Source organism: Sceloporus occidentalis, unplaced genomic scaffold (genome assembly GCF_023333645.1).
Source record: "Sceloporus occidentalis isolate IW3139 unplaced genomic scaffold, rSceOcc1.0.p SCAF_158, whole genome shotgun sequence".
Lineage (NCBI taxonomy): Eukaryota > Metazoa > Chordata > Lepidosauria > Squamata > Phrynosomatidae > Sceloporus > Sceloporus occidentalis.
In genome coordinates, this window is record NW_028317138.1 from 1,416,783 (window position 1) to 1,488,871 (window position 72,089).

The window sequence follows — 72,089 nt, forward strand, 5'->3', positions numbered from 1 at the left end:
TATTTTTCTAATCATGTTTAAGGATTATGTAGAATGCCTGTGTCTTATTGACATCATGCGCTAAAATGCTGTCAAATAAATACCATCTAAAATTAAAAGTGACCATTGTTTCCCATTTTAATTTTTTTTCTACTTTATTAAATAGGTCAAGCTATAAAAAAAAAAAAACGCAAAAAAAACAATTATTGGTTAAAAAATGTGTTTGTGGATGAATTAACCCATTGTGTACAAAAATATAGAAAAATATTAGTGTTTATATACCTGTCAGCCTGAATCAGGGACATCAACTAGAGAAAGCCGATTGAAACCTAGCTAAATACTAATTGCGTCATACGAACTCAATATGGAAGGAATTCCTTCATCGGTTTAATTACATTGTATCTGCTGTCGCTGTTGGATTCAAAACACAGGCTGTGAATTTTGGGCTTTAATTCTGAAGATCGGTAAACAAAGAAAAATACATTTAGTGGCGATGAAGAAATCCAGTTTTCGGTGGGTTTGATGGTTTTCAGCTTTTTTCTCCTCGATTTCAGGAGGTCTAGCTCAGCTTGAGAAAATTTAGGGCTCAGAACCACGCGATCGTAATCGAATCCTTCGTCCAAGGAGAACGATTGAACTTCGTCAGTCTGCATATGATCAGAGAGGGTTCATAAGGGTTATAAGAAGTGGTGGAAACACTAATAAATCAAACATACAGGCGCGCTCGACATCTTCTGGAGGTATCCGTTACCATCGGTGAAGTTTAGTGGGACTCTATGGTACCATAGCTCAGCTCACCATAGGGACGTGTACAAGATGTAAGGCCGCAGGTGACAAAGTATCAATAATTAACAGAAATTGATACATAAATCATATTTTCCAATTAAACTGGTTCATATCCAACGTGAGGTTTCCAATAAGTAGCTTTGGAAACAATGTTACCCATTTGGTGATACTCGGTTACCCTTCCAGCTGCCTCCTAAAAGTGACGTAATACAGGGTCGTTGGGTCTACGTGCCCCCCCCCCCCGCATACCTCCATCGAGTGGGACGATATTTTAGTGGGTCATGGCAAAACCTTCTGCTTAGTTGGTTTAACTTATGGCCGGTTTGTCTTGTGGAGCTCCCTCTGTACACGGTACACTTAACTATGAAGCTGGATGCGCCATTATTGTTCTGGAAGGCCTACAGAAGCTCTATTGGGTCAAATGAAGGTAACAACACCTATATTTTAGGGTAGGTCCCTTCAAATAGTGATGCAGCAGCCATATTTATAACCGTTGCTGGGAACCTCTGAGCTCCGGCTACTCAGAGCCTTCCCTTGTGGGACGTGGCCCGGCCTGACCACCGATGTCATTGGGCGGTCCCGCTGAGATATAAAGAGGAAGTGGGCGGGGAGCAGGGTCTGTCAAGACCCCGATCCCGCGACCCAGAGGATTCTGGTGTTGACCCAGAGAATTTCACCCGGAGATCTTGGGGTCAAACCCGGAGAGTCCCGTGCCCTGGTGGTCCTGTATAGCTTCTTAAAGGGGACACTCCAGTGTCCCAGGGAGCCCCCGAAAGAAAGAATGCATACGTCAAATACTTTATTGCATTCTTTTAATCTACCTTTAAGTAGAAGCTACAGCTCCTGCCTCTTCTGCGGTCCAATGACTCATCTTCCTGATTGGCTGCTTGAAGCAGCCAATCAGCGGCAGGAAAGAGCTCCCATTGAAATCCATGTAGGGTGGGTGCGGAGTCAAATGCATATGGGGGGATTCTGCAGAATGTGGGGGATCCCATGAGAATTTAAAAGGACCACACAGCTATCATATGCATTAAAGTGCGTATTTTGGCTGAAATGTCCCTTTAAAAAGCCCTAACCTGATCTTGGTGGTGACCTCATGGACCGCAGCAGATCGATGTGCCAACAGATACATTTCCTCCATTAATAAATACAAGAAGTATATCCCAAGAGAAGGAGAGCGCCAACCGGATGAAACCCGCAATTACTCGCCACTCCGGCCACACACAAGAATAATAGCGCAATATGAGTCAAAAAGCCAATCTTCTCCTAGCGTAATATGTTTTAAATGCCCGCTATTACCGCGTAGATGCAGCGTCGCTAATTATAAAGAATACCTCTTATACTTAATAACAGTCCGGGGAAAAAAAAAAGAGAAAATCAAATGGCCGCCATATGAAAATTGTCTATTTATAAATAGCGCATAAATCCGTTGGTAGCCGAGCCCCGGTATTATTATGCAGACGGGGACGCAATAAACTCTGCTCTCGAAATTTATGAACCTCTCCGCACAGCTTTTGGAAACACTTCATCTGCTGAGCTTTGCACACAGGAAAAAAAAAAAGAGAAAAAATGGATTAGATTAGGCCGGATAGAACGGGCTACGACGCAGAGAGAAGCTGTGCATGCGCGGCTAAGCAAGTGAAAGGTGCGGAATTCTACCGAATAGAACCCAGTAAACCACTGAGAAACAGGCAGATCGGGATAAAATGTATAGTAATCAATCTGCAGCGGAAGAGAAAACTTAATGGGGAGGAATAACACTGTAGATCCTGAAAAACAAGAAGTTAAGATGGCCGCTCCTACGGAAAGAGCATAAATATTAAACGTTTTATTACGCAAACACCATTATATAAGAATAGACCTGTAATGTGTAGTGCTTGTGGAAAATGATCCGGATCTGCTATTTTTCCCCCCAAAAATTCTACATTTTAAAAATCAATATATTAATAAATTAACATTAATAATTAATCAGCGCATTAAATTCATTAACTAAATGATGTAGTCCAATTATAAAGCAAAAACACCTTTTGGCATATCAGCTCCCTAATTATAGTATGTTGTACAATTATTCCTCCCCATTAAGTACTTTCTTCAGCTTTTATTGGGTTAAAGAAAGCAGCGATGAAATGTGTTAGCCACCTTTCTGGCAGTCAACGGGTTAAACAACTCGTGGTTTCAGCTTAAAGTGAGACAAAATAGCACCCGGCCGCTCCAGACGGAGGGCGCGTTATAGGTTGATTCGCTCGCAGCCGGGGAAGATATTGTACATAAATTTGCATATTTCGAGGAGTATGTGTTATTCCGGAAAGCCTCGAGGGACACGTCGCTGGTCTCACATTTTTATTTTCTGTCGGTTTTCAAAACATCCTAAAGGCCAAAAGGAGATGGCGCATCCTTCACCGCTCCCGGGGGGGGGCTACTGAAATGCTGCGGCTCGAAGCCCCCCGGGGGAGAGAGAGAGAGAGAGAGAGGTGCCAGACGTACCCACAGCTGCAAAATGCTGAAAGAATAGCAAAATCTCCCCCCTGTCACAATAAATCAAACACGTATTTAGGGCATAAACACCTCGACGACGCGTTCATCCCACACACGCAGATAGACCCTCGACTACTAACAAGACAGAAGCTCCGGCAGATCTCCTGCTATGTCCTATACTTGCCAATAACAGGTCGTCGTCGTCGTCATAACACTAGCGTTGGAAGAAGCATTCCCAGGTTTTTCCGCGTTCTTGGAGTATTCTCCGTGTTTCTCCTTCTCGGGGAGAGAAAAAAACTCAGCCGCGACCTGCTGGAAAACAAACGTGGGCGCTCCGCGTACCTGATGTGCTGGAGGACTCCGCCGGTTCACCGAAGCGCTCTGGAAGTCCAAGCACGTGCTCCTCGAGAATGATGGATGGTAAAATGCCACCTCTGCCTCTCCCGGGAGCAGTTCTGTAGGAGATAAACAAAAAGTAATCGGCCTCATAAGTCTCATAAGTCCTTCAATTTAATATCAGTCGTAGGGAGGCTCGAATAGATTCTTTCTTCATCGCGTCTACAGAGGCATTCGCAGCACCTCCATAACTCAAAGGCTCAAAGAAACACCCGGGTTTTGCCGTCTCACATGCAGTCATTCCCTAGGCCACATTATTGTAGAGCTTCTTCAACAAACTGACTCTTTCTTCCAGAACGAAGAAAGAGGGACAGGAGCGATAAGACTCAAACCGGCCTCTTCTGTCTTGCTTGAACTTGTGTTTAGTGGACCAATCAACTGCATGACTACGTAAGACCGTCCTGCGTGGGTTGGATACGACGGCCAGTTCTTCTGATTTCTACGTGTTATCCAAGGAAACCGTACGGTTTATTTACATACCAACCCCGGTTCTTCTATTAGAAGAAGTCTGGGGAAGCTCTACAAGTGTTCGTGTCCACCTGGTTCCTACTCAACAACGAAGACTAAGCTCGGGAGCTCGTCCCGGTGAAACGTTTAAACATTCTTAGTCTTTACATTAAAAGAATAATCCCAGGTCAGACCAACTGAGGCTTTAGTGTTCCTAAACGTCTATGTCAACAACTCATCTCATAAGGAATGTCTAAGCTCAGGAGCTTCTGAAGAAGGCCAAGTGTTGAGGCTCTTACAGTAATCGTAACAAGTTCAAGATTCCCTTCGATCCAGAACACTATGAGCGTCAACAACTATATCTCTAAATGAATGAAATTTGATGACTTCATAAAGTAACAGCGTCTTATTATGTTTCGTAAGTCTTATTAAGACACGTTAACACGACGTGCGATTATCCCCAGTCATGGCCGCAAGAGCAGAGCGATCAGACGCGGTTTACAGGAGGGACGCGTCTGGAAGAAAAACATCTCTGCTCTGAATTTAGACCGCGTGACAGTAAATAAAAGTCTGTAATCTGCGGTCTCCGCTCTCTCTGGTGATGTTTAATCAAGCGACTCCTTCAGCGATAAAATGTGTTTTGTTTGGTTTTTCTGTTACCAGGATCGGAGCGATGGAGAGAGACATTTCCACGCGGGATCATTCATTCGTCTCCGGTGTTCCGGAACGGGGCAAAGAACGGCAACGCTTGATACATTGGCTCTTCGACGCATAATTAACATAAAGTGTCAGGTGTCCCAATAAAACACGAGACCCGTTAATACGTTATATGTGCAAACGCCTCGTAACGGAACGTTAACCAATAGCAAACACATTATGATTAAGGAGAATTCAGTAGGATCTAGCGCTCCTTGGAGAACCATCAGGCATCTTATCCATCAAAGTAAACTGCGGGGGAATCCTCAGCTCCCTATTGGCTGTCGTGGTGTAAAAACCCATCCAGAAGCCAATAGAATTGTCGCAACGTAGGACATGGAAGACCCAGGAACATCTCCTGGACCCTTCAAGCGGGGTTAGGTCTCAAACCTCCATAATGAGAATCTCTACAGTGTTATTTAGGACCATGGACTATACTTTTACACCCAGATGCTCTCCCTGGCGCGGTTCTATTTTAACTTTGGCTGTATGTACTATCAGTTAAATGATGGACGGAGAGGAACCAGGTCAAAAGCGGAGCCGGGGCCAAATAAGCAGTTGTGGAGATTCCAGCTAAATTCATTGGCACCCATTAATTATGTAGATCAATTTCCATGATCAAGTACCGATCTACCGGCAAATTCCATGTTTCCAGCCATCAGCACCCTCCATGTCTGGTGTTATGGATCTATACTGAAGTTGCCTTCATAGAACTCATGAACAGTGGATTCTTTTTAACTTATATTTTTGTGGTTATTGGCTAATTAAACATCTTAATAAAGGTTTATTGACTTTTCTACCCCTTTGATAAATATTCCCTCTCTCTCTCCCATTGAGACTTCTCCTTGGGGAGAGCCGCACATCGAGGGTCTGTAGAAAGTAGCTGTATCCCCCGAAGTTAGCTGTAGGCGCTTCTGCGGCACAGACCCCGCGAATACTCTAATTAGGCTGTTAATTACGTTCTCGGTGGAGGTGATTAATGAGCGAGAGGAGCGCTTCGCCCGCTGCCAATAGCGGCAATGAGGGAGACATAATTGAGTAAGTATTGACATCAGATGCTAGACACGATTTGGAAATTACGTTACCAGCTCCAAAACGGAAGCTGAACCGATGGCATTGGGACACGAAACGGCCGCAGAACATACAGACCAGGTTCTAGCGGGACCCGGGTACTACCCCCAGAGGCCGGAGACAAAGAGCTGACGTAGTAAAATATAACAATAAAATACACATTTAGCTAATCTTGGTTGCGTATTAAAAAATGATGTGGTGCTTTGGGGGGCACTACGCATGCGCACAATGGCAATGCTTGTCCTAGAGGCGTTAGTCTGCTGTGTGCCATCAAGGTATAAGGGGGTAAGGCGTCAGACCTTGAGGAGGTGAAGAATGAAAAAGCAGAGAGGGAAGAGTTATAACTAGCCTAGACATGTCCAAGATTTTTTTAAAGAAAAGCATATTTTGTCCATTAAAATAACATGAAATGGATCAGAAATCCAGCGCAGACGGGGTTAATGTAAATGACTACTGTAGCTGGAAACGGCTGATTTTTGGAGAGGCCCTTTATCACTCCCATCACTCCTGGGTTCCAATGGCCCTTTATCACTCCCATCACTCCTGGGTTCCAACAGCCCTTTATCACTCCCATCACTCCTGTGTTCCAACGGCCCTTTATCACTCCCATCACTCCTGGGTTCCAACGACCCTTTATCACTCCCATCACTCCTGGGTTCCAACGGCCCTTTATCACTCCCAGTACTCCTGTGTTCCAATGGCCTTTTATCACTCCCATCACTCCTGTGTTCCAATGGCCCTTTATCCCTCCCATCACTCCTGTGTTCCAATGGCCCTTTATCACTCCCACCACTCCTGTGTTCCAATGGCACGTTGTGTTTGCTGATCCAAATTTAAGTTTAAAAGGCTAATTAATGGTTAGAAAACCCTTTTGCAATTTATGACAGCCAGAAATTTCCTGGTTATCCAAACAGAACCGTACTGTACTGAAAAAATGTCCCCCGACGCTGAGTATGTTATAAGGCGAAGCCAGCTCGGGGTACACTTATAGTCAAAAGCAACGAACTTACCGAGGTTTCTAAATATTTCTCCACTGCTGTCTTTATCTGGATCAAAGTCGGACGGCTCCACGTAATTATCAACCTTGAGAAAATAAAATAAACATTTAAAGCAACATTTATTCTACAGGATAACTCATCGGCGGACCTCGGAGGAAACCCACCCTTCGGAATACAAAGATAAACTGCTTCGATGTCATTAACCTGCAACTCACAGCGCAGCGAATAAACAAAGGTTTCGTTCAAACCAGGACACGTTTTTCAAACACTGCCGACGTCGGCAAATTGTTTATAACGGTTCTTGTGAAACGAACGGAGACGTTAATGAAAGAGAGGTGAAATAGCTGACGTGGAGAGAAGACACGTAACGGAATCTCACCTGAACTCTGCATGGATGTGTAAGTTCAATGCTGTGACAGCCACCAACTTTCAGTCCATCGTCAATGAAAATCTAGAGGAAAAAAAAACATTGACCAACTACTAATGGTGCCAAGAAACGCAGCACAGAATCCGTGATGTAACTCAGGGAGAGGCTACAAAATCAGGGGGCAGATCGCGCACTTGGGCCATGAAGCCCAATAAATGCCCCGTTGCACAATGGACCAGTTCCAGGCAACATCTCCCCAACCAGCCAGTTTTACGGTGCCGGCTCAGCACAACCTCCATAGACTGCATTAAAAGGTTAAAGACACGGCATGCCGTGATATGACATCATATGACATCAGAGGTGTCAGGATGCTGACTACTGAGGGGCAGCTGGTGACGCCTCCCGGGGGGGGGGGGGGGGATACACCACTGCATGGTATGGGATAGATCACAGTTTCCCAGGATAATCCAATCTCCCTAAATGACCCCACGTGCACGCGGAATACATCTTAATCTCCGTGAGCGGACAGGTTGAGCGAAAGCTCGTCACCAATTAGCGAGTTGTCTTGAATGTCGTCCTGTATATTTATTTATATTTAATGTATAATATATAATATATATACCTGCTCCTCGGATTTCTCCGGTTGCGCGTGATTCCTATCAGTGCCGTCTTCCTCAGGGATGTTCTCATCTTCTACCATTTTCCTGAAATCCGTCCCTCGAGGGCCAAAGAGTTGTCCTTGCAAGCGGTCCGAACGGGAAGACGCCACTCGCCTTTCTGTTTGGGGGGAAAAATATTATTTGGTTAAAGGGACAATAACAAGAAGTCGTTTCTCTGGAGCATTACCTACAGTATAATACGCAGTGATGCGGTTTTATTGTTTCATATTGCTCTGATAAACACCCCTTATCTGCAGACCTGGAGGCGGCCATTGCTGTCAGTCATGTGACCTCCGGGTGTCTTCAAGAAACATAATAATATATTTATTTGATTATATTTTATGTTTATTTTTTTGTTGCACTGAAGGGGGTACGTATCTACCCCGGGTATAACATTTTAGCAACATATGCTTATACAACGAGGGGGTCTCCTTTCCACTTTACGTGTGATTCACGGCCCCCCGTACTAAGCTTCCTCCTCTCCCGCTGCTAGATACCTTCTGCTAATGTAAAAAAAATATAAAGTTTCATCCTTCCGTAAAGACAAAAAAAAAAAAAAGACATCTGCTCGGAGCTGGCCCCTCACAGCCGGATCCGGATCAGGTATGAAAATAATATTCTTCACGAGCTGGAAACGTCCGTCTTTCAACATCAAACAATAAAGCGGATGAGGCTGGAGCTGCTGCCCCCCCCAAGTATTAAAGCTAATCATAGATGCCCCCCAGTGCCACTCAGCTGTAAGAATTAATGGTCTCGATACGGGCTTTCAATAGAATACGTTACCCCCCCCATTTGGTTTCTGGCCCCCCTACTCACCTACCTTTTTGTTATTGACGGGATAATCTCATCATAACGGCACAAAAGGGTAAAAAAAATAAAATAAAAAAAATAAAAAAAAAAAAAAGATACCTTTTTGGTCATCTCGCCATGAGACGCTGTAAAAAGGGGGATTGAAGAGGAACCCAAGAGCGACGATTCTTCGGGGGGTCTCTCCGTTAAACAAAAGCGTTGTTAAGGATCTTACGGCACGCGTTTCATTCGACATCAGGAGGAGCCCGCTCCTATTCTTCCTCGGAATATCTATTTCTTGTGCTCCCGACATGCGGTCCTTTTGTAAGAATCCCGCTTCCTTTCAGAAGCACAAAATTGGGGAATAAAATAATTTACCAAAAGCCTGCTTTTTTTTTTAGCGAATGCGGAACGGGTCTGCGTGGCAGAGAGGTGAACGCTTACAGCCGCGATGCTTTATTTCACGTGTTTCTCCGTATGGACGTCTAGAAACACACATTATATATATATATATATATATATATATATATATATATATAACGTGTAGACGGGAGACGATGGGAGCCGCTGATACCCTACGGGAGGTCGGCCGGCGGCGAAGTCCTTTTTTAGCTCATGGACAAGGGAGAAAAGTTTTACCGGCTTCTAAAACAGGGTCGGTTCTTAAAGCCGAGGCGTCCACGTCCCACCCAAGATCCAAGTGGTCCGCAGAAGATACACATGCCCCGAATCCGCTATTTCCGAGGACTGTCCGGGGGGGGGGGGGGGCTTACCGGCTCTTTAAAGAGATGGAAACGATCCATGCTTCAAAATGGAATAGTAGAAGAACGAACCTTTGGGTCTGTATTAAGGGGACTTAATGCCCGGCTATAAGGTGATAAATTAAAGGGACACCCCAGCCGCCATATGCACTTTAATGACAGGTCCCTTTAATTTGTCCCACTGCCCACCCCCCCCCCCCCTTACAAATGCATGGAGGGGATTCTGCAAAAGAAAAACGATATGTAATAACTGGTTAAATAAAGGCAGGCTGTGATAATATAGAGCATTAAAAAAGCTTAATTATATAGAAACGGGTATCGGCCGCTTTTATTAATCTGTATCTGGATCGCTGGATGATATTTTAACGCCGGGTAGTCTCAACGGTTTTAATCTTTACGGGGAGGAAAACAGGCTTTGTTTTGGTGGCACAAAGAGTGGAAGGGTTGGGGGTCTCGGCTCTGTATCTGCAGCCACCGACTTCCCCTTCTCACCGGACCCAAACCACGGGGTTTTTTTTTTTCTTTTTGGACGAATGGTTTTTTGAACAAACAATTTCAGGTCAAAAACAAGCGGCCCCCGGACGCCCGAGCGCAGCTGTGATCGCGCAAGTTCCCCAAAAGAGGGGCCAGGATGCCATTAAAGCGACCGTCCGCTATCTCCGAAAACAGCACAAACATTTAAAGGGACCCCGCAGCTGTCGTGGGCATTAAAGTGTACGTGATGGCTGAAAAGTCCCTTATGGCGGGGTTTATAAAGTCCACGTTGAGTACCCCCCATGCAGACCCTCGTTCCGTGGAGTGCGGAGCCCATTCCAGTTTTAATCGTGATGCATTAAGACACTTTTACGGAGCACAAGGAGATAAAAGGGTGACTTTAATCGCAAATAAAGGGAAAAATGGGGAAAAAAATGGGGATATATATATATATACATACATACATACATACACATACACACCACTAGAAATAAGACTTACGAGGCTCTTTATCCCCCCCGTACAGAAATGCCGTGCGGTCGGACTTGCCGATGTTTCTAGAGCACTTGTCCCTAACGCTCCCCTGGAACCGGCGTAATTTAATTTCTCCGATCGTTATCCTCTTCCCGGTGAGTTTCTCCGCACGCTTATGGGGTTTGTTTTTTATGCATAATGTAAAAGGTGTTTTCCGTGGCAAGCTTTCTAGTTATTATGTGCATGGGCTAGCAGAACAATAACACGGAGCGACAGAAGAAGCAGATGTTGCCGAGCGAGGTGTGAATTAAAAAACAACTCGTAATTTTCATGTGGGATTCGCCGCGGTAAAAACCACAACCTCCCACCTGGAAACCGAGAGCGGTTCTCCCCTGCCCCCCGTCTCGTCCACGCACACCGTGAATCTGCCTAAGAATATGGCATTTTAATACAAATTAAATATATATATATATATATATATATATATATATATATATAGCATTTAAATGCCTAATATTGCTGAGAGGGTGGTGAGTAAGTGGGACCACCTCCCAGCAGAGGTGGTAGAGGATAATATAGTGATAAAACATGCATTTATGGCAGTTTCACCTGTAGGAATATGGCTGAAAGATCCAAGGAACTGTCCGTAAGTCTGATCCGGAATACCAAGGAAGCGATTCAAGATGTCACAAGCAGACTTTTCTTCTGATCTCGAAGGACGTTCTGCCTGAGGACTCGGCATGACCCCCTGCTTCATCCTAAAGGGGGGGAGGGGGATTGGGAGTACGTTAGCAGATATTATATATATATATATATATATATATATATATATATATATATATATATATATATTCATTATATAGCACCATCATATTTCACAGCGCTGTACAACGGGGTAAACAGGACACACCTAATAATCCATAGTTTAATAATATGGATTTACAGAAACAAGAAGGTAAGAAGGAACCTGATCAAAGGAGCTTACAATCTAAAAGAGGCTGTGGTATATTACACCAGAGGCAAAAGTGCCAGCCTTAGTAATATTGCCCCAAAACACGAAATTACATATAAATAAAGTCAATTCCACTTTCGATCATTTAGTGGTTTCAATATCAGGTTTCATGGAAAAAAAAAATAAAAAAAAACAATAAAAAAAAAAACCCTATAAAACCACTTCCGAAATATATAATTATTACCCAGCTTTGATGGTTGGACCCAAGTGCAATTACACACGTACTGTCCCTTTAAATCTCTATATAATAATACAAAAAATTATTTTATATATATATATATTTAGTTTATATACTTTTTTTTTATCTATTTTAATCTATTAATTATTCACCAAATCATAGCCGTATGCGCACCTCCCACGAGACAAAACCCACCGACTTCGCTAACCACAGCATCTCGGTGGGTTATATGCAAATCGCGGCGGTTCTCGGGCGGAAACGATGTCTATTTAACCATACAGATTTTGGTGGTTTATTTGGGTTTAAAACACGGTGTCCGAAACGTTTATTTCATTTATTACAGAAAAAAAATATCGTTACGTGATCTCAAAAAGATTGATCATTACATCACAGGATTAGAATCTGGATACATTGTAAGAACGTGATCATGTGATCATTAGATCGGATGTTTCCGAATACGTGTGAAAAATGTCTATTATATCAAAAAAGCATTATTTCCGTGGAAAAATGGTTAAATAAATATACAGATCAGAAATACTCTATCCAATAAAGAACATCCATGAGTCCATTTCTTTAAATATTTTGTATTAAATATTAAAAAATTGATTAAAATATTCTAAATAGTTTTATTATTTTATTCATTTTATTTTTTTTGGAGGTCCTGTTAATCTTTGAGACCCAAATCCCTTTGTCCCCTTTTTCCTCCCCTGATGTTTAATTAATTTGATGACGTTAATACAGCTATCAAGTGTCCCTGTTTAGGGAGCACAGTCTCTACTTTGAATCTAAGTCTCTGATGCCCTTTTTCCTCCCCGATGCCCCTTGTGTTAGGCGCTCAGAGTGAGTCCTGGGTGTTATTGTATCACAGGGTGCGATAGAAAGATACAATAATGTGAATATAAACCAACAGATGATTTGTTTACAAATAAAAACGTGTAAAAAAAACACAGAATTCTAAAAGCTTTTCTCAATTAACGGTCACACCTCATATCCATCCAACATTCGAAGGGTCTAGAAAAGAGGGACATCCGGGGAGGAAAAACGCATTTGAGGACTAAAAAAGGGGGGTATGTTATGATGGTACATCGTTGTAACTATAGGTTAGTCCTACAGGGGTCTACAGCTATATATATATTATATTATATATATATATATATATATATATATATATATATATATATATATATATATATATATATATATATATATATATATATATATATATATATATATATATATATATATATCATAATAAAACATTATATATAAAAAAAACTAAAATATAAAACAATAATAAAAATAAATAAAAATAATTAGATTCCATAAATAAAATGCATTAGTCTTCTACTTAGTTACATGAATAGCTGTCAATATGTCACAAAGTCACAGCCCTTGGACATTATATATATATATAGTCACAGCCCTTGGACATACATATATATATATATATATATATATATATATATATATATATATAGTCACAGCCCTTGGACATATACGTACACCGAAACCCCCTTACACAAAACTTTTGTGATCATTTAAAAATGTTGTGAGTAATGTCTCCACCTGTTCTCAAGCAGGGATGAACCTGTATGCAGGTGTGCATTATTTTAACCCCTGCTTTTCACTGAAGGTGTGCATTATTTTAACCCCTGCTTTTCACTGAAGGTGTGCATTATTTTAACCCCTGCTTTTCACTGAAGGTGTGCATTATTTTAACCCCTGCTTTTCTCCGGAGACAATCATAAGATAATAAAAGGTTCTATCAGATGGCACGGTGTCGGCATTCTATTGTTAAGATGTTAAAGTTAAGATATAACGTATCAGATGCAGATCTGGGCTGCAAAGGGTTAAGGAAGTCTGCAAGGAAGTTTTAACGGAAGAAAAAAAAAAACAACAGACAGAAGCCACAACAGTCTCTGGTTGGTAAAACATCTGTTTAGTGTCACTGAAGTTGGCTCAACATCACTAAAAACTGCAAGACATCAGCTCACAGAGGATCGCCGACCCCCCAGGTACGTGGCATCGATTAATACATTCCCGGGGTATTTATTGGTCTAGAACTCGATTAACCCCTTCTTCAGTTGGCCTAGGGGTTTATAGCTTATTATTATTCCCCGCTGTAAAGACTCAAACCTTAATCAGTCGTTGGTCTCGTCGCAGATTCAGGAGCCGTATGTCTGTCCCATGCATGTTTAATACCCTCACTGTATTACCCTCTACCACCTCTGCTGGGAGGCTGCTCTGCTTATCCACCACCCCCTTCAGCAAGCCAAAAATGTTGCAGCGCTAGGCTATTTCCCCACAAGCCTCCCCCTGATAAATACTCCTGCTGGGGAGGAATAAGATACTGCGCAATCACAACACAGTAACCTACAATCACCCGGGTTCTACCTGGAAGATCGTAACGGCGGAATATTGAAGAGAATTAAAACGAATTAATGCCACGAGATTTGTAACAAATGATTTGTGAACCTTCCCCGCATCTAAATCTAAAGACTTTATAATAAGGACTGGATTAGCAAAGCCGGGGGAAAAAACGGGGAGGAAAATTTTTTAAAAATAAAGGAACTTTTTCCGTGATGAAGGCGCGTGACCTTTCTACACATCGGAACATTTATTTCACAACCACAATAAATTGAGTCCAATAAATTATTCATCACGCAACATTTCCCATAACGCGTGAATTTCCGCAGGAATGTTTACTATCCGGCCGCCCCGGTTACTTAAAGCTGCGTGGCAACCGGCGGCCTGCGCGCAATTAGCAGGGAATGCATTCAATTAGCCGGGGTAACGCGGCAAACAAGCGATTCCCGGAGATCTCACGGACGGCTGCGGGTTTCGATAAATATTTCGGCAAAAGAAAGAATTTCCATGATTTATGCGCCAGGAGCCTAAACCTGCGGCTATATTAGGGGGATATCTAACGCTAGAGAGTCAGAGGCTTATATGGAATGGAAGGAAGTTTTGCTTTAGTGAGAAGGTGGTAGATAAGTGGAACAGTTTCCCAGCAGATGCGGTAGAGGCTAATACTGTGAGAGGTTTTAATTATCCATGGGACAGGCGTATGGCTCCTGCATGTAAGGCGAGACCAGGGACTCGGTGGGCCGGAGGGTTCCCAGATGCTGTCTTATCTATGTTAGGGTGCATTGTATTTGTAGCCAAGGGGCATTTAACCAGCTGCAGCTCCCATCACTCCCAGCCCAAAGTGTCAGCTGCAGCCACCCTGTATTGTGGTAAAAAGAGGTCACATTACAGCATTTATCTGTGAAAATTATTAAATCCCCCCCCCCATGCATGTTTTGATTTCCCCCATATTTTATTTTATTTTTTTGCAATAAACGTGAAACATTTACTCTCCGTAATGCATATATCTGAATCTAGAAGGGAACCTACCAAACCTCTCTGTCCGGGATGCACTCAGCGATAGGAAACAGGCTATTTTCTACAGCAAGCGGCACTGACTGCTGGGAAATGTAGTTCTTTTCACTTCCTGATCGTTGGGAAGGCGGCATTGTGGGACTACATATCCCATGACGCACCGCGCAGAGTCTTTTTACGATACGGGTGCTGTTGCTAGCCTAGCGATGGTGTAACCGTTTCACTGCCGGGGAGGTGCAGATGTGACAGCATTCTATTTCCATACTGTAAACCATGTGGAAATATATATCTTACGGGATTTCTTACCAATTGTATTATAAAAATATATGAAATGAATGCATTTTATGAAGTTAGTACGCCTACATCTATCAAGTGTCCCAACAGTCCCGCTTTGCGCCAGACAGTCCCTGATTTTGCCACTCAGTTTATGTCATTTTATGTCATTAAATGCTTTAACCATGATCGCATCAACAAAGAGTTCTACAAATGTGCTGATAGATTGTCGGTTATGATGTCATATCACATGAACAAATAACTCAAATGAGTTCTTTCTTTATTCCAGACTCTGATAATTGTGATGACCCTACAGACAGTCACCGCCCTGAACAATGCCTTGTGTATCCAGCCTGGGTTTACACTGCTTCGGTTTGGGACTCATGTCTTCTACTTTGGACAGAAAGGTTGGCCCAAGCGCTCATGCCCTACGGGGGTCTTCCTCGTGGACCTGAAAAACAATGAGCTTAAACTCCGTCCCACCTTATTCAGCAACGACTCGTGTTACCTGCCCCCCCTGAGACAGCCTGCTGTATGCAGCCTCCCGTCGGAAAGCGGTGAGGTCAAGCAGTACCTGATCCATGGTGGAAAGACACCAAATAATGAGTTATCTCACAAACTATACATTATGTCAAACGCGTCCTTGGCCGGAAAGAAAGTCACCCTGTGCTGCTCCGAGAAAGACCTTGAGGGGGACGTCCCAGACGCAAGGTATGGTCATTCCATGAACGTGGTACATAGCAGAGGCAAGTCGGCCGTGGTAATATTTGGAGGAAGGTCTTACTTGCCATTAAATCAGAGGACCACAGAAACATGGAACAGCGTTACTGACTGCCAGCCGTTGGTCTACATGATAGACCTTCAGTTTGGATGTTCTACTGCTTATGCTCTCCGAGAGCTGCAAGACGGAATTTCCTTTCATGCCTCCTTGGCCAAGAATGACACAGTCTATATTTTGGGTGGCCACTCCATTGAAAATAATTATAGGTCCCGAAATATCTATAAGATTAAGGTCGATCTACCCCTTGGAAGCCCAAAGGTGACTTGTACAGTCTTACAAGGAGGTATCTCCTTCTCTAGCTCTATCCTAACCCAGACAAACCCAGACGAGTTTATTATTGTTGGCGGATACGTATCGGACAGCCAGAAAAGGCTAACTTGTAACAGATTGTGTCTGAGTGAAGATACCATAGATATCCAGGAAATGGAGGCTCCTGATTGGACAGGAGAGATTAAACACAGCAAGATGTGGTTTGGTGGGGACATGGGGCATGGAGTTGTGTTAATGGGTGTTCCGTGTGACAATAAACATCAAAATTCAGAGGGGAACTTCTACTTTTATATATTGAACCTTGGACAAAATGAGGATTTGATGATACAGTCATGCAGCCAAGGATCGACAGAGGAGCAAGAAGAGTCCACACCTTTGGAAGACTCAGAGGAGTTCACATTCAGCAGCATCTTTGATGAAGATGTATATAACGAAGATGACGAAGAAGATGAGTCCGAAACTGGATACTGGATTGACTGCTGCAAGGACTGCAACATAGACATAAACACGTGGGTGCCATATTATTCCACCGAACTAAACAAACCAGCCATGATCTACTGCTCTAAAGATGGTGGCCACTGGGTGCACGCCCAATGCATGGACTTGTCGGAGAGCACGCTTATCCACCTGTCTGAGAACAACGTCAAGTATTTCTGCAATGACCATGTCCAGTTGTCAAGGGGTCTGCAAACCCCCAAGAAGACGATGCCTCCTCAGAAAGCACCAATGAAGCCGATTAGGAAGAAAAACTCTATCAAGCGAATACCAGAAGGGAAGAAATCCTTCCTCAGGCGTTTGTTCGAGTGAAGGCATGATTGGTTGTTACCATAGAAAATTAACTTGTTTTTCTTTTCTATTTTCTATTGGATTTGTCTCTTTTTGGCTATTAAATTCTACCTGATAAAATAAAACACAGAGTAGCATCCTGGAAACTGGTGCATTTGTGCTTCTTAAGAACTAAATCTGACTTCCCATTTATGAAACGATGTTTATTGTGAAGTATGACGTTATTGTTAATTTATGATATTTTTTGTTGTTTATCATATTGTACTAAATTACCTCATTTATGTAATCCATATAATTGAGAAAATTCAATAAAGATGGTTAAATAAATACACTGCGTGGACACAAGTATTGGGACACCTGACCATTACACCAACAGGGACTTTGATGACATCACATTCTAAATACATAGACATTAATATGAAGTGGGTCCCCTCTTTGAAGGTATAACGGCTTCCACTCTTCTGGGACAGCTTTTTAGGGTGTTTTTTTGGGGTGTTTTGTGGGAAATTTTGCCCATTTATCCAATAGCGTGTTTGTAAGGTCAGGGGCTGATGTTGAGAGAGACGCCCGGCTCGCAATCTCCGTTCCAGTTCATCCCAAAACATGTTTGATGGAGTTGAGGTCAGGGCTCTGTGCGGCCGGTCAAGTTCTTCCACCGCTGTCATGCTGGAATAGAAAAGGGTCTTCCCCAAACTGTTCCCAGAACTGCAGAAGACCCCAATACATTTACAATGTAGACACCATGACAATTTAAAGGGATCACTCAGCTATCATGTACATTAAGGTGCGTATAATACCTGGAGTGTCCCTAGATTAGGTTTCCAAGACCTCCACTTCTTTGATCCCCCTGTTTTTTTATCTCTGAATATCCCGAAATCCAGGATTGTTCAGGATACCCGGAAACCAAAATGATCTAGAATGTCAGGATTTCCTTTCCGACGGTTGCCAACCAACGTACTGCTCATCCCCGCGGCAATGAACGAGTTAAGCCCCCCCCCCTCCCACCGTCCCGGATCTCACGCGGCTCTCTTCAAACGACCCCACGGGCGTCAGAAGATTTGTAATTAATCTAATCCTGATTACAATAAAAAATAATTCCAGATAATACGAGACGAGAAAATGTTCCGAAATTGATTCGAGGGTAACGTTTCCTGCAGACAAATGTGATTTGTTAATGGAATATGTTCTAGTCATTGTTGTTTCCATTCAAACCTTTAGCAGTTGTTTCAAATCTCTAAAGCAATTACTTAATTCTCCGACTGAGGACAGAGAGTAGAGAAAGCTTTGTAAGAACGTCATCTGATCAATGTGAGCCCAAAAAAGCTATTAATTAAGCCGCTCGTTTGCGAGACCCGTGTTAGTTTACCTTTGTAAAAAGCTGCTATAAGAAAATAAAGCCTTTTGGGTTTTTTTCTGGATTTTTTTGTTTAACGTATTGATGAAATAAAAGTACATCTGGACGTCTTCTCAGTTACAAGATACATCGACAACCGGCACTTGTTTATGGAAAGTAGGTATTTCCTTGATACACCTTCTGCATCATTATCCGCGTGTTCTTCTGAGCCGGCACAGAGGCTACAAATGAAGCTTTTTATACTGTAGAAATGACTGGTTTGTGTTGCTTTTGTTTCCTCTAAATGAATCGCAAACAATCTGGTGGAGAACATATAATCGGTGGATGTTAAGATGAATTGTCGCAGAGAGCAATCAACGTTATTGATTAACGTGACAAAGCATGGGTTCAAACCGTAAGTGACTGGCACGAGCTTCCGTAGCTAATCAAACTGTGTTAACAACAACAAAAAAAGAGAACATGGACCCATTATTCTACCAGGTGTTCCAATTCAGAGCCAAAAAAACTAAAGTCTACGTGCAGGTGTCTGGAATGAAAGGGACTTCGAAGCAGGGTCTTCCAGAAAAGTACGGTAGATGCTGCCAAAGGGAATAGGTACGCTATGTCCCGAAAGTCTCGCGGCACAGATGGAGCAAGAACATGGTGATCGTGTTTGGACATGGACTCATCTGTGGTCCAGCTTTGCTGTTGGGGTGGCCATTGGAGATCAAGTCATTAGCTTAGAGGTGTCCACCAAGCAGGGGTGTTATATTGTGCCCTGCCGGCTCTTTGGTGTGAAAGGTTCTCAGGTTCTTGGGGGCTCTTACGGGCTTCTTGGTGCACAAAAGGGGACCTTTTCATGCCGATGCTAACATCTGCTGCCAATTAATTTTGAATTATTTATTACCAGGCAGACATCAAGTATTAGCACAATCAGGGAAATTAAACGACTGATTAAGGTCTAGGGTCTTTACAGCAGGAGAAACGGGTGACTGGATGAGACCGAACGGGGCCGATCTGCCGGCAGATCCAATGTTTCTAGGTTATCAATGGCTTATGTGGAACATTGTCACATACATTTTATTTCCATAATATTATTGCCCATAACTGAATTCCAATTACCCCCTTCTAATGACATATTTGGAGACAAGGCATTTAGATCTACAATAGGATTTATATACGAGAAGACGGAGCTTGTAGGGGGTCCCAAGAGTTTGTTTTATTCCCATACCTGGCAGCTCCTAGAGTTTTTACCCCAATCTCAGGGTCTCAGGGTCACACAATCTGGAGCTGACTCCTTCATATATAAGACTCCCCATTGGTGCTTTTGCTGCTAGTATGTTATGGTTGATATCCCTGCTTGAAGGCAGGTGAGTCAATTAAGTGTATCTTGAAATAATGACAAGTAGATGTTGTTATTTGAGCCATTTCATTTAGCCGGTCACTACATGGAATCTTCTCGTAGGGCTATTAAAGGGTTAATATTTAAAGAGTCTCAGAGGGTCAGCTCATGTATAGTAACCAGGCACAGTTATGTCTTTGCCACCTAAATGGGGCATTAAGTAGGTAGCCATGAACAACACGCTTACACTTTACAAAAGGGCAAGTAACGGGGCAAAAGACCTAACTGCTTATACCCCTCGGCATGCTGGGTCAAAAACCCACTTGAGTTAAAGTATTTTATTTCAGCGCCCCGTAAACGGCACCCCTGAATCGCAGCGATCGAGTAACCGTTAGTAACATTGTGTGCGTTTTATATATAGCCACAAAGCAGGCAAGACAGGAAAAGTTAATTATATCCCTTCACTTCCCCGATACGGTTCAGCGGTTCCCCTACGAGAAACTAGAAACACAGAGGCTCGGATGTTCAAACCTTTATTGAAAGTCAAAGAACAACAAGACAACAAAATATAACAAGGTAACACAATGCTATGTGTGTGAACGCCGTTTCCTTGTACAACTGAACAGTAAAATGAATAAAATATGTATTATGTTCCAATAAAATGCACCCTGGAGTCCGGAACTGCCTTATTCCTCCTCCGACATTCCGTACTGTGAGGTTTATTTATTGCATTTCTAAAACACTTAAAAAGCATAAACATATAGTGTAGCTACACCTTGAAGGAACAACAGCATATAATAAAATCATATAATCAAGTATCTGAGGTAGCCTAGGTTTTATTATTAGCAAATAACTCTTATAACAATGAGGAGTCGATGGCTTAAAGTGACGGATTAAGGTAAATAAATGATCAGCACATTGAGGTAATGAATGAAAGTGATCGTGGTGAAGGGTTTGGGAAGTCGTCTTATCAGCCGAGGTCTCTGGTGTCTGGGTCAGTTTCTTCTTTCTCCATGCGGACCTCCCACCCATGTTCTACTTATTCCCTCACACTCTGTCCCTGTACGCTGTCTGATCCAGCATGCAGGAAGTGACATCACATCCGTTTCCTGCATGCTGGATCAGTCTGCACGTAGAGAGACACAGGCGAGCTGTTTGGAGTCAAAGATGGCACTGGCAAGCTTTTTGGGGCTAAGATGGCACTGACAAGCTGTTTGGGAGCTACAATGGCACTGGGAAGTTGTTTGGGGGTTACAATGACACTGACATACTGACATTGTGTAATTCCTACTTATATTTATCACTATAGCAACCAGTGGAATGTTTCCACTAACCGTACTAGTCCACTGGTTGCTATGTTGATATGACCACTTTCAACCAATTTTTACTTTTTTATTTTTTTTATAAATTATGCTATTTTTAATACAGCTTATCATAAAATCATAAAATTCTCCAAGCGCCAGACAGCTACCCTAATTTATTAACCCCTTTCTATTAAATGTAAAAATCATCATTAAATCTAATTAACAAATCTTAATTAACATTAACCATTTCAATACCTAAAAGCACAGCAAAAGGATAAAGTATATCATGCAAAAATTATGACACAGAGATTTATCTAGCCTTAACAAACATATTATTTGTGATTTGTGACATAATTCTGTGCAATATGACTTTTTTCTGCTCCTATTACCTAAATTGGTGAAGGTCATTGCCAGCTTTGTCAAAATGGCATTAACAGTAGACAGGTCTTTACAAAGAGCCCAGAAGTGTCTTTTATTATTAAAAAAAAAATGATTGTTTTTATCTTTTGTAGGGACGGTAAACTCAGGGTCACCTGTCATATTTTGGAAATTGATTTTTAAGATTGCCAATTTTTCATACAGTTGAGGCAAATTGGCTTCTTTTGTTGAATTTAACTGGTTGGTTACCTTTGAAACTGAAAAAAATGTGAAAAAAACAAAAAAAACTTGAATTTTGTGACCTTTCATACCTATAGGAAAAAAGTTTGAAAAGTTATTTTATTGCCATAGCAGCCAATGGAAAATTGCATTCCGCTATAGTATAACATCACCACCCTTCAAATTCACGCAAAAGTAGCCCCCCAGAGTTTTACCTCTACAAGCTCTTGAATGAAAGTTTTTACAGCTCTTTAACATACAATGGTGATTTATAAAGATCAAGTTGTGAAATCACCATAGAAACCAATAGTTTTTTTTCCTCCTGACCAGACTATTCCATTGATTTTTATGGTGATATGACCGCTTGGTCTTTATAAATCATCGTTTTGTATGCTGCTTATCATTCATTCATTCATTCATTCATTCATTCGAGTAGGTAATATTCGGTAGGATTAAGTGTAAAAAAAATACTCTGGTGCAAATTACAAATTTAAAAAACAAAAACCCAATGTGCTCCTGTAAAGGTGGTTTTAGCCTTCTAGAACTATCCGGGCTTACTAACTCAACGGTCAACGAAATGGCCAAACTTTGCTCTTCTAAAGAAATGTGGAAGCAACATGTTAAAAATTTGTTTTTTTTATATATCCCACTCCCCATTTTTCTTAAAACAAATAACCGTACAAGACAATTACCTATCCTTGGATTGAAAAAGTCCTTATATTGTATGTCTTGCATTGAACCGTTGACAAACATGATTAGTACAGTAGATGTTAATTTGTGTTTCCATGACCCATTTTATATAGGAAAAGTCCCCGATTGTGTACCCCAATTTAAGTGTAAGATATCGGACCAGTTCAAAAAAGAAAAACCCAGATTCTCTATTCTCTATAGTGTTCAGAACTCCATTGGCTCTAAAGTTTCCACAGAACAGTCCAGCTCTTCTTCTTGAGGCACTCTTTGCTCTACATCTAAAGTGAAGCCTTGGTTTTTTAGCATAATATGAGCGTTCATAAATTTCTGGAGGTATTTAGAGGTATACAGCCAATGGTGTTTCAGTACATCTTCCATTTCATAAAATTTAGACTGTCTGGCGTTCATTTTCCTGAAGCGCCTAAAGAGCTTGTTCCCAGATTCATTGCCTTCACTGGCCCAAGCGCCGATAGAGCCATCACGCTCTATGATCTCGGGGACGTGGGCAAGGGTTTTGTGAAAGTAATTTGTGATCTTGCCGTCGTATCGGTACTTAAATTTGGTGGACAGGAGTTCTGCAAAGCGCTGTGAGTGAAAACTGTACTGACATAGAAGTTCTGGGCATTCTTTAGCCGGGCATGAGGACCTCCAAACTGGCTTCATTTTGAGATACAGATCCATCAGTTCTCTGAGAGCCTCTTGCCGCTCCTCGTTATGGACTAACTCGCATACAGCTTCTACTGTCTCTTTGCTCATGAGTTTTCTGGCAAAATTTCCATTCATTCTCATGATGGGCTTTAAATTCATTTTTTTTCTAATATGTTTGTCCAAAATGACCTGCCACCTCTTCCTCTCTTCTTTGGTTGAGTTGGAGTTTTTGTAGACCTCGCCAATCTCCAGCTGGAATATTCTATAAAACTCAGCTGCGTTACCAATGTCACAGTGCAAAGCATCGATGGACGGGAGGGTTTCAATAAAGGGCTTGGCAGAAACTCCTTTGACCCTGTCTCGCAACTCGTCAACTGATTCACGGTATGGGTTTGCTCTCCATGTCTCATAGCGCTGCAAGTTCTCAGAGTGGCTTCTGGTGATGGAGTGGAAAACCAAGTTTTGGGAAGCTTCCGCACGAGTAGAATCACATAACGTACAGATATAATGTGAGCCTGAAGCTTCAAGTCCTTCCACTTCCCTCACTAGCTTCTCATCGTACCCGGTTCCCCGGAATATGAATTTGAAATTCCGAAGAATTCCGCCGACCTCTAACATTAGCTCACTTGTTTTCATGGCCTCTCTTTCTGCTACGAGAGGACTCAAGATAGCGGTGAAAGTCTCGTGGTCTGATTCATCGGCCAACATCAAACAAAGTGGTTTGCAGCATAGTTCAGAGTTTGGTTTTGTCTCTTCGAAAATCCGAACAGATCCATTAGTATCGAGAACACTGATAGTCATGATTGTGAAGGAAAAACGGACTGCCTTTTCAGGTACGGCTGGGCCGCTCCCATGTTTCTCGCTCACATCTCCCATCCCATCACAGGACTCTTTAATAACCACAGTGAAGGGACCTGTCAGATAATCATCTAGATCATGGGATTTTAAGCCCTCCAAGATGTCTTCCTCCATATCCTTTAACGTAGAGACCAGGGCTGCATCATATCTAAACCTTTTGGAAATTGCATCCACAGGGTACTCATCCATAGATCTGTTGAGACCCGAGAGGCCATCAATGATCCCAACATCTGTACGGGTAGAAACATTCTTTAGCGGTGGGTTCCATTCAAAAGGATGATAGCCTGGAAGCAACGCCTTTTCTGCGTTTCTCAGAGCATGGAGTGGTTGAAAGATCTGCCTTCCGGTTGTAGCTTTGACAGTCCTGTACATTTTATGGTACTGGCTGCAGCTAAGAAATGTATTAACTCTTATTGCAAGACAAACAGCTGGATGAAGACCTGCTCCTCTGCCTTCCATAATGGCCTCCAGCTCATCTGCCTGCCTGTGCTCGTTTCTGGCTCTCAGGGCCAGCAGAAAAAGTGTTAAACACACCGATTTAACATCTCCCCCTTCTTCTTTGTCAGCAAAAGCCCTCACTTGCATCTTCAGCTCTCTAAGACGGTGTTTCTGAGCCCTTCTTGTCAATGAGAGCAGGTGTAGCCTGGGTCTGCCTCCTTTGTTAATATGAGCGTAAGCTTCTTTGCCTTTGGTTTCTTTGTGTTTGGAGATGTGAGCGCCATACTTTTCTAAGGTGATCTCCTCGTCGCACCCAGGCACTGTGCATTTTATGACCAAGGAATTGAAAATGTTGAGGTAGGATTTTACAGGCGTCGTGAGGTCAGTAGGGAAGCAGGTGTATCTACAAGATGGGCAGTAGCAACCCATGATCTTGATGTATTTAAGAATGCAGCTTTTACAGAACAGATGCTTGCATGATGTTTGCACGGGGTCGGAGAGGATGTGCTCACAGACCCGGCATGAGATAGACTTAATGAAGTCAGATGGATAGTCTACCACCAGCAGACTGGTGTCCAGGTGGATTTTCTTGCAATGAACTTTGATCTGGTTAAAAGCTTTGTTGGTCTTCACATGGTGTGAGTTCTTAGCCTTTTTGACAATATCAACCCCCGTCTTCTTCTTTTTGGCAAGCAGGGCATTTGTTTGAATTCCTGCTTTCCTTTTCCCCCAGGATTTGGTGGACTTGCAAACATTGCAAGTCTCCGAGTGAGGCATCCACTCAACAGTTTTGTTATGGGGGAAATAAACTTCGCTGGAATTGTGGCTGAATCTCTGGTTCATGATATTCCAGCAGTTATGGCAAAAATGCGTCGGGTGGATGGTGTCTAGATCGGTCTTTACATCGATTTTGAACACCTTGTAGATGAGGTCGGGCCAGGAGGTCGCCTTCTTCTCTCTTCGCCTAAGTACCTTCAAGGTTTCGCTGTCAACAGGACCATGGACAGGATACTTTCTGTTCTGTCCATCCGTCTTAAAGGAAGCCCCACAAATACGACACAGCTGTTGCAAAAAGGTTGAATGGGCTTCTCCTTCCAGTCTTTGCACTTCTGGTTCATGGTTGTCATCTACGGTTTTCTCTGGCCATTTGATATCTGTAACTGGTCCTGGTTCGGACCCCATGCTAAGGTCTTCTGAGTCCTGCTGAAGAACCGGAGATGCCTCCTGAGAACTGGTGCACGATGTTTCCCGGGAATATTGTTCTTCCTCAGATGATGCGCTCTCTAAGGATCTGACCCGGAACAGCTTGAACTTCCATTCTGAGAATTTAGTATACGGACGTTGAATTTGGTTGGGCCTTGGGCAGTGGTGCACATTCAACAATGGGTCTTCCATGTCATCACAACCTAAAAAAAAAAAAAAAAAAAAAAAGTTCATAAAATTCATAAAATACATTTCCTTAGTAATAAAACATCACTGTATGGGGTGAAAAAAATGTCAACACAACTTTGTATCCAACAAAGTTAAAGAGGCAATTATATTTTGAAGGAGAAGGAATGTTAACACAAGATCATCACCTAAAACTAGAAGGTTAGCGGAAATGTAAGGTTGTTTTACTTCCTGAGAGGGAGGTAGATACGTGGAACAGCCTTAAAGCAGAAGTGGTAGCAACTTGTTGTTTCTGTAAGTCAAATTGTTATGTTCTATACTTGTTATGTCCTGTCGACTCATTGTACAGCGCTACGGAATTTGATGGCGCTATATAAAACAATAAATAATAATAAATCAATACCGTGAAAGAATTTAAAGATGCGTGGGACAGGCATAATGCTAAACTGAAGGCAAAGGACCAAATAATATCAGTAATAATCACGGCAGGATGAAATGAGCAGATGAGATGGGCTGTAAGGTTCTTATCTGCCATAAAATTCTATGTTTCTATGACAACAAAATAATTTGCACTTTTGAGGTCAATGCAAGTACAAACTAATCATTCAGTGCAGCCCTCGCTTTATTACTTCTCTTTTGTTATAAATATTGAGACAGATTTATAATAAACAGCAGCCTAAAATGCAACAATAAAGATTAGCTTAAAGACGAGCCCCTATAAAACATACATATATATATATGTATATATATATATATATATATATATAAATGCCAGTATATATTATATCTGTGGATATGTTCCTGCAGTTCTGTGCAGGTCTGTAGGCTTTCTGTCTGTTGGAAGAAGGAATAAAGATCTCATAATTATTGTATCATTATATTAATGACCACAGACATGCTGGCGTTATTTCACAATAATACAGACAGCTGCCCTGCATCACCCTGCGGGAACGACTGCCGCCTGCCTCCTTAGGACTAATGATGGACTGAAGCCCTGGGGATATATATATATATATGTATGTACCAGAGTGGTTAAAAGTGTGGGGTCACTCAGCTGTTTTCATGGAAAACAAGGAAATTTCCAGCTGTAACATAATTCCAAAAGGGTTTTCTAACCATCCATTAGCCTTTTAAACTTAAACTTGGATCAGCGAACACAACGTGCCATTGGAACCCAGGAGTGATGTGAGTGATAAAGGGCCATTGGAACACAGGAGTGATGGGAGTGATAAAGGGCCATTGGAACCCAGGAGTGATGTGAGTGATAAAGGGCCATTGGAACCCAGGAGTGATGGGAGTGATAAAGGGCCATTGGAACCCAGGAGTGATGGGAGTGATAAAGGGCCATTGGAACCCAGGAGTGATGGGAGTGATAAAGAGCCAGTGGAACACAGGAGTGATGGGAGTGATAAAGAGCCATTGGAACACAGGAGTGATGGGAGTGATAAAGGGCCATTGGAACACAGGAGTGATGGGAGTGATAAAGGGCCATTGGAACACAGGAGTGATGGGAGTGATAAAGGGCCATTGGAACACAGGAGTGATGGGAGTGATAAAGAGCCATTGGAACACAGGAGTGATGGGAGTGATAAAGGGCCATTGGAACACAGGAGTGATGGGAGTGATAAAGGGCCTCTGTACGCCTATGAAGAGATTCCATTAAAAATCAGCCGTTTCCAGCTACAATAGTCATATACAACATTAACCCCATCTGCGCTGGATTTCTGTTCCATTTCATGTTATTTTAATTGACAAAATAAAAAAGGAGCGAAAGATAAGCTTTTATGATACAGTGTTACCAACCACAATTGTATACACCAGGAGAGTTACAGAAAGACACATACAATGATGCTGACTGAGAGGGTGGTAGATAAGTGGAACAACCTCCCAGCAGAAGTGGTAGAGGCTAATACAGTAAGGAAATGTAAACATTCATGGGATAGGCATTTGGCCAACCCCAGTGAGCTTTAAAGGCAAGAAGAGTTTGGTTGGCCCTGTATAATGTATACTTAAACAAGCAAGGCTCCTTAAAAGTTGAAAGGATGATTTTAATAACCATTACGCAGGAGAAACATTAAAATAACCTAAAAACACTTTTTACTGGATAATTAAAGAACCAAAAAGTTCCAGTAAGTTGGAGAGCACATTGGCGACCTGTGAATATAACCGTTTTACCCAGTAATTCTAGTAAAAACACCATAACATCTATTATTACCCCATAATACCACAGTATAAAAGATAATAAAATTAACATTTCTGGCATATTAATGACATCATAAAGGTAACAGGAGAGCTACACAAACGTGTTTAGTAAATAAATGTATTTGTAATAAAACATTTTCCCAGTAAACCAAACGAAACATTAAATAAATGCAATAAATAACATAAACGCAATAACATCATAAACACCATAAAAAAAAAAAGCAGACAAATTGCACCGGAACAATTACTTATTTTATAATGTCAAAAGTGATAAAATACATGAATTCTAAACTGAACACAAACAGTCTTTAGATTTTCAAAGTATATCTCAAAATTTTAAGATCTTTCCTAATCACGCTTTAAACCATAGGCACCTTTACAGGTGAGAATCATAAAACACTAGACACTAAAAGTGGAAAACCAAGATCAAAAAAAATCAATAAATATTGCAGAATAGCAAAAAAATAATAAATATTTAGGATTGGCCTATAGATGTAGTTTAACATCATTGCACTTTCTACTGGCATACATAGGGTTAACACCGGTGGGAATTAAAAAAAGGAATCTTAATACTAAAGCAAAAAAAAAATTAATATTGCAGAATAGCAAAAAAAAAATAAAGAAAAAATATTTAGGATTGGCCTATAGATGTAGTTTAACATCATTGCACTTTCCTCTGGTATATACAGGGTTAACACCAGTGGGAATTAAAAAAAAAAAAAAAGGAATTTTAATTCTAAAGCAAAAAATATGTAACAAAAGTTTGGGATTTAACAGCAAATATCAGGTAACCCAGATAGCAAGGAGTGGGAACAGTCACAGGGATCAGGGTCATATCAGGGGGTGCAGAGACCCCATGAAACCCCCTTTTTTTTCTTCTATATGTCCTTAATTTCTATAGATGCCCTACCTGGTGCCAATGTGTCAACCATCACACGCGTGTCACACGGATTCCCAGCCTTGGATGATGAGCTCTATCTAGAAAGGTGATCTGTGCCCTTTATATAGCGCCAGGGCTGATTGGCACCTCTCGGATTCTGGATGTGGAGCAGCCAATAGGAAAATAAGGAGACAAAGACCCCCTTTTTGCCCCACCTGTTACCCAGCCCAGGGCATCTTTTTTTTTTTTTTTTTTGCACCTGGGGTGCTTTTTGTTTTGGAGGGTGAGAAGTTTTTTAACCCACGTCGATTTAAAGGACCCTCTCAAGCAGCTGGAGGCAGACCGTGCATGACAGTCACAGCTGTGTTATTCTCCGCCACTTCAAAACACGCAACGATTTCTGTTATTGTGGGTCAAACGTACCTCGACAAACAACCACATGTCAGGGCAAACACGTTCAACCCTTTCACTGCCAGCACAGAAAAAAAAAAATCTAATTCAAATATAAAATATATTCTTCGCAAATTCCGACTCCCATAAGTCTTAGCCGGTGGTCAGCATTGTGATTAAAGACAATCTTTAAGATTTTCCTTAAACAGATTTATTTCATGAGCATTTTTCTTTAACGCTTTTATTTTTTTTATAGCCAATCAATAACCTTGGAGCAATTCTGAGGATAATATATATATATATATATATATAGATAGATATATATATATATAGATATATATATTTTTTTATTATTATTATTATTAATTTTTTTTTCATCTGGAGCAGAAACAGAATGTTTTGCTGAATTTTTACACCTTACATAAATTCGTCATTAGAAATATCATCCCAAGAGCTATTGAATGATTAACCCTTTCCCAGAAATATGTTTTTAGCCATGTAAAATCACATCTTTAGATTTCAATGAAAATTTTGTCTAAGTGGAACAGCAGCTTTAGATTAGAAGCTAAGGCTTTAAGCTCTTTCATCCGAAGCGGGAATAAGGGGGGATGTTGGGAAAATCTGCTGCTTGCGTTACCTGGAAAGGAAATATTTGAAACAAACTGGTTCCCGACATCCGGCGTCCGCGGGAAAAATTACCCCGGGAGTTAAACTCGGGGGGGGGCTTCTTGAAGAACATTTTTTTGCTATCACGTGCAGTTACCGGGGGAAACGTGACCCTTCTGCTTAACCCACCGCCAGGGACTGCGCTGCATGCAGAATGTCATGTTTTATTAACGTAACTCACGGGGGCCCTGATGTGATCCTCCAGCGTTTATAGACAAGCGCTAAGGAGTCTGTCTGATTAGACCATCGTGTCTATAAGCGATGGCATTTTAATTGGAAAATGCTGATCTTTATCAGCGAAGATGCCGAAATCTGCTTTAAATCAGACTGACAATAAAACGAGCATCTCTACAGATGGAAAAGCAGGAGACGTGTTTCCCGGGATGAGCCATAAAACAAGCCGACGTCGATCATTTAAAAGAATCTTCGCCATTTTTTTTATTGCTAATGCCAGATAAATAAAAATATGTTGTCAAAATATTTTTAAAAACTGCTGAGGTTTTTGCCCTGTAATATAATGTTTTCAGGCAACTGCATATCAGCCGTTTGTATAAGTTCTCCCCAATCTACTAAACAAACACCCCGACTCCTTATCATACTGCGTGTGGGAACAACAGAATGACTCAGTCTTAATCACCTAGCTGGACCCTCTGACTAATGAAAGTCTATGAAGGAACGGACTTCATTATTATTGCCATAAAGCATCAGCTTAGTGAGGTGTTTGAGCCGGGAAAGTCACCCAACATATCACGTGACTGAAAACAACAGCAGCTCCAGGTACAAATATGATTAATTGTAATTATATACATTATGTTTACATCAGATGTGTTACTGATGATGACCATACCTGCGAACTCTCAGGGTTTTTCCACGACTTCTTTCCCTATATATTTTAAAAAAACCAAACATATAAATAAATGATCGAAAAAAATGTACCAGGATTTCGTTATAAAAATCGGGTTATCTTATAAAAGATGACCTTAACTGCAGGCGCAGAGTATACAGAGAGATCACTCATAGTGTCTTATTCTCATGGCACCTGACAATCTGCCCCATTCAATCTATTTCATGCTTCATACCAGAGATCTCTGCAGCAATTCTGCCCACCGGAATCCCGATTCAGCAGGGCTCTGCCCATTGTACAGCACTGGGGAATATGATGGCGCTATAAATAAAACAATAAATATGAATAATAATATTCACCCGATCTGCCACTCCAGCAGCAGATACGGTGCTGTTGGCTCGGTAGACCCCGGCCACATGCTGAGCGAGTAGAAAATCACATCCGACGGCGGCCGCAATCATGTAAATTGGTGTCTGCTGGCCTTAAAGTGCCAGGACCCCCTAATCATCTCCAGTCCAGCCCTGCGACCCAACCATATACACCCTAACATCCGAATGGGACACTTGAGATTTCATCACTAAATACAGAGTTTGGATGTGCGTTGACGTTGGGCATCTTACTAACATTGAAATTTAGTTTGAAAAAAAAGATCCATGAAGTTCACACCGTCTACCGATCCTTCCTGCTTTTGATCTGAAAGAAGGCAAAAACCCCCCCAAAAAAACAATTAAGCTATTTTCCTAATTGTGCCACTTAGGTGGAAAAACTCCTTCTTGGCTCGAAAAGGCAGTCAGATTTCTCATTGGATCAAGAAGCTCTAAAATATGATAGAATATGTTTCTATTAAATATATATATATATATATATATATATATATATATATATATATATATATATATTCAATTAAATATTTCAACTATTTACAATTATTTTCAGTTATTATAAGGAATAATGGACTCTGGTGAGATCCTCCCGCAAGAATGGGTTGAGTTCTTCCAAAATGACGTACGGTTAAATCAGAGAGACTTGTTGGCGTTCTCCTTACTCGCTTGGGTTGGCCCTTCATAGTGAAATAAGTGAGATGGCACAGAAGAAATCTCGGCAATGAAAGTACACATTATGCAGAGGCAATCAGCCCTATCGCAGAGGTGTAAATCTCATAAAACTTTAGGCGTCAGCTCCAATATTTTTTGAAATGAGCCGTCAGATAGCGGCGGAGCGCGCTGCTCCAGCGACATCCAGAGCGTACAAAGTGCTTTAAGAAAAGTAGGTTGGTGCACTTAGGGAAGGGGCTCGTAAATATCACAGAGACACCATAATCACAGGTTTCCTAGCTTGGCAAGTGACGCTTGTCACAGTGTTTCAATGCAAAACACAATAATAAAGCAGCGTGCTCGCCGTTAATGTCTACGTAGCTGCTGCCCTCATGAGGCATTTGTGAGAATGGCCAAGGTTTTGGGTTGTCCTTAAACCCATTAGAAACAACGTATTGTGAGCCCGTACATGTACGGGCTTTGTCATTAAGGGGTTAAAGCCCATCACCCATATACCTGCCAGTGATTAAGAGGTGCTGAGCATGAAACGCGTCTGGCGTTTCACCTCTCTACCTGAGTCGTTCTCTATCTCTCTCCTCTTGTGGTGGACACCTGCTTCATATATGGGACCGAGGATGGATCAATAAATAATCTATTTCTACTGACCTGATCTTCTCCGTTTTCTTTGGCATGGAGTTTAGCTCACCTTCTAAGTTCTCTTGATTACATCACCCAAATATGTATGACAGAGGGGTAGGTGACATACGGGGTCTAACAGGGCTATGTAGACTATTACGTCTGAGCAATAAGGGACATGTTAACACATGACCCTTGCACTGCCCATACCCAGGAGGTTCCCCATTTCTCAAACCCGAAATAAGAGACAGACACCAGCAGGATTGGATTTAGAAAAGGCCGAGACATTTATTTAACAAATGTCTCGACATAACTTTATTTAACATCTTATAAATTATTATAAAACACTTTAATAATAACTTCTGTATAAATACTATACAGTCTTCTGTACACCTGTGTACAAACCGCTGAGGGTTCCCAACCTAAACACCAAACAATGGCTTCACACTACCCCTTCCGCCGGATACCACAATCGCCCAAGCGACCGCGGGTCGGATAGGGGAGCTCCACCTTAACGCTTTGTTTAATCCTGTACAGGGAGGGCATTAACTCTAACCTCTAACCAAAACCATCAACTTGCCACTCCCATTATCATTCAAACTTCTCCAGGGAACTCCTCCGCCACAGCAAAGAAAACGGATCCTGCAAAAAGAAAGAGGGAAAGGGGGAAAGAAAAAACACACAAAGCCAACACAAAAACACAAAGCAAAAGACAAAAAGAGGGAGGGCGGGCGGGAAACTGCTCCTGTGGTGTTCAGTAATTGCCCCTTGCACGTGTGCTTAGAGGGGCTTTATAGCCCTGTCCCCTTCCCCCTACAGTCACGTTCCTTGTGACTTCCCCCACGTTCCCTGTGCATTCTCACCTCGTGCTAACCCTTGCTGAGTTAACCCTTTCCTGCCCTAATACCATGTGCACCGTCCTGTAGTGCTGGCAGGGTCATGTTCCCCTTACGCCTATGACTCCAGGGTTTCTTTCTTTTTACAATGCAGGTTCCAAAATGAAACGTATTCAATCCAGATTCCGGTTGCCGATGTTAGAAGAAAATGGGCATTGAGGAAACAAAGCAGAATCCTTGTTGTAACATCAGTTAGATGTGGAAAATGTGTCTGGAGCAGGAGTGGGTCTACCGGTGTTGGGGAAGCATACCTGGGAACTTCCTAACTGAGCTGCCCCTGAGACTCTTGAAATGTAGTCCATCGTGAAGATTCTATGTAGAAACTTGCCGAATGTTTTAACCAAATGGCTCGAATAATGGAAAAACACCTCCACCGGGAGGAGGTTAGAACTCAGCTCCAGACTGTGTGACCCTTTGGCTTCACCTAAAGGTAAAGTGAGCTAATATCCCACCATAGTCTGTGAGTCTGTCACCATCGCCTTCCATGGCATAGATCTCCCCAAAAACTGCTCCCTTGAACGACATGAGAGTACATGCACAGCGCTGGGATTTAATGTCTTATCCTCGTCACTGCTGGACTTTTTGTCAATATGAAAATTCCGCTCTTCTACCCAGACATAGGAGAAGGTGACCCGGAGACCTAGTGAAGCAGCTCTTCACCTGAAGACTCCGGGCCAAACCCAGAGAGTTCCCAGGTATGTCCATACTATACTTTTTTAACAATGTCCTGGCGTCGAGGAGAACCAAGTATCTTCATGAAGTGGGGCCAAGTAGGACCTTAAGATAACTTTCATCTCAGCGTATGCATTTTTAAGAGTAAGCGACTAACTCAGCTCATCTTTAGAAGGTTGTTGATGTTGACTCTCCTGGAAAGCTCCATCCATGCGTCTGTGATCGCTGAGTGATGAATGAGAGTGCGCATGCGTTTTAACATGCCCAAGCCCGTATCTGCTGTGGAGAAACTGGTATTGGAATTCTACCCAAACCTTAGAAACATCAGAGAACCTCTGAGCCACGCTTGTCAAATGGAAGTAATGTTACAGCGGTGAAAGACAATGATCAATGTCGTCCATGCTTTGGAAGTAAACTACGAAACATTGTTACAGACGGCCTTCAAATCAATCTTGTCATTTTCATGATTGGTCACGAGAGGACTGAACTTTTTCGTAATCTCGCAAAGGGATCGCTCACAATTATTAAACCAAGTAATAATAAATCCACTTATCTGAAGCCCAAAGCCAGAGACGGGCAGAAAGACTAAAAGCCTGGCCCATGATTCATTAAACTGGATCTGTCCCTTTTACACAACACAATTGCATGCCTCCCAACTGTCCCGATTTGGCCACTTTCCTGCCGAGCTCTCATTCCCCGGTAACCCCCGCCATTTTATGTGTCTGAACTGGGGATTCTTTGTTGGGCGGCGGGGTAGAGGTGGGGATGTCTAGAGAAAATTGGTACAGTTGGGTTGGGGGTCAAGTGGGAGCTGTTAAGCGTGGACCTCTGTTGGTTTCACAGATCGCTGGGCCATTCAGGGGAGATCCTCTGACGCTCCTTTAGACAATCCCGCAAAACACAGGACAAGTGGGAGGTATGGGTCACACTGATGTTAATGCAGCCTTGAGACTTAAATATAGTATTACCGTAAATATCAATGTAACATACGTTTCTGTAATCATCTAAAAGCAGCAATCTAATCACCATATTTGGAACAATATAATAATAATAATTATTATTATTATTTTAATAATTATTATTATAATCTTTATTATATGCAATGTATTAATTGTTTCCAGTGTAAATGTGTTACATAATGCAACATCAAGCATGTAGAAGTGGTATCTAATCATGTAATATATGTATGTCTGAAGCAGAACAGTTTGTTTCCCACTAAATGTTTTCCACCAAAATGGCGCCGCGCTTTAGCGACATTATGGCTCTTCTTAGTGTTTTTTCTCGTTCCAAGAAGTGGCTTTATAACTCAGTGAATTTCATGCGCATGCGTGGAACGCATACAGGGCCTGAGCTCTAGAACGCATCGCTGCAAGACGGGTGTAAGCCGGAAGTTATACGTCACTGCCCTTGCGCAGGCGCAGCGGTGCGACTTAAGAGCCAGTCTTCGCGAGCTTTTTGGGTTCTTGGGTGTGACGTAGAAGGAAAAAGTCTTCAGCGCCCGAGAGTTCCCGGAAATGGAGAAGAGAACGAGGTTGCCCGAGAAGTAGATTAGAAGTTGGTAAGTGTTTTGGTTTCCCGCGGTTTACGTTACAGCAGAAAGAGCCCCTCTCCTGTAGAACAATCTCCTCACAAAGTGACTCACTCAGGGGCAGAAAACAGTGACAGCCACGGAGACAGCCACAGAGAAAGAGACAGTTACACATAGACTCAGGGACAGTCACAGAGAAAGAGACAGTTACACATAGACTCAGGGACAGTCACAGAGAAAGAGACAGTTACACATAGACTCAGTGACAGTCACAGAGAAAGAGACAGTTACACATAGACCCAGGGACAGTCACAGAGGAAGAGACGTTACACATAGACTCAGCGACAGTCACAGAGAAAGAGACGTTACACATAGACCCAGGGACAGTCACAGAGAAAGAGACGTTACACATAGACTCAGCGACAGTCACAGAGAAAGAGACGTTACACATAGACCCAGGGACAGTCACAGAGAAAGAGACGTTACACATAGACTCAGCGACAGTCACAGAGAAAGAGACGTTACACATAGACCCAGGGACAGTCACAGAGAAAGAGAGTTACACTTAGACTCAGTGGCAGTCACAGAGAAAGAGACAGTTACACATAGACTCAGTGGCAGTCACAGAGAAAGAGACAGTTACACATAGACTCAGTGACAGTCACAGAGAAGGAGACGGTTACCCATAGACTCGGGGACGGTCACAGAGAAAGAGACGGTTACACATAGACTTAGGGACAGTCACAGGGAAAGAGACAGTAACACATATAGTCAGGGACAGTCACAGAGAAAGAGAGTGACAGACCCGCAGACAGCCAAAGAGACAGTGACTGCCACTGATTCGGAGTCATTGGCAGAGACAGAGTGCAGCCAGACCCAGTCACAGAGAAAGAGACCGTCACACCCAGACTCAGGGAAAGAAAGGGAGCCGCCAGCAAGTGTTACAATCAAGGCCCAGGAGCAGCGACAGAGAAAGAGACAGTGAGACCCAGTTATAGTTGTTGCAAGAAACACTGACTATGGAAGAGAGTACAAGAAAAAGTGACAGAGACAGGAAGAAAGAGCGGCAGGTAGACGGTGCGAGCGGCAAATCCAGTAACAATAACCAAGAAAGTGACAGACCTAGAAAATAGAGAGACAGCAAGAAACAGAGACAGAAAATAGAGGAAAAAGGGAGTGAGAAATGGACAGTGACAGCAGCAGAGACAGCCGGCAGGTGACGAGAGCGTGACATCCAGACCCAGAGACCCGTCCCTGGGGCCACCAATGTAAATATTACAGGTTAGTGTTTTGGGACCCCAGATGTCTCCTGGTGGCATCGCTCGTGTGTCACTCGGTCAGTGTGAGAAAAAAGGAGGATTCAGTAAAGAGAGAGAGTTTAGTGGCTTCATAGCTGTGTTTTAGGCGAGGACATGCGAAGTGACTGCGCTGCTGAGGACGTCGAAGGCTAGATTTAGCAATCCATTCTCGTGAATCTGTCCGTCTCTTATTATTATTAATAATAATAATAATATTTATCTTTGAACTGAATCTGCATCCGACAGACGTTCGTTTCCAGCCCATAAAGGGAAGGATTTGCTTTCGTTGTGATTTAGGTCTCCATTGGAATTACACAAGGAAGCAGAGTCTTTCCACCTGTGTGCAAGCAGGACATTATAAAGCAGACAGTGTTGTCATAACCCTTATATTTTTTAAGCTGTGGGCTAAACGCCAAAATGTTTATTTTTGTTGTAACTCTTACCTTTAAAGCCTTACATGCATATGATAGCTGTCTGTGTGGCTCCTTGCAAACGCACAGGGAGGGTCTGCACAATCCCCCCATAGGTGTTGGCCCTTTTCCCAACCCAAAGTCCAATGTTGACGTAGTGGATGCTGCAAGTAGGGGCCATTGGAACACAGGAGTGATGGGAGTGATAAAGGGCCATTGGAACACAGGAGTGATGGGAGTGATAAAGGGCCATTGGAACACAGGAGTGGTGGGAGTGATAAAGGGCCGTTGGAACACAGGAGTGATGGGAGTGATAAAGAGCCTCTGTACGCCTATGGAGAGATTCCATTAAAAATCAGCCGTTTCCAGCTACAATAGTCATTTACAACATTAACCCCGTCTGCGCTGAATTTGTGATCCATTTCATGTTATTTTAATGGGCAAAAATACTTTTTCTTTCAAAAACAAGGACATTTCTAAGTGACCCCAAACACTTGAACGATATTGGTAGATAAAATAAAGTAGTACTTTGGGAGAAATTTAAATGTGTTTGTAAAAGTTATGAGATTTGACTGTTCTGCCTTTTATAGCGGACGGGGCCCGGCGTTATAAAACAAGTCAATAGGCAGAGAAATCCAAAAGAAGAAGAAAACCTTACCACACTGAATGAAATTCTGACTTTTGTTTTTTCTGTGTTTAAATCGTGGTCACTGAGCAGAAGTTAATATGATGAAAATTAACTTTATTGGCTGCGCCGTCTGCAAAGTAACAAAGCTGAACAGGATCTCATCCCGCGCCGCGTAAACGTTTGTAAATGTAATCCTTTACCTGTTTGCCGAGGATGAAACAGAAACCTCCCTTTACAGCAGAAAACCCCGGTGCGTGAATTACTGCTCTGTAAGTGATTATTCTGCCGCGTCAGACTCCCCGGCCAATAGGAGCTCCGCTTACGGGAAGGAATGCTAGGAATTCTCTCTCGGAGTTCCTTTGAGAAAAGAAAATGTTTGGAAATTCCCAGCGCATGTCCGACTCCCTTCTCATTCTGCGCGTCCCGGCTTACTGTCAGTGTTTTCATTCTGTATCCTTGACGGGATGATCAGGAGGTTACTTTGTATCAGGTGTATTTGTGGGTTAGATATACGGATGTGAATGTCCACAATGCTGAGTTTAGGAAGAAGTGTCTTCTATATAGTCGGTTCCTTCTTATGCTTTACTTTTAGCACCCGGAGACACAAGCTCTTTGGTATATATATTTGGTACTCGGTTATCTGTTAAACAATAGACACTTTATTCCCATAATTCCATCTGTCCATTCATTTTATTAGTAATGTGTATACATTTAAAAAGCCAGTAAAAAAAAATAAAAAATTATATATATATATAAAAGTACAGCTACTTGAAATACTAGATTTTTATTCAACCTAAAATTCTGACTTAATTTTTAAGCATATTTTAAATGATCATTTCCATCTTAATTGCTGCTGGACTGTAAATCGAGGCCGGACAAATTCCAGCAGCCGGGTAGTCGGGCTCCTCAAACATTAATGTAACTGCTCACCTCCATGTAATTATGAACACTCGTTTGCTCAATAATCACCGGCTGCTAGAGGTCATGGATAATAATAGCAAATTATGGTGAAAGGAGAAGTATTCAAGCTGCAGTCCCAGGGATATATTTGTCGTAATGGTGGTGTTCTCCTGCCGCCGTTACTAAACTGTTGCTTCTGGTACTCTGCTTTGCCTTGTGTTGGTGAATGCATCGGTTCTTGGCTCCTAAGTTTAATACTGGTCAGTCCGGGATCCAACAAGTTGTCCAGGATAGGGCGGTCTTGTGGGAAATCTAAAAGGTGACTACGTATCCATTGATGTGCTTCAGATATACATTAATAATTGGGAATTGAGTAATAAAAGGATAGGGGAGCACAGCAAATGTTCTAACCCGTTATCTCTTACGCGTAGGTGGTGTGGAAGCAGATCTCAGTCCCATTACTATGAGTCTCCTGAACACCAGGACCAGCTACGAGGCCCGAGACTCAGACAACGCATGCTGTGCAGCAATGGCCAGCGCTTGTTGCTCGAAAGACGAGTCCGTCAGCACTCCGGTGGGGACGCCGGTTACCAGCCCCTCGAGCTTGGTAATGGATGACGTGGAAGGCTATGATGTGGACTTTGATCCCCCGCTGGAGAACAAGTATGAGTGTCCCATCTGCCTCATGGCTTTGCGCGAGGCTGTGCAGACGCCGTGCGGACACAGGTTTTGCAAAGCCTGCATCACGAAGTCTTTGAGGTGGGAAATGTTACCCGTAATATATGTCATGTAATGGGATAAATGGGATTGTCATGGAATCAAGTGAAATGACATCTCCATGGGGTTTTAGATTTTAAAATATTTTAGAACAATTTGATTAATTGCTACGCTGGGGAAGTTTTAACAGTCTCCAAACTCATCACCTCCACTGTTTATCACTTCCAAAAATATTTTAAGTACGTTAGTGAGTTAGTGTTTTTGGCAACACATTTTTTAACGCAAGGAAAAGCTGGCTATGGACTCCAGAAGAAGCCGGTCAAGAGGCTCGTAAAGCACCAGAAAAGGTGAAAGCTACGTCTACAGGGCAAATAATGTCATACTTATTTCTTATTTAAGAACTGGAAATAAAGGACCCTGCGTATTCAGAAAGTTCAGCTCGGTAAAACCCAATCCATTGCTATTCGCCCCAAAAAAATACTTAGATAACTAAACCGCTTATGTTCAGGGAAAGTCATTTTGTTGTGACTCTTGTGTTTAAAACAGTAAATCGATTGCGCCATCCCCGCCGGACATTCTGTTGCGCTTACGTTCTTAGTCAGCGTTTACTGCCTGGTGCCGTACCCAGCCAACCACTGGGAACGATCAGGAAACACGGGAAACGCGGTGCTGCATACGTCCTCACCAGGATTTCAAAGGAAACCAGAGAACAATTGGATTACAACTCAGCTAGTTTTCAGAGGGGGTTTTAGCATATTTTAAAAGCCTTTATTATTAATAATGGGTCCGTCCTACGTGAATATTATCACCTTTTTTGGCTTTGTTCCTAGTTTCCGTGAGCACCTTTCACCGTGCCTCCTGTTTGCGCCCTCACGTGGCTCGTAACCATTTCCGCTCAGCACTGTTAGCGGCCGCCAGATGCGAGGTCACTGATATCGATACATTTCCACTATGGAGCTCTTTCTTGTTCTTTTTTTCCTCTTTAGGGATGCTGGCCAGAAGTGCCCAGTGGACATGGAAATTCTACTGGAAACCCAGCTTTTTCCAGACAACTTCGCCAAACGGGAAATCCTCTCGCTGACCGTGAAATGTAAAAGCCAGGGCTGCAACGCAAAGATGGAACTGAGGCACCTAGAGGTGATGAGGAGGGGTTTGACATGTTTGTTATTACAGATGTTTACTCCACTAAATGACATTTATGTAGCTCCATAACCCCTGAATTATTTCCTATTTTTTTTTGGAGTGTTTTATTGTCTTTTTACAGCAAGTTTCTGCATGTCCTAAAGTATCCGGCAATGTAATGGCCATAAGTGGAGCAAAATCAATTCTATAGTTACAGATATCTGAACTAGGTGACCTTTTCAAAGGGTGTCATGTAGCATAATACAATTAATTCCCTTTTCAGGCTAATTGTTTATATTGCGTTGGTTTTAATTTTACTCACGATAGCACTTTATGTCCAGTATGGAAGATTTTTAAACATTTTTTAAATGTGATTTTAATGGTATTATACAGATGATATTCATTTAAAACTTTTTTTTATTTAGCATCACAAAGCAGTGTGTGAATTTGCCGTTGTGGAATGCAGACAATGCCAGCTACCTTTCCAGAAGAAACAGCTAGACCAACACATGAAAGAGGATTGTCCAAGGCGCCTGGTGTCCTGTGAAAACTGTGCCCTTCAAATGGCGTATGTGGATAGGGAGGTACGGTCCGTTCCAGCAACACAGAAGCAATGGTGGATGACCCTTTCTTCTCAGCTTTTCTTACATTTGGTTGCTGGCCTGTAACTATTGGTTGATAATGTCCGACTGCAGTGTAGACGGTTGTTACTCCACTTTTAAAAACCCATTGGTGGTGTTTTATAGACATCAACTATGTAGAAAGATAAAGACCAAGCCTGGGTACTGAAATGTGTTTATGGGATATAAGAAGCTCTGTGTTATAAGTCACCAAGCATAACAAAGATTGGTTGGGGTTTTCAAAATGAGATCTGGGCTCAGGTTTATCCTCTCTTGATATCCTTCAAGTTAGAGCTCATCCTTGATGTAGCCGATGTATATCTAACCCACCCTGTTACTGTATAATGCAGGACCATGAGCGGACCTGTCCATTGGCCTACGTGACATGCGAATATTGTCAAACAAATCTCATCAGAGAGCAGGTAAGAGATTTTCCTTGGAGTCAAAGTTTAAGAGACCCATTGAACGCACGTGGACTTTAGTGTATATTCTAAATATACACCAAAGTACAAAAAGAAACAGACTTGGTGTTGGATGGGTTGCCCCTTTACTTTACTTTGCTGTACGAAATTAAGGGGGATTTAGATGTTTCTATAAGTTGTTGTATGTAAACTTTAAAATTAAAGATAAAAAGTTCTGTCAGAATCGCATGTTTTTTGGGTTTTTTTTAGCAAGTTTTGAAGGTTCAGGTACAGTCAATATTTGTTGTTGTTGTTTCAGCTGCCTAATCATTACGATATGGATTGTGCGATGGCACCGATTCCTTGCACATTCAGTGACTTTGGATGTACAGAAAAGGTACCTTATTCTTTGATTTCTCTTTTTTCTTTTTAATTGTGCTAGGTACATCTTGATTGAGTGGATATAGAAGTATTTTCTGTGAGATGTTAGATGTAAACATTGCCTTTTGTTTTTCTGTAAGATGCATATATTTTTTTTTATGGGTCTACAGATGCAAAGGCACGAGCTGGCGTTGCACCAGCAGGAATTCACCTTAGCGCACATGCGGATGATGGCGCAGGCCCTGCGCAGCATCAGTGTACCCTCGCCCAACCATCTGGCCAGATTCTCCTTCTGCGATCCGACCCAGTTTGAGCCCGGGCCTCCGTCTGTGATCCCCGCTCACTCCTCTATCATGCCTTCCCAGCATGAATGCAGCCAGGAGACGCAGCACCTCAGGGAGACCATTGAACAGCTGGAAGGACGCCTTGTGAGGCAAGACCACCAGATCCGTGAACTAATAGCCAAGATGGAAACTCAGACTAATTACGTAGCGGAGCTTAAGCAAACCATCCGAGCCATGGAGGAGAAGCTGGCCGAGGTGGAGGCTCAGCAGTACAGTGGCATTTTTGTGTGGAGGATCACTAATTTTAGTATGTATCTGAAAAACCATGAAGAGGAGAAGCCGGTGGTAATCCACAGCCAGGGCTTTTACACAGGGAAACCTGGCTACAAGCTTTGCCTAAGGCTGCACCTTCAGCTTCCCTCGGCGCCTCGCTGTGCCAATTACATTTCCCTTTTTGTACACACCATGCAGGGAGAATACGACAGTCTCCTTCCCTGGCCTTTCCAGGGAACAATCCGTCTTTCTATCCTGGACCAGTCCGAAGGATCCGTCCCTCAGGACCAAGAGGAGGTGATGGAGACAAAACCGGATCTTCTGGCTTTCCAACGGCCCATGGCCCCTCGGAATCCCAAAGGCTTCGGCTACGTCACTTTCATGCACCTCCAGAATTTAAAGCAGCGGCAGTTTGTTAAAAATGACACTTTGCTGGTGCGTTGCGCTGTGACCGCGCATCTTGACCTCAACAGCCCGCGAAGGGAAGGCGTTCATCCACGAAGCTCGGACGGACCATCTTAATTTTAGTTCCAGTGGTGCAGGACTAACATGAGCTGTGTTTTCCTAAATGAAATAAGGTTCTCAGGACTGACCGACACGCTGATAACTTCGGTTTTCTTTCTGACAGTAGCTTTTACTTCTCATCACTAAACCTTCCTTGCTGCGTAACTAGATACAATCTAGCATTTTGTGAAAGAGAAAGTAGAGAGTCGTATCATTCTCTGCTAACAACTTTATAAATGTTTTTCTTTAACAGATATTCAGCAGTTTCCTAAAGGAAATTACATGATTGTGCTTCCAGTGAAATTTTAAAATGGCTATACGTTATTCTATAGTGTCAGGAACACGTGTAGACTTGGTCTCTGGTGTTCTTAAGCCAAGACGTTTAAGGTTGGCTGCCCCTAACAAACCAGTGCATTTTATAAAAAAAAACAGGAACAATTTGATGGAGCAGAATGCTGCTTGTATTACACCGACATTGATCTTCATTGAGGATCCTTTGGTTCGGATTCAGAGCTCTGTGTGGGGGTCAAAGCTGTTGCCCCCATAATTTTCGGTGGATTACCTGAAACAGGAGTTCTAATTCTTTATATCACCTGCTTTTGGCTATACAAATAACCATATGAGCCACAGTACCGCCATCAACTTTTATCACCTTTCACCAGTGGATCTGTTGCAGACGGTTTTAATCATCCGTGTCCTTGAACTACAATTCCCAAGATCCTTGTCATGGCAGTTTATCTTCAGAGAAGGTGCTCCATTGGTTGGCTGCAAATCCAATGTACATGTCTGCTGTTTGGAACAGAGTGAAAATAGCTTGCTTTTGTTTACATCCCTCTAAAGCGGTTCCACCTCAAGGTATCGGGTCAATACTTGGAATTCCTGGCCGTCTTTTTGGCAAGCTGTAAGTACCTGGGGCTGTAGCAATGTGGGTTTTCTGGTGGTTTATCGCCTACTGTGACTATCTATGTCTGTTTACAGATTTCTATGAATTATAATGTAAAATATCATTAAATCATTCTATTTTATTGGCTAGCCGCTTGGTGATTTTTAATCTGTTTATATGCACGATGTGTGCGCGTTAAATAAAAAGAGACGCTATTCATTTTTACAACTGCAAATTCATAGATTGCCTGCAGAGGGCAGCATTTCCCCGGCGATGAATGTGCTCTTTTATAAAGGGTATTTGCAAATGACAAAGGCCATGAAGGAGGTGAATAGGATCATAACAACCTTTTTATTAATTACTTTAAATAAAACTATGGAATATTATTATTATTAACAGTAATGCACTATTTTTAAAAGGTAAGCAACTTCAGGATTACTGTGCCTTAATTACCACATCGATTGTGACTCTGTACTAGGCGGCTGCCTAGAGTACTCAGCTGGTAGGTGACATGGATATACTGCGTTTTTTGGGTTTTTTTTAGCGCCAAAATAAAATTGTAATTTTGTAGGTTTATTTTGGCGCACACCAAAAAATTGTACAAATAGCACAATTGTCTTCCTGTTTGTTCACAGAAATATTCTTTTGCCTAGCAGCTTGCAGCAAGCGTGATCTTTAGGTGTCATGCTTTCCACTTTCATACATATCACCCGTTGTTTGCCTGGGGTGGAAGAAACACGAGGACGTCCCCGGGGGCTGTATAACATAAAATGCGTGTACAGATGCATACGTGATGAGGCGTAGTAGCAAGTACATCGCCTCCTTAATGCGTGGGGTCTTGGGTCGAAAACTTTTGAAGCAGGAAGTTTTTAACAATGCCACGAGTAAACGCTGCGTTACAGCATCAGATAAATGCGCCCTGGATTTCCTCTCCGTGGACGTATCTCAGAAGCGAGACCAGCAAACCTCTGTTTCTCGTTGATCTTAGACTCTTACGGATAGAGATAAAGTCCTCGTTATCTCTCATAAAAGGTTCTTCTCGCTTCCTGCAGTTATGCTGTTGGGTTTAACAAAAAAAGGTATAATTTTTGCATTAAAACATATTTTTCTGTTTAAATAAAAGGAGACAAGAGGATGTTCCCAGCATTAAAAAAAAAAAAGTGCTGTTTCTCAATGGAAATATTGTGTAAATTGTGATTCATCCCGGAATTTAGCAACTGTGGTCGTGTTTGCATTTAACACGGAAATATTACACTTTAACCATTACAGTGCGTATTTTGCTGGTATGTCTCTGCATCTCTTGCACCGTATGTACTACAGGAATCAGCGGGTGAGACTTCGTGTGGTTATATTCCCGCGTTCATGTGTTTGAATGTTTTGTAGGTGCTTTAGAAGAAAAAAATGGTGCCAGTGAAACTGGAACATGTTTATTAAATACATCAATGACAGACCCAACAGCTCCATCCGTGAGGTATACTCTGTGCCCCCAGGTCACCTTTGCCTCTCTTAGATCGTATCAGGCCCGTGAAGAATGTTTTTTAACAAGAAAAGTCATGGCGACGTTTAACTGTCCAAATTCCTTGATCTTCACCTGAGACGGGGTTGCTCACCCCAGGAAGATGTGGTTCTTATTACTATCTAATTTCATCCATTCTACCCAGAACGGCGTTGTTTGCGTCTGTTCTGCCGTGGAATTCTCTCTTTTGCTACATTTATTTTTTTTCTTCTACCAGTTGGGATTCTCATGTGGGCCGGTATCCCAGCCAGAGCTTTAAGTGTCGCTACAAAGAATCCTTGTGATGGGACAATAAAGGGTCATTTATCTTTTTTGAAGCGTATCTTGTTTAGAGAGGCCCCGGCTATGAATACCGAGGTGGGTCTTGCCGGATTGGTAGTCGAGCCACGTTTCACTAAGCTTTCATTTTTAACCAGAAGGACCCACGGTTCACACTGAGCTAATTTTGTTCCTTTTTGCACAATTATTTGTTTACAGGGGACCTCATTTAAATTAGACAATAAATAGTTTAGAACTAAAAAGGAGGAAAGCGGCGGGGGGACTCATTTCTTAGGGTTTAAAAGGACTCTGTTTCATCACGTACAATGGTCCATGCAGCCCCTATCAATGGTTCTCCTCCTTTCAGCCATCTAGGGAATTCATGGACATTGAGGATCCAGCCATGAAATGCAAACTCAATTGAGGAGCAACAATTAAGACTTTTTTTTTTTTTGCATAGCTGCCAACAGTCCCGATTTGGTTAGGGCAACTCTGAAATTCTTACAAATATGCCAAAGTCTGGCTGTCCCAGTGTCTGGAGTAACTCGAATTCGAGAGAAGTATCTGCATTCTGTTAAGTCCTGGGTTCCATGCGGTCTTTTTCGAGGACAACACCGAAGCTCCTTAGCATGCACCCACAAAAGCTGGGTAGTTAGTCACGACGGGCTGAAGGACAACCAGGTTGCGTTGAATTACATCAACCCAGCTAGAGATTACCACTCGCTCATCAACTCGCTTCAGACCTTTAGTGCCCATGAGCTTCGATGAACAAGCAGAGGACCTAAGTCTTCGTAGAGCGAATAAAGCAACCTGCTATGCTTTGGTTTCTAAAACGAACCGAAAGAGAAAACAAGTAACATTGTTTCTAGATAAATACAGAAGTGAAGACAATAAAAAGAAAATAATTGGTTTAGTTGTTTTGGGCAAATTTTCCTGTGATGATGATCGGAGCGTTTAAATGTTCACTGCGGTGGGTATATCGTAATGATGAGGTTTGGGATCCTTAGAGTTCTACGTTGTGCTGTCAGCGAGATGGATTATCTCCAACAAACAAAATTATTTAGGAGTCGGCGGCACTTGGGTTTCCAGCTGTCACGTTCTTCGGAGGTTTTTAAATGTACTTCGTGCGTTTGCTTCGTAATCCTTCAACGCACAGATTATTAAAAAATAAAATCTGTGTGTGTCAAATCCTGGGCATCGCCTGACCGCTTGAGGCAAGACTGGGGCGATTAACCCTTTGTAGGAGATGAAGATTTGAGTCTATATGGTATGATATAGCTATGACTAGATGGGCCGAATCGATCTGATCTGCCGTTCTGTGTTTGTTTGTTACTTTCACAGTCCTGTGCACCTGATATCTAATATTTAGCTGTATTCTAAGACTTCGTATCCAAGAAATATTATTGTTTTATTTAGCGCAGTCGTATTCCATAGCGCTGTACAATGGGTAGACAGGACATAAGAGGTATATAACAAATTCACTTACACAACAGGTGAGGAGGGCCCTGCTCAAAGGAGCTGACAATCTAGAGGGAGTCTTGGACTTTTACCCTCAAGAACTCTGTCTCTTTTAATGTTTAAGACTTAAAATGATGTGAAAACCACCTTTCATAAATTTGAATATACCATTATTTTTATTTAAATAGAGGCAAAGAAAGTACCACCATTTGCATGCCGCTATTCAGAATTCCGATGTGTAGCAAGAGATCAGATGTTCTTACACAATAAGTTTTTTGAACCGAAACATGTAAATATTCTCATAAAGCTTCCCTTTTAAACTAAATTGTTTTGCAATAAATAAAGAGCTATTTTTTTCTTGAAGATCAAAAGAAGTGTTTGGTGCTTCTTCCATATAGAATCGATCTTTAGATTTCTTCAGACAGTCCTCATTAAAAGAAAGGAACCCAAACACGTTATTAGTAAGGTCTTGCCCAAAAGCAAACGGCGTAGAATCCACAAAGGGGGAGAGGCTTAACCGAGATGCTGAAAAGTTAAAAGCGTTGTCTGAAGTTTATAAGATACTAAAATAAGAATTGTTTAGATTCCCCGTGTAGAGTTACAGTAAGTTAACAGGAAAAATTCTTACATCAATATAACAAACTGGAATTTCAACTCAGTCCTGGCTTTTTATCTCTTAATAAAAAAAAAAAAAACACCTGACATAATTAATAAAAAAAAAAAAATAACATGTAAGTGTCAAAGTCTAACACATCATATGGAAGCTTTTGATAAATTAGTAATTTCAAGACAGATTTGACCCTACCTGCTGTGAATCGGATTATGTTAGAGGCATTTATCGAAACTTCCTATTTTAGGTTTTTCCGCACAATTAAAAAAAAAAAGAAAATTTTGAAAAAAAGTTAAGTAAGTAGAAAATAAGAAACAAGGGAGGTAAATCACATGCTGGGATAGATTATTTTCCCAGCAGAACATAAACCAACCATTTCTTCTATCATATGGGGAATGTGGTCTAAAATAAGGGGGGGGGGCTAAAAACTTTGGAATAGAGTTAACCTTTTGTAACCAATATCCATTAAAGAGACAGTTTAATGTTCCAGGCACTCTACTATATCTACTCTGTGAGTAACCCTAACCCTCTGTATGTCCTTTAATGTCTATTCTTTCAAAAAAAGCCGTGCTGCAAAAATGTTCCTTCTGCCTACCAACATTTCTTGTTGCTGATTGGCTGCTTGAAGCTGTCAATCAGTGGCTGGAGAGTATGTGCATGAATGAAATGAATGAGAAGACATTTACACATGCGTACTGGGATCTAAACAGGCTGAGGGGGGAGATGTGCGCCCGAATACTGGGGGTGGGAAGGGGCAAAGTCATTTGGGGGGGGTATTCTGCAGCTATCATATGCATTGAGGCACACATGACAAGAAACTATATCAGAAAACTTTAAAGAATGTTTGTTTCCGATTAGGTTTTGCTGCATTGTTGCTTTAATAACCACCAGTCTTTAAATAAATACATTTTTAATTCATTCATTTTCCATTTCACTCCGATCATTCTAATCACAGGTTAATCATACAGCCGTACACTTTCTGCCTACATATTAAAAGAATCATTTTCAAGTTTTCTGTACAAAATATATATTCTGTTTTGAGCATTACGCGTATTATTGCAACTGCGGCAGCTGTAAATCATTCCGACGGCAGACATTTCAGGATTTTCCCGGGATGCAAAACAACAATTATTTGTACCATATTTTAAAGAGTTCTTATGGAGTTTTTTTTTTTTTTTGTTTCTTCCAGTAAAGAAAAATATTAGATTTCAAAATCAGAGAATGTTCATCTCACAAGGAAAATAACCTTTTTTAAAGCAGCATTTAGTGCAAAATGAGCCTACAGCATTCAGTTGCATGTATAAGTCGCTTTGTGTCCTTCGTCCACCAGTTGGTGCCACCAACGTCGCTTGATAATCCATCCATTTAGAAGGTTGAAAGCTGCTGGTGCCATTGGACCAGAAATGGTACTACTGCCAAAGTCCAGCCGTATGCTCTGTCCGTAACGCATTTAATATTATCTTCCTTGTGCCTAAATTTGCCAACCCAACAGCGTATATATTTCGGAGGCCGTGCTGAGAAGGGTTCGGCGCTGGGTCCTGCTCTATGGTTGTACCGTCAGCTGGAAGACATGCAGTTCTGTTCCGTGTCCTCCTGTAAGGCAGCCGTAAGCAGCTCGCCAGGACCGTCCGCGATGTTGGGTTCGCTGTTACACTGGCGTTGGCTGAATCCTGGCTGGAGTATGAGACATTGCTCCCCAAGTTCAGACTCCTCAGACCTCCCTGCATGCATCATGGAGGCCATGGCGAGGAGCTGGATGTCGGTATGGGCGTTCGCCACGGTGTGGCGTCGGATGCTGCCGCATTTCTCCAGGTAAGTCTCGCCTTCCTGCTCGGTGAGGGGTGAAAGGGAGCGCTCGGCGGCAAGGGAGGTGACGGGGTGGGATGAATAGGGTAAAGAATCGTTCCTGGGGTGACATCTGGTGAATCGATGTTCTGCAGAAAGAAAGGCAAATGTATTAAGAGGGCGGATGTTTTTCTGGTTACATAAAATTGTGAAGAATATACTATATCAGTAACCATCAAACAATAAGGTAGTAAAAAACAATTTAAGGCAAAATAGAGATATTATGTTTATCATATTTATCATATAAAAGAATCTTTTTCAATTTAGAAATTTTTTTCCCTTTCTGTTACTTTATTTTGCCTGGGGGTTCTCCAGGCATTATGAAGAATGGCTAGCCTTCCCTAATTACACATTTTGCTTACTGCATATATTCACAAAATAAACTACGGGGTTATCTGGAATTCTCCTGTAGATACTGCGTATAGATAAGTGGATGAAGCTGATGGGAGATCTGTCCAAAGCCCTGCGGGTCAGTACTTGACAAAGTCTTCGAATGCATAGAATGTATCGCATTCAAGCAGGCAGTAGCCTGTGGAGCTCATGATGTTTTTTTGGTGGACCGGCGCTTCAATTACCACTTTCCAGCCTCCAACCTGATTTTCATACCCAGATGCTACGTTTACAAGACTTTTGAAAGGACGCTTCTAGATCAAATACTCACCCAAACCAAGTAGTCAGGAGGAAGGGTTAACCCAAAGCCTTAACCCTAGGATGTCTTTAAAATAACATTGTCCATGTAATGGCGGGTAAGCGACACCTTTGGGCTCTTGTTTCATGTCTTCTTTTACTTAAACATCTACAGAGTAGTTTGGTGGGCTGGGGGCCGACTGGTGGCCACCTTGTGAACAGGACTTTGCAGGAATCAGGGACTAATTAGAAGAGACTCAGGAGATGAGTCTGGACTTGCAAAGAACACTTAAGATTCTGAAGAAATGAACTTTTCAACTTAGATTCCAGCCTACGGGCGACTAGTCTACATATCGGAGGGGAAAAGATTCCAGGAGTAAAACCACGTGGCTGCCTCACAAGACCCAAGTGATACATGAAATGACGCTTTTTAGTTTGAGAAAAGTTAGGATCAGAATAAATCCTAGGTTCCGACTTAATGCAGTAAAAGGCTGAGTAAAATGGGAAGCGTAAGGAGATCCCAATGAAGAAGTAATGCTACTGAATTTTACAATACTCTTATTATCGAAGATTACGAGCCGTTTCCCAAAATATTAAATCCGAATTATAAAATTTACAAATAAATAGGTGATAACCTACAAAATGCTATGTAAATAGAAAGCATCGAAACAACCGAGCAGAACCATACGAGCAAAGAATTCAACTTCATTCTCTCCTAAAAAAAACACAAACCGGGGAAAACGACCTCCAATTCCCCAAATCCCATGTTGTTTTATTACTTTCTAACACCTTGGGTAATGTGCGAGCCGTTTAAACATTAACTCCGTGAGAAACTCAAGATGCGAAAATACCGAAATAACGTCCATGGAAGGCTTCTGACAGCTGAACACACAAAGTATCACCGCCTGACCGCTTGTCTTTTTTCCCACACGCCTATTCTGTGCCCCCTTTGCCTGTTTAAGCAATGGAAACTATGACTGTGCCATTAAGTGCACTAATCGTTTGTTACTAATTAATACCCCCGGCTAAATTTAATGGGCTTACTTAACGTTGTTGCCAAAGGGTCAATGGCTCTGATCCAAATGTATCAAGAACATCAGCAGAACAGGACACTATAAAAATGCATTGTCCTATTTTGATCCAACGAGAGTAAGAATTCATCTTATTGCTCTCACCGCATAATAATTAGATTGTGATATGTTTTTAAAACTATACCTTATGGAGATGGAGTCAACCAAAGTTTGGCAACACAACAGTATAGATCTTACCGATGAAATAAGAACCGCCGCCATTGGCGTAGGGCCTGTCTCCGTAAGCTGCCAGGTATGGGGACACCACCATTTTCACCAATTCCTCCAACTTTAGATACTCTTCGCTAGGACCATTGGATTCATGAACCCCCTGCCAAAAAATAAAAATTGTAAGCATTCACAAAATACCCCCTTGTGTAACATCAGGTCCTTCGCTGACTAAGGAGCCCCAAAATATTTTCTGGAAACCCCTTTTAGATGAAGGAAGAAGAAAGGTGTGGGAAATAACAATGCTTCAAGAGGACATAAACCAAGTAGGCTCCTCGGTATAAAAATACAGAATGTTACCCGTGGGGCAACTAGAATACCCCAAGTGGGCACAGGACTTCATCACTGTTGGGTATTTAATAGAAAACAATCACAAACATCTACTTGAGGCATCATTGCCCGATTTGGCAGATGGGACCAGTGATATCCCTCTATCCCAAGCAGATGAGTTTACGGAAAACGTCCCCTTTGTGGTTTTTATGGCAAGACGAGAACTGGGAATTTAAGTCTATTTGCGAATGGTTTTCTTACCTGAAGAACTAATAGCATCTGGAGGAAGGATGGTGGTGCCTGAGACTGCATCGTCGACAGAGTCTTCTCCAGGTCCACTTTTAAAAGGACAGAGTCTCTGAACCCAAGCAGGGCGATCTGACGGATAGTGAGCTCTTGGCCCTAAAAACGCAAAGTGCAGACATGTTTCCTAGGGGGTATTTACCATTTAGGACTTAGAACCTGACTTGCAACATTATTACATGTAGGATATTATATATATTGTTGCTCATGGCTGGTTGAGCCGGTTCGAGACGGCTCCCTCTTCGAGGTTGGCTCCCGGCTGAGCGAGCGCGAGTTACATTATGCATGTTACTCCTAGGTGCTAAATGCCTTCCCGCCGACACTTACATCTTAATTTCATTTCCCTGCGTTCCTCGGTGTTTAAAGCTTAAGCACCTCTGCCAGGGAAACAGCTACTATTTACTGCAGCTGCTAATCATTAATTCGCAAGGGGATTTAAGCTGCTATTAAACACAAGTAGGAAATATGATTAAACGTTAATTAATAACCTGGATCTCTGCGCACTAAAGGAATAAAAAAAAAAAGAGGGCAATTTTACGGGCTTGCGGTTGATGTAACAGCGTTGTGCCCCCCGGTTTCCTCAGGCTGTTTAAATGTCTGGGGTATAAAATAAGTAAAAGTCTTGTGATATCACTCACCTGGACTGGGTAAAAGATGGCCTGGAGTGTAGGCAGGATCTCGGTGAAGAAATGATCCCATAGTTCGGATATAATCGCAACGCGATTTTCACCTAAATACAAAAAGGCAATATCAGGATCCATAGGGGTATTCAAGGGGCTTCTAGGCAATAAGAGTTTGGGCAGCCCGTCACCCTCAACTACATTGCGCGTGGAGTACAAATTTGGCAAATGAACCCCAACGCCACTCACAGAACTTCTAAAATATTGGTGCCCACATTGTCTAAAGTGACAGATTGTAATTCCACCCATACTACGGCTGTAGGTTCCTTTTGGGTGACTGATGAGGCTACCGGACCACTTGGCCAGGAGAAAGTTCTCAATCATCTCCTGGTCAAAACAGAACAGTAACCCCCCCCGCCATCGGCAATCTAACATCTCACCTTCATACAGCTTCACTTTTTCTTCCATTAGCACCAGACCTTTCGAAAGCAACTGGTTCTGCAAATACAAGGAACCGTTACGTTTCGCAGCGTTGCCCCCTTCAGCAGGGATCTACACCTCTAGACTGTAAGCTTGCAAGCACGGCCCTCTTCACCTAACGTATCGGTTCGTCTCAGCCCGTCGGTTCCGGTTCTCTCAGACCCTTTGAACGTAGGGACCGTGAGAAGCGCTGCGGAAATTGTTGCCGCTCGATAAATATAATAATAGAACGTAATGGAAGTACTAATAACTGAGAAGCCTTCTTATCGAACCCCGGCAACCCTAAGCTAATTGTTTCGCTTTAGATGTTTTGTCGGCGTGCTGCGTATCGGGCCAACATCTTTAAAAACAGGAAATGTAGACAATCGCAAAAAAAAACAAAACGAATTGCGGTGTGCTGAACATTTTAAAGGGGAAGCGTTTTTATTATTTCATTACCAATTATTATTCGCATTATTAGTATTAGGGACGGCTCGTCGTGGCTCTGGACGTTTCCATTTTTTTAAACAGCAAAGATCTTATTAAATGCGATCATTTCTTGAAGACGTGGCAGCGGACCGAAGAATCGCAAACAACGCCAAACAGAACTTTATTGGCGGGCTTTAATAAATAAATGGGGCTTTCCATCGAAGATGGCGACGGCAACCAACGCGCCCGTAACGGTTTCAGTGATTCATAGCTGCAAACGTGTGGGTCGACGACAACGTCTTACAAAAGTCCACACAGGAAATTCTGTAATTACGAGAAAAGAAAAACACTTTTTTTTTTTTTTTTTTTATTCACCTGAAAATAATCCGTGATGAAGGATCCGAGTTCGCTTTTCAATAAGTGTCTGGAATAGAAGCAGGAGGATGATCAGTGAGTTTTGGGGAACAGTTCTGCCTCGTTTCTTAGGATTTCTGCCTATCCGGGGTCATTTGCCTTTGCCTGGGTCACACGGCGACTAAAATGGCGAGCGATTGGTCATTACCTGCGGTTGCCGCAGCAGCGCCCTAAAGGTCCCACCGCTCTATACACTAACATATACACAAGATAGTTATACAATTATAATGAAGTTATACAATTGGGGGGTCCTCCAGCCGTTATTCACACTTTATCGCATATGATCCCGGGGGGGGGGGTCTCGAATGCGGCCGTTATACCTTACCTCACGCTCTCGTTCAGCGAGTAAAGCTCGTTGGCCTGAAGTCCTCCTCCCTTGAAGACATTTATAACGGCGGTCTGCACACTGAGGACGGAAAAACAACGTTACGTGGAACGACGGGCACAGAGACATATCCGCATCACCCGTCTACATCATACCAGTGGACTGGGCGTGGCTTTAAGGAAGGTTTTTATTTTATGACATCATTCACCTAGTAAGGCAGATGAGCCAGACAGTGCTTGGCACTAGCCAAACTGTTCCGCATCACCATGGCAACTGCCCGTTTTTGCCGGTTTCTACCAGCTGACATCAAAACCTGTCACTGTGTTATTAGCGCTTTGTGTAATTATATCACAAATATAAAAACGTCAATTTCATGTTAAAACAGACAGCCTTCCAGGCGGTTACCTGTTCCACACGGTGCTGGAGTTCAGCTGCGCCGTCTGTCTGTTGGCGTAAAACCGCGGTAAGTCGCTGAGAGCCGGCGAGCTCATAAACCGCGGCCGGGGGCGACGAAACGAACCCATCTTATTGAACTGGACGGCAATGTACGGCATAAAGGTCTGACTTCCGGTCATACGGAGAACGGCCCCGGGGCCGGTGCTGTACCGCCTGACGAGGACGTTGTGAGAGCGGCGCTGGAGGAACGAGCGCCAAGAAAACTGCGGCAGAACAAAAAAACATTAAAATGTCTTAAAGAGGAAGAACAGCATAACCCCCAGCGCTGTATACAGTAATATAACCCCCAGCGCTGTATACAGTAATATAACCCCCAGCGCTGTATACAGTAATATAACCCCCAGCGCTATATACAGTAATATAACCCCCAGCGCTGTATGCAGTAATATAACCCCCAGCGCTGTATACAGTAATATAACCCCCAGCGCTGTATACAGTAATATAACCCCCAGAGCTGTATACAGTAATATAACCCCCAGCGCTGTATACAGTAATATAACCCCCAGCGCTGTATACAGTAATATAACCCCCAGCGCTGTATACAGTAATATAACCCCCAGCGCTATATACAGTAATATAACCCCCAGCGCTGTATACAGTAATATAACCCCCAGCGCTGTATACAGTAATATAACCCCCAGCACTGTATACAGTAATATAACCCCCAGCGCTGTATACAGTAATATAACCCCAGTACTGTATACAGTAATATAACCCCCCAGCGCTATATACAGTAATATAACCCCCAGCGCTGTATACAGTAATATAACCCCCAGCGCTGTATACAGTAATATAACCCCCCAGCGCTGTATACAGTAATATAACCCCCCAGCGCTGTATACAGTAATATAACCCCAGCACTGTATACAGTAATATAACCCCCCAGCGCTGTATACAGTAATATAACCCCCCAGCGCTGTATACAGTAATATAACCCCCAGCGCTATATACAGTAATATAACCCCCAGCGCTGTATACAGTAATATAACCCCAGCACTGTATACAGTAATATAACCCCCCAGCGCTGTATACAGTAATATAACCCCCCAGCGCTGTATACAGTAATATAACCCCCAGCGCTATATACAGTAATATAACCCCCAGCACTGTATACAGTAATATAACCCCCAGCGCTGTATACAGTAATATAACCCCAGCACTGTATACAGTAATATAACCCCCCAGCACTGTATACAGTAATATAACCCCCCAGCGCTGTATACAGTAATATAACCCCCAGCGCTGTATACAGTAATATAACCCCCCAGCGCTGTATACAGTAATATAACCCCCCAGCACTGTATACAGTAATATAACCCCCCAGCACTGTATACAGTAATATAACCCCCAGCACTGTATACAGTAATATAACCCCCAGCACTGTATACAGTAATATAACCCCCCAGCACTGTATACAGTAATATAACCCCCAGCACTGTATACAGTAATATAACCCCCAGCGCTGTATACAGTAATATAACCCCAGCACTGTATACAGTAATATAACCCCCCAGCACTGTATACAGTAATATAACCCCCCAGCGCTGTATACAGTAATATAACCCCCCAGCGCTGTATACAGTAATATAACCCCCCAGCGCTGTATACAGTAATATAACCACTCAGCGCTGTATACAGTAATATAACCCCCCAGCACTGTATACAGTAATATAACCCCCCAGCGCTGTATACAGTAATATAACCCCCCAGCGCTGTATACAGTAATATAACCCCCCAGCGCTGTATACAGTAATATAACCCCCCAGCGCTGTATACAGTAATATAACCCCCAGCGCTGTATACAGTAATATAACCCCCAGCGCTGTATACAGTAACATAACCCCCCAGCACTGTATACAGTAATATAACCCCCCAGCACTGTATACAGTAATATAACCCCCCAGCGCTGTATACAGTAATATAACCCCCCAGCGCTGTATACAGTAATATAACCCCCCAGCGCTGTATACAGTAATATAACCCCCCAGCGCTGTATACAGTAATATAACCACTCAGCGCTGTATACAGTAATATAACCCCCCAGCACTGTATACAGTAATATAACCCCCCAGCGCTGTATACAGTAATATAACCCCCCAGCGCTGTATACAGTAATATAACCCCCCAGCGCTGTATACAGTAATATAACCCCCCAGCGCTGTATACAGTAATATAACCACTCAGCGCTGTATACAGTAATATAACCCCCCAGCGCTGTATTCATGAACTTGAATCAAACTGCACTTATCATTCCGGGTGCTGCAGGCGCGGCTCATTTAATTATAGCAAAAAAAATAAAAATAAAAAAAAAAGCCATCGGAGTCCAATTGTTCCCCAAAAAACGATTCTATGCCACCCGGCCCAAATACACCGATATTTTCCATAATAACCTAAAATGTTACAATATAAAATCGGGGGGGGGGCAAAAAAAACCATCAGAACTAATTCTAGCTCTATAGTGGACAGGTACGTAACTACGGGGGGGGGGCGGTGCGACCCCTTGTTTCTGTCTCCTCGAACCAGTTCAAACTAGTTTAGAAGGGTCCTTCTGGCACGGTGCGGTGCAGTCCAGGTCGGAAGGACCCCTTCTAAACAATTTTAAACCAGCGAGGGGAGACAGGAACGTATCGGGGGTCACGTGATGTCACATGACCCCGAGGAGAAAGCTGCAGTAGCAGTGAGAGTTCATCGGGGGCAGCAGGGAGGAGGGATGTATGTATATGTGTCTCTGTACATGTATGTATGGATGTGTACGTGTGTGTGAGAGCATGTATGTATGTATAGTATATATTTGTGAGCATGTGGGGTGAGATGGAGTGTGTGTTAGTGAGTATGAGTGAGTGTGTGTAATTTGTGTGTGTTTAAATATGTTGTATGTTAGAAGGGGGGCAAAGAAGGCACAGACAAGTTGTTTGGGGTCAATGATGGCACAGACCAGCTGTTGAAGTTTGGGGGCCCCGGGGCCCTTTGGTTCTTAGTTACGCCCCTGGACAGGTAAATCTTTTACGAAGGGTTAACCTCTTGCTGGTTATGGAAGCGCAGTCTCTGGGTCATAAAAGCCGTTTACTGGGACATTTCTGCTGTTATTTTTTCGGGGGAAGTCAAAAAAATGACCTTTGTTCCCACGTAAGCCGCAGGGCCATGGTGTGGCAGCCATTAACCCTTTAACTGCTGCCTTTTTTTTAGCATGGTTGTCCATTTAAGGCCCCTGGGGCCAGATGGGGGTAACATTGAACTGAAAAAATGTTTCAATCGAAGAGATTAAGCCTTAAGTCTAAAAGACGTGGGAAAGATTTAACCATTTAAAGCCGTTGCACGCTAGACAACGTTAAGGAAATAAACCTTTAATAGATTTGTCGTTTTATTCTTTCCTCTGGAGATCGGACGTAGAAATAACAGCAAAAACCCTTCTCAGTTTCAACGGCAACAACTTCAGCGGCTGCTTTTAAATTACATTTAATTGTTCCTGGCATAAATTATCGATAAAACAACATTTTACACAATTAAAGAATTATTTCTGGGAAAAGCATTCAGAACCTGGAAAAAAGAGTTCCTCAAACTTCATTAGTTACAAAAGTGTGAAATCCAGCAGAGTAGGTGGGACAGCAGCTTTACGCATCAGACGGCTGATATCAGTGGCGTCCAATTCCGGTCCTAAAACCACCATACAGCGCTTAAAAGGTTCACAGAATTATACGTTCTAAACGAGAAATCTGTGAGCTTTCCAGGGTGATGTTTAGATGTTCGGCCCCCCAAAAAGTCCCTCAACACCCGCTTCTTACAAACTTAGTCCGTATCGCCCTTCCTGCCATCCCACCTTCACCTCTCCTTCTCCTCCAGTACTTATACTGGTGCGGCTGCTCCATCCCCAAAAACGGACCCCAACTCCTCCTAGATTGTAAGCTCTTTGAGCAAGGCCATCCTCACATTTTGTTTCCGTAAGTTTCATTGCCATGTTTCATACTACCTGTTATTTCCCGTTTACCAGTTATATAGCGCCATCATATTCTGTAGCGCTGTACAATACAATAACACAAAGGCATAAGAATTGGGTGATTTTGATGATGCTGTCATCGGAGATCTTATCTCTTTACTTTTCTTCCTTATCTTCTTTACCTTTCATCTTTCCTTCTCTTCTCGTTTCTTCTCTCTTTTCGTCGTCATTCTTTTATTCCTATTTGTTTTGTTTTTTTTGTCTCTGTTTGTGAGATATTTATCCCATGATGGGTGTAGTAGGGATGGGGGATGGGGGGGGGCATTCAGCTTGAGCCGCTGCGTTGCTCGGCTGAGTCAGATTACTTTACAATCCGGAGGCGCTACAATTTTATAACTTGTTAAATATAACCCCCGCCCCCCCCCCTGGGAAATTCAATGCAAATGAAAATTCATACAAAGTTAATAATTAAAAAAAAAAAAAGGAATTGTGTAATTTTGATGATGCTGGGTTGAGTTATGGAAACAAAAATGATTATGTGCAAAGATCTTTTACATTATTAAAGGGACAGTTTAATGTCTCCGGCAGCCCCGCTGACGAAGAACGCGTTACTGAGTAACTCCTAACCCCCCTCCGTGAGTCATAATAATAAAATTAGACATTTACCCGAGTCAGAAGCTGCAGCTCTGTGGCTGCAGGTGTCCTTCTCCATGGACGGATGATTCTTTCCCCTGATTGGCTGCTTGAGCAGCCAACCAGCGGCAAAAAAGTGCTGCCATTGGAATCTATAGGAGTGCTTCCCATGCAAACGCTGGGGCCGACTGCTGGGAAATATATCAAGAATAGCCGGGGGAGGGGAAGGGGTAAATGCATATGGGGGGGGCGCCACGGACGCCACGGACATTTAAAGGGACCACGCAGCTGTCATGTGCATTAAAGTGACTTTCACAAGGGTACGGGCTTATGAGTTACTCATCATCATGTAACGAGATTGGATATAAAACTTTACACAACTTATTACGCCTTCTAAAAAAAGTTATCGATTAGCTTTTATATGAAGTTAACGATTAACCAGGCGGGGATCTCAATACAATAGAACGGAGAACCGCATAGATCTGGAGGTCGCCGAAGGGCATTTACTGTATAATGCGCTGGGCACATGGTCAGACCAGTTGAGCTGTACCCACGCATACCGTAGGGCCGGCCGACGTAACTTCTGGTTCTCAGGATCTGCATGATTATTCCTCCCCGTAATCAACTATTTCTAAGCCGCTGATTGTTGCCGATTGGTTCAGGCAGACCTTGGCAATGGTTCTCTTTTAAGCCAAATCAAGAAACTCAGCAGATGTTAACTAAAATTAGATTGTAAGCTCTAGGGCCAAGGCTTTAGCAAGATTTCAGAGGGGGGGCATCACATACAACAGATCCACTAATAGGATTCATGGATGGCGAATAGTACGAGGCGCGTAATAGCATTCGGTCCGGTAAATTCCGCTGCGTCGAGTCTGCGCTCCGCGGTCTGTCCCAACAGCAGAGGAACGGAGTGAAATCACACAAAAAAAAAACGTAGAATTTTTAATTGAGGTGCCATCCATTTCACCGCCACGTGACCCAAAACGACAATAAAAACCTTTTCCAGCCAAATAAAACCGCAGAGCTGTGATATCAGACAGCTAATTACCTCTGAGACGGAGACAGAGGGCCGTCTGCAGCTGATTACAGGGGCTTTCGCAGCGATTCGCGTAACACGGTGTTTGTAGAGCAAACGCCAACAGGTTGGGGCAGGACACCTTATGCCGCTTCTCAAAGAAATACTCAACGGGGGGCATTTATAAATCCTACGACCCGATCCAAGCCTGTGTATGGGGCAAGATCCAAGCTCATGTATGGGGTTCCCCCGGGAACCCAAAGTATGAGCAGCAGCACAGAAGTTATGATAATACCCCACACCATGTGCAGAATGGTAAGAATGGGGCAAGAAAAAAAAGGGGGGATAATGGCACAAAATATTTGGACATGGGGGCTTCCTCGAGGCGCTAACTTCCATTTTCCTGGCATTTTCCCTGGAATTGATGGAACGGGAATTCCAGGGGATTAAGACCCAAGCATTCTTTTGCGCCATTATAAGGTCTTATTCAAGAAGTGCTTAAAAAAATTCCGCACTGAAAATCCTCGTCCTATTTATAAAGGTATGCGGTAAAACACGCGTCGTTAAATAACCCCAGGCCCTCCGCCGCGATGCATCCTGACGCCGTCCCGCAGCCAAATCCGATATCCATCTGCATCTCTGCAGTAATAAACTTTAATCAAACTACCTCGGGTCCTAATAAATACTATCTCGCCCCAATAACAGCGCTACGGAATCTATAAACAAATAGAATGTCATAAATATAAACATTTATTTATATATATATATATATATATAGCGCCAGCAGATACCGTAGTGCTGTTACAATCAATTTCATTATTAGTCCTAAAACCCTATTTGTGATTATTTGCTTGTATTGATCCAGGGCTGTGTTTATTTTGGGAGTGGGGCGGTTAACCCCTTAGGAGCCAGGGTTGCAGTACAACGCATGCCATGCTCTCCCGAAGGGCTTGGCCAATGGACGTTCCGACGCTGCGCGCAGACACCAAGTAAATTGTGTAATTGGGGTAAACAGACACGTCTTTGAACTTTATACTGATATTAACAAAGAGTGCTGCAATTTTATCTACCAGATCACAAAATAGAGGGGGGGGGGGTGTTAGTAGAGACCAGAAAAAAAAGAGCTAAATAGGAAGCATCAGGTTTGGGGTCAGTGTTGGTTGACCTTAAAAACCATCCTCCAACAAAGAAACAATGCCAAAGCACACAGAGAAACTTTTCTTTAACTAAAATTAGAGACATAGTACAACGAGAAATGCAGAAATACAAATATTTGGTAACAGTTTGGAGAAAGTGAAAAAAAAAAAGTCTAGATGTGGAAGTTGCTCAACTGTTCCCAAAAGCTTGCAATCATCATGCAACAATTATTAGGGCGCTGGAGAACAGTATTTTTTTTTTTTTGCAGAATGCATTAGTATTGGTTAAGTGGACGTTAAGCGGTAGGGAAGACTTCTCTTCAAATATTGATGTTATTCAAATATTTTGAGAATATTTGGCTTGAATCATCAATGTAAAACCACAACTTTTTCCAAAGAGTGAAATCCTCAAATGTTCTTACAGTCTTATTTCTCTTGAAAAAGGGACACCAACAGCTGTCTACTAAACACATGAAAGCAACAAAAAAAAACAACAAAAAGAGGAATGTTACTCTGGCCATTACTGGTACAGAAATATAGTGATGTCATCAGATAAGTATGATGCCATTTGAGGTCAACGTGACATCACAAAACAGATAAAATGCTTTCATGCAAAGCAGGACAGATGGACATATAGAGTGACCTAAAAAACCTCCAGATTGTCCTATTTCTGTGTAGAAGCCCAAATCCAGTTAAACATTTTAGTTTCCATTAGAAATGTCCTCACATTCATTCTTTTTCTGTTGGATATGGTAATTATTATATCCCTGGCCTTGTTTTCTAAACAGCTCCCAAGGACTAGAATAATGTAATGAGAATTATTTGTTTTTGGGTGATTTCATATTTTTGGCATGGATATTCAGTATGTAGGAAGTTGCTTAGCCCAGTGACTCAGTCTGTTCCTCTACCAGTTTAATAAAAACCTTGGAAAACACACACAAAAAAATATCTATTTCCAATACATTGAAAACAGACAGCAGAGCCCTAAACCCATATACAGAATGCATTGATGGAACTTTCACACTCCACAATCACTTTCTTTATGAAGTGCTGACATAGCCTGTAGCGTGGTACAAAGGACATGTGGTCCCATGGTGCTCAGCAGCTACTCTACAAACAATCTTTACCCAATCTTATCAATAAATGACAGTCCTATGTAGTTAGCCCTTTAACCCTTTAATGTAGCCCCCCCACCCATGGTCCTATATTTGCAAACAATTAAATGGATAATCCATTCTAATGTCCATTCAGAGACAATGTGAGCACAACTTACTATCTACAACAAAGTTCTAGCAAAAGACCAAAAAACAAGCAAATGCCGTAGATTTAAGTTATAGAATCCTCCAAATTGTTACATTGTTTGTATTTTGTAAACAAACTGATACAAACTGATACTTTCATCAAAACAAATCATGACGTCGGCCACCCTTCCAGATCCAAAAGTAATCTTGCATACACACCTTTGCTGTTTGAGTTAACCCTTTCGATGCAGGATCCTTTAACCATGTGAGTGCCAAAGGAGTTGACCGAGCCTCTGCTGTTCATAAGCCCCCTCTGGGGTATCAGACTGCGCACCAGTGTGAGTTTCTGCTGCTGTTTAGTAGCCCACTTACACTGACCTCCAGCCTTTTGTGGGGTGAGTAGATGCTGCCAGTAGTAGACTTGAGACCCCCCCCCAAGCCCTGCAGGATGAGGTGGTCTGCACTTTGCATCAGCTTCTTTCTCTCACTGAGCAGAGCTCCTGCCTGTGCTCTCCACCCACCCCAAGCTCTCCCCACCCCCTATCTGTCTGCACTAATTCCCTGCCTCACATCTATTCACTCTCAGCTATCTCAGGAAGTTTACATTGTGTGACCTTTTGTGAGTCAGATCACACAGATACAACCCCAGCCCTGGCCGGGCACCCCATTGCTGTTGGTATCTGCCCTGTGGCTGGACCAGGGACCATATCTGGCATATCAGGGGGGGTATCAGACCACTTGGGTCATCACTTTTCATTAATCCTTTCATCTGCTGGAGCTGAGATGACTTACTTGCTTAGGCAAATGATAACTCAGATGCTTTGCTTTGGGACTGCAACTCCCACAATGCTCATCCAGCCGCAGGCACACTCCTTTTATTCTATGAGGATTCTGGCTGAGCTGGTTAATTGAGTTTAAAGCAGTCCGATAGAATTACCTGATAAGATATCCTATAGATTGCTATGGATTGCTATAGTTCTTTAGTTTGCCGTAACCATTAATATAGTCCAACCGCTTGCTGTAGTTTCGGCTGGATAGGGTTTATGGGAGTTGTAGTTCTCTAGGCGTATATCTTTTTGGGTGACTAGGATGATTATGATCTGGGATGCCCCTAAACAAATTAACCTGGTAATTGCATAGCCCCCCGGGGTCCCTGCTTAGGAGGCGCAGAGCTGAAACCCTCTGTAGAGTGTTTAGGAAACAAAATGTATCACAGTTCCCCGCAGCAATAAAACGTCTGTTAATATTTATTTACTGCTGTATGTATTTAGAAATACATTTTTTGGAGATTAAGCCAATTGGTCATTCTTATTATTGTTTATGGATTTATAGAGCGCCATCATATTCTGTAGCGCTGTACAATGCCCGTGTTTTAAATGATTTATTCCATAACATGATCAGTGACTTAGATGGAATGTAAGGAAGTTTTACTAAGATGGTGGTAGATATGTGGAACAGCCTTCCAGCAGAAGTGGAAGAGGCTAATACAGTGATAGAGTGATTCCTGCTCACACCGCCTCAAAAGGAGAGGCTTCTTTGGCCATTTAATATTGTATGGACGTGGGGCTGATATTAACCAGGGGATTATGGGGAAGTTTGGTTATTCCAGTTAGCCGGTGGAAACCATGGCAGTGAGTAGGGCTGGCCAGCACGCCATTAAAGGGTTAATAGACGACTATCCCACGATATCTGTGTCGTGTTAATTAATAATGGTCTGGTAACCGCAGGCTGTATTTTAGATCGCCAGTCTGGCTCCATCCCTCGGAAGCGACCGGTCCCTAGAAGCGTCCCCTGCAAACATTTTTAACCATTGTGAATTATATGCCAAAGAAACATATTTCAATTCACCATAAATGCTTTTTTATTGTTATTTTTTCATTCTTTTTTTGGCAGAATTCACCTTCCCCGAGCCAGACCCGGTGGATCCGCTAATTACTTCTACCGAGTAAGGAACAGGCATCCAGAGATAATATGAAGTGGGAACGGATCCCGCCGAGTCCTTGGTTCTGCTGCAGCATGGAGACGGCCAACAGGCAGCCCTCCAGTTACTGCCGAACTCCAATTCCCATGGCCCTCAGCCATTATCCAGCCACCCAAGTCCTAGCTGGGAACCACTGGACTTGAGAATGAGCCAAGGACATGTCAAGGATAAGGATGGTGCCTCTTATGACCCACAGCGTGCGTTCTCGTTCGCCAGACTAGAATGGTGGTACACGGCAGCTGAGGACTGCAACTCCAGAAAGCTCAGCCAAATTCCAGTTTCGCAGCAGCAGTATTTCAGCTCTCCGGTACACAGAGGGTTAATTCTCCAAGGCATTTCTCTTTTTTTAGTTCTCGCTCTGCCATTTAGCGAATTCTTCCGAAATACCGACATACACCTGGCTTCCATCTTTATAAGGCGTTTGCCTGCAGACATGTCGGGGGGTCAAACTGATGACTCTGTCCACCAACACAGCAATCAGGGCCAAATATCAGAAGAGCGTAAACAACCAATTAGAAAGCAGATAGGAATGAAAGGTAGCGACTGACGCAGGTAACAGAATTTTCTGAAGATTCCGAGAACATGACTGTCGCACTTGGAGATGTTTAGTTTGACTAACCGGTATTTTATGGCCGAGAAGCCGTCGAGTTCTAAAGTGTATCATGAAGCAGGTCTGGCGCATTCGGGAGTCACACAGTATCATGAAGCAGATCTGGCGCGGTCGGGAGACACACAGTATCAGGAAGCAGATCTGGCGCGGTCGGGAGACACACAGTATCATGAAGCAGGTCTGGCGCGGTCGGGAGACACACAGTATCATGAAGCAGGTCTGGCGCGGTCGGGAGTCACACAGACTCTCCGTCAGCAGGAATCTCGCACGTCGATGTTGTAATTCACAGCCGCTTCTCACTTCTGGAGTCACGATGCCATCTACGGGCCCCTCCGAGGCCAAAGGCTGCATTCAAAGGACATCAATGACTGTCCCTGACGTCTTAGCTCGAGGTTCCCTCTGCTCTGCTCCGCCTACCGTTATGGTGAATGAGGAGATGCAGGTGAAATGCGTGGGGCACTTTCAGAAATTCTTTGTTAGATATTATAAACCGTGCACCATTCTCCGTCAAAATACCGGAAACACTCATTTTATGAATTATTTATTTATTTAATTAATGTGTCCAACATCTTATATGGAAAATTGCTGCAAATTCAGCAGAAAAGTAAACATTTTAGGAAAAAGGGCTACCCGATGAGCAAATGTTTAAAGTACCTGCATATTTTTAAAGCTGCTTCATAAATTAGAGGGTCTAAGATCCTTCCGAAATATCATCTCACACCCCAGGTAACTTGGAAAAGGTGGGGGGAGGATTAACTAAACAGCTTGTCCGTTCAGCCTCGGGTATTTATAGCGTCCTTGAGAACCTTAAGAGAATCTTCTGTCTCAATCCTATTATGAGCGAGAAGCTCTCGGCGTTACGGGCCCCTTCTTTAAGCCGTTTTCGTGGCATGTAAAGGGTTAAACTACCTTTTCTGTGGTTAATGAGGTGCGCAGCTTTTGAAGATTGATGACATAATAATTAAATAATAATTACATTTGATGTAATTTGCTTGTTAAAGAAATTAATTTAAAAATAATAATAATTATAATAATTAAAAAAAACAATAAATTAAATTAAAAATTAAATAAATAACAAAGATAATTTCCCCAAACTTCCCTTTTCACTTTATTGTTATGATGATAACTTAACTCCTGCAGTGCTGATGTGTAGATAAAGGGACATCATCACTGAAGCAAAGTCTGGCATAGAGAACGTTATATTAAAAATATCATTGAATTTCTTTTTTGGTATTTTTTTGTTTTTTATTTTTCTATAAAACGTATGACCTGTTTCTATTTTTTTTACAGTTTATGGCTCTGCTTCTAAAGATCTTTTAAACAGACGTCGGTGCTCCGGCTGGGCAGTTTTTTTTATAAATAGGTAATTAAGCTTTAATAGCGTTGCGTGGCTTCCTGCTCCAAAAGGCAGGTCTGCTAGATAAAGATATCAGGAATTCATTGTGCTGCATCCTAGTAAGAATTGCAATATAAAGGTCTGAAGGGGTTAAAAATAAAAAATAAAAGGCCGCAAGAAGTTTTACTTTACTGATAGAGTAGTAGATAAGTAGAACATTCTCTCAGCAGAAGTGGTAGAGGGTAATGCAGTGAGGGAATTTAAACATGCATGGGATAGACATACGGCTCCCGAGACCAACAAATGATTACGGTTTGAGATGGACAGATGGGGCCGGATGGGGACGATCTGCTGGAAAATTCAATGGTTTTATGACTCAGCGGATGGCTGAGGACCATGAGAGTTGTAGTTCTTACATGAGCTTAAAAATACGTAACGTTTTCATATGGTTTGGCTGTGAAATAGTTAATCTGTAAATGTGATATAAGAGAGAGAATTCCCGTGGAAGCCGCTGAGTTAAAGAATAACGGACGTTTCTGTCGTTTAGTTTTTATTCATATCGTAAATTAATGATTAGAAGACTTTTCAGGAGAAAAATAACTTCTCAATAATTCTCTCCAGCCTTTGTTTTGCTCTCCAATGTTCAATAATTGAAGGGAAGCTTTCACTAAAAGGGGATTGGCAAAATAAATGGCTGAGGGTCCTGGGAGTGATTCTTTTTCTGTAAAATCTAAAACTAGAGGCTTACTGAGAAGGTGGTGGATAAGTGGAGCAGCCTCCCAGCAGAAGTGGTAGAGGGTAATACAGTGAGGGTATTAAACATGCATGGGATAGGCATACGGCTCCTGAATCTAAGACGAGACCAACGACTGATTAAGGGTTTGAGTCTTTACAGCGGGAGAAGCGGGCGACTAGACGATGTTTTCTCAAAATCTTAACTGCTTGTTAAAAATAGCATAAAAAAGGTGACATTTTAGGGCTTAAAACCAACTATTTGTCAGAGTTTAAGAAAACAGCCGATGGGTATTTTGTAGTGAAAATAAAATATTTTGAAAAAAAGATCTTTTTCTGAAAACTTTTCCCTTTGAATTTGGGGAAATAACCCATTGTTTGCCAAATTGGACCGACCCGCAAGCACCTTAAAGGTTAAAGTGGCCGTTGGAGTTCTGAGAAGACATGGAGCTTCCGCCCCGGCGATGAGGGAAACTTCCTTTATTTCTAGAATTACGTGTTTGTGGCATCTGAGTTCTGTCTGTCTGGCGGGGGGGGGGATTATCGCGCAGGTGAAAGCGCTTCCACTTCCCTATCATTTATAGACAAGAATGTGCTTCAGCAACACGCTCACTCAAACAACAGCACGCTCACTCACACAACAGCACGCTCACTCACACAGCAACACACTCACACAGCAACACACTCACTCACACAACACGTTCACTCACATAGCAACACATTCAGTCACACAACAACACGCTCACTCACACAACAACACATTCACTCACGTAGCAACACGTTCACTCACACAACACATTCACTCACACAACACATTCACTCACACAGCAACGCGTTCACTCACAAGATTCAAACATTCCTACCCCTGAAGAGTCCACCTCTGACATGTGAAATGCCCAAAGAGGGGGCAGATAATAATATTAATAATAATAATAGATATTGGTTAGAGCGAGGGGCCAGGAGATGAGACTTTCCCAAAACGTTTTAATTAACTTTCTGACCAATGGATAGAAAGCATTTAGTACAAGAATGCATTTTACTTAATACATTTTCATTGGCAAGTACATTTTTCCTGTTTCTATAAGAACAATTGTGTATTATTTAAGGCTGTAGAACCCTGCGATACCCTCATACCCAGCAAACATTCCGACCTCCTAGAAAAGGGGGGCATCAGGGGAGTAAAAAAAAAGGCATCGGGGATGAAAGAGGGACTGGCTGTGATAAAACAGGGACATATGGGAGCTATGAATCCAGTGACTTCTGCACAGGTATAGTAAAATCCATGTAGGGCTTTGATATGCCTGAAGGTGATTTACTTCATGGCCGGATGCACTTGTGATGCTTTGGTGCGTTTTGTACCCCAAAGCGGAGGGCCGTGCCCGGACATGACAGTCAATCTGTAATGTTAGTCCTTAAAACTGGGAAATAAAGATGATGTCAACGAAAATGCAGAAAAGTACAGCAAACGGCTTAAAATCGCTTCAAGGGACAGCCATGTCATGTTACAAAAATGCACAACAGCGTATTTTATCACGTGGAACGAGCATTTACTTCCCTGGATTACAGTTATTGGGATTTGTTCATTTCCAAGGTCACCTTCTTAGGTTGAATTAAAAGTAATTCTTCCCCAGGTTAGCAGGTTTTTTTTGCGGAGTTAATGCCAGATCAGCGATAAGAAGCGTTAATCCCTTATTTTATCCGATTCCTGAGTTTTCTCTTCATATATTTCCCCTTCAGGAAGGAAATCTCGTCTTCCCTCCGGTGTCTCCCCCCCCCCCCCCTCGCTCCTACAATCCGAGCCTTCGGGGGAAGGAAGATATTGGAAAAGGATGGAGCTGGAGAGATTGTAAATGTGCTAAAGGAGGAGGATAAACTGACAGATGTTTCCTATACATATCCGGGGCTTTTACTTCCACAAACAAATCTATTCTTATCCGATCCACGGGGCAATAAAAGGGTTAAAGGTGTATCTGAACCAATAATGGAACAATCATTTCTTTTTCCTTGGTAAATTAATTAATACTCTTTTCGGTGTTCAGCGATTATTATACAGAACTACGGAAAACAACATATACAAAGAACCATAGAATCTGCCGGCAGATCGGCCCCATTCGGCCCCCGTCTAGTCTCCCGTTTCTCCTGCTGTAAAGACTCAAACCTTAATCAGTCGGTGGTCTCGTCTTAGATTCCGGAACCGTATGCCTATCCCATGCATGTTTAGATTGTATTACTCTCTACCACTTCTGCTGGGAGGCTGTTCCACTTATCAAACACCCTCCCAGTAAAGTAAAACTTCCTTATATTACATTCTAATGTTACTCTATATGTTAATATTTAAGAAGAAACATTATAGAGATGTAACATTTTGAGAATGATTAGGTAGAGGTGTCTGTGCTCCATCCAGTGTTTGGAAGATACGTTAAAGACTTGGGGTATTCTGCTGCCATCTAGTGGTTATCTGAGATAATGCACCAGCATCGGGTCCAACAGCAACTATTATTATATTTTATTTATATAGAGCCAACAATTAAAGGTAAAGAGGGACCTGCACAGAAATTTACAAACAAAAATGTTTACATTCAGATTAATGGCCCCCTGAGTGATGCTTCTTTATGTGTTTGTGATGATACTACTTTGAGTACAATTCACCCTGCATGATGCCCAACTTTAAAAAAATACAGGGCAATTATGATTTTAATGGAGCCTTTTATGGGTTGCCCCTCTTTCCACCCCCGATGCCCCTCTTTTCTAGGAGCTCAGAATGTTTGCTGTTTACGAGGTATAGAAACAGCAGGAAACGGCTTTATAAATTAAATTATGTAAATAAAAGACATTATTCTTCTAAATGCTGCATTCGGTTACTAAAATTAACAATAATGTGAAGCAGCATGCAATGTTAGTAAATTAGATTATGCAATTAAAATACATTCTTTTTCTCCTAAATGCTTTAGAGAATGACGGATCGGTATGAATAGGTCACAAGGTCGCGCAGGATGTCTCGGTGAAGCTCTTCTCTATCTAGTTTTGCTGCCAGAGATGGAAACCTCGTGATGGTTGGAGCGCGTGGCGAGGGCGGACGGTGGCTGCCAGCGCGCTGATTTATAATGATGTAATGTCACTTACAAAGCGACTCCCGTAATGAGTGGGACACGAGCATTAACAGGATTAATGTCCCATTTGGCGAAGCCCCTGGGGAATGACATCTCAGTAATGATTTGTAAATGATGATCCAAAGTACTGATACAAAGTATCCTCCGCCGACTGCGGGGACAGAAACGAAGCCCTTGGAATCGCAGGAGACATAAAAATACCATTAAATGAACCAGTAAGAACCATGAAACGACCATCATGAAGATTCTATGGACCAGTCAAATGTCCCTCAGATTGGTTCTCCTCACCTTTATTCAAGCAGGGTTTTCCACGACCACATTTAAGAAACAGCCATTGGTGTAGACGATGATGGAGCTCTAGATTCACCTTGAGAACATGAGATTGGAGTAAGAAGCCTGAACCTTGGGGTGAAGCACGGGACGTTAGCCATTCATAACCTTTGGTTCAATTTCATGCAAATAAACCAAATACTTGATCTCTGGTAGATAGAAGCCAAATATAGGAGTCGCAGGAATAGAGAAGAAGAAATCCGCGGTTGCGTCCCTGTTTTGGACTCTTCAGTTCTTAATCATGATGATTATTATCATACCTGGAAATGTTCAGCGTTTGCCCCAAGTCTCAGGGTTTCTACCCCAATTGTAGGGTCTCAGGATGCAATAACCATTGGGATATCATGATCCCTGCTTAAATACAGGTGACTTAATTTTAAATATCTAGTTTTGGTTGCCAAAAGGAGCATTATTAGAAGCATTTCGTTGCCACCACCGGCGAATCGCTATGATATAATCTTTGTACTGGGCTGTTAAAGGGTTAATATAAAGAAGATCATTTATAATGTCGGTGAGTATGGTGATGGTGGCCCCGACCAAATTGTTATGTTATATATTACTTGTTATGTTCTGTTTACCCATTGTACAGCGCTGTGGAATATGATGGCGCTATATAAATAACTAATAACAATAAAGCGCCATATTATACCTTTACTTTATTCCACCCATTTAATAACAGCTCATACGGGGGGGGGGGGGGTGAGCAGAGAATTATTTAGGGTTTGTATTTTAGATTCTGTGAAACCAGCAGCTACAGAAAAACTACATTTCCCAGCATCCTCTGGCAGAGAAGCATGTGGTGCGCTCGGCACGTGATGCGGGGGTCACGTGATCTGGAAGATGGCTGCGGTGCGGGGCTGTGAGTTTCCTGCATTGCAGCTGCTGCTAAAGGTGGGTGTCTCGTCCCAGCGAATGCCCGCCGTCCGCTATGGGCTGCAACTCCTATCATGCCCAGCTAGCCCCTTTCTCCGATCCCTGCTCCAAAAGCCAGGAAATGTCTTTACTGTTTAAAGGGTTAATGTGTACTCCCACCCCTCCCCCCCACAATTATACTGGTTATTATTATTATTTATTGTTTTATATAGCGCCATCAAATTCTGTAGCGCTGTACAACGGTTAGAGTTAATTATATATTTAAAAGGACTCTGTAATGCTTATTATTATTATTATTATTATTATTATTATATATATCTCGATTCCCTCCACCTGTAGCTTTGTTTTCTAGCTACAGATTGCTCATCCCCAGGGTTACAAAGTCTAGGAAATCCCTGCATTTGGAGGTGTTTGGAGATAACTTCTGTCGTTGCCCCCGGTAACCCGCC

General features: G+C 42.4%; 5 protein-coding genes across 6 annotated transcripts in view; 3 read left to right on the forward strand and 2 right to left on the reverse strand.

Moving 5' to 3' along the window:
- Positions 1-15,520: 15,520 nt before the first annotated feature.
- Positions 15,521-17,074, forward strand: LOC149280173 (V(D)J recombination-activating protein 2-like). The gene has a single exon (XM_089500729.1). It carries the CDS (start codon positions 15,521-15,523, stop codon positions 17,072-17,074), a length of 1,554 nt encoding a protein of 517 aa, XP_089356855.1.
- Positions 17,075-22,523: 5,449 nt separating this feature from the next.
- LOC149280174 (V(D)J recombination-activating protein 1-like) lies at positions 22,524-37,289 on the reverse strand. The gene is made up of 3 exons (XM_089500745.1): positions 37,156-37,289; positions 36,419-36,522; positions 22,524-25,669 (listed from the first exon to the last, which is right to left on the reverse strand). The coding sequence occupies exons 1-3, from the start codon at positions 37,287-37,289 to the stop codon at positions 22,524-22,526; spliced, it is 3,384 nt and encodes a 1,127-aa protein (XP_089356871.1).
- A 1,810-nt stretch (positions 37,290-39,099) lies between these two features.
- LOC149280175 (TNF receptor-associated factor 6-like) lies at positions 39,100-42,956 on the forward strand. The gene is made up of 6 exons (XM_089500733.1): positions 39,100-39,395; positions 40,340-40,490; positions 40,901-41,059; positions 41,446-41,517; positions 41,816-41,893; positions 42,048-42,956. Exons 1-6 carry the CDS (start codon positions 39,100-39,102, stop codon positions 42,954-42,956), a joined length of 1,665 nt encoding a protein of 554 aa, XP_089356859.1.
- Positions 42,957-49,220: 6,264 nt separating this feature from the next.
- Positions 49,221-54,777, reverse strand: LOC149280176 (proline-rich protein 5-like). The gene is made up of 8 exons (XM_089500746.1): positions 54,659-54,777; positions 54,254-54,334; positions 53,890-53,938; positions 53,067-53,124; positions 52,645-52,736; positions 51,965-52,105; positions 51,404-51,536; positions 49,221-49,597 (listed from the first exon to the last, which is right to left on the reverse strand). Exons 1-8 carry the CDS (start codon positions 54,775-54,777, stop codon positions 49,221-49,223), a joined length of 1,050 nt encoding a protein of 349 aa, XP_089356872.1.
- A 16,830-nt stretch (positions 54,778-71,607) lies between these two features.
- Positions 71,608-72,089, forward strand: part of LOC149280177 (COMM domain-containing protein 9-like) — a 1,947-nt gene continuing 1,465 nt past the window's right edge. For both annotated transcript variants that reach the window (XM_089500738.1, XM_089500739.1), the window contains exon 1: positions 71,608-71,658. In XM_089500738.1, coding sequence (XP_089356864.1) covers positions 71,608-71,658 — 51 coding nt within the window. The remainder of the gene's footprint in view (positions 71,659-72,089) is intronic.

What these genes read in the sequence shown, in the direction of transcription:
- LOC149280175 (XM_089500733.1), top strand. Translation starts at nt 39,100, where the DNA reads ATGAGTCTCCTGAACACCAGGACCAGCTACGAGGCCCGAGACTCAGAC. An exon ending in TGCATCACGAAGTCTTTGAG is followed by an intron (nt 39,396 to 40,339) that starts GTGGGAAATGTT and finishes TTTCCTCTTTAG; the next exon opens with GGATGCTGGCCAGAAGTGCC. An exon ending in ACTTTGGATGTACAGAAAAG is followed by an intron (nt 41,894 to 42,047) that starts GTACCTTATTCT and finishes ATGGGTCTACAG; the next exon opens with ATGCAAAGGCACGAGCTGGC.
- LOC149280176 (XM_089500746.1), bottom strand. Translation starts at nt 54,777, where the DNA reads ATGGGTTCGTTTCGTCGCCCCCGGCCGCGGTTTATGAGCTCGCCGGCT. An exon ending in AAAAGTGAAGCTGTATGAAG is followed by an intron (nt 52,737 to 53,066) that starts GTGAGATGTTAG and finishes TTTTGTATTTAG; the next exon opens with GTGAAAATCGCGTTGCGATT. An exon ending in CGGCGGTTCTTATTTCATCG is followed by an intron (nt 49,598 to 51,403) that starts GTAAGATCTATA and finishes TTCTTTCTGCAG; the next exon opens with AACATCGATTCACCAGATGT.
- LOC149280174 (XM_089500745.1), bottom strand. Translation starts at nt 37,289, where the DNA reads ATGGCCCCTACTTGCAGCATCCACTACGTCAACATTGGACTTTGGGTT. An exon ending in CAGACAGCTATCATATGCAT is followed by an intron (nt 36,523 to 37,155) that starts GTAAGGCTTTAA and finishes TCTATTTTCTAG; the next exon opens with GTCTGTCACTTTCTTGGTTA. An exon ending in TTCTTGTACTCTCTTCCATA is followed by an intron (nt 25,670 to 36,418) that starts GTCAGTGTTTCT and finishes TTTTTTTTTTAG; the next exon opens with GTTGTGATGACATGGAAGAC.
- LOC149280173 (XM_089500729.1), top strand. Translation starts at nt 15,521, where the DNA reads ATGACCCTACAGACAGTCACCGCCCTGAACAATGCCTTGTGTATCCAG.